This window comes from Herpailurus yagouaroundi, unplaced genomic scaffold (assembly GCF_014898765.1).
Source record: "Herpailurus yagouaroundi ecotype Mexico unplaced genomic scaffold, PumYag 140, whole genome shotgun sequence".
In the NCBI taxonomy this organism is placed as follows: domain Eukaryota; kingdom Metazoa; phylum Chordata; class Mammalia; order Carnivora; family Felidae; genus Herpailurus; species Herpailurus yagouaroundi.
This window is the reverse complement of record NW_024412395.1, coordinates 33,822,258-33,894,346: the sequence shown is the minus strand read 5'-3', so window position 1 is coordinate 33,894,346 and position 72,089 is coordinate 33,822,258. Positions and strand designations below refer to the sequence as shown.

Here is a 72,089-nt window from a genome sequence, read left to right as displayed (position 1 = left end):
ATTTTACACAAAAGAAAAAATATACTAATAAAAATTAAAGAAAAAAATTTTTAATAAAAATTGAAAATAAAAATGAATTTTTTCTTTCTGTATTCAAGAAAAAGAAAAGTGTAAAATAGAAAAAAAAGCCAAAAAAAAAAAATGAAAGAAAATTGAATAGATGAACCCTGTAACAGATTGAAGTAGGACTGAAATTGCTTCGTTTTCCCCTAGAAGTCAGTCTATGTAGCGCTTTATAGTCCATAAACTAAGCTGGCGGTGAGACTTGTGTTCTTAAAGAGCGAGGTTGGCCCTTTTGGGCAGGGCTCGGTGTAACAGCTACACTCTCCACTAGATGGCGCTGCTAGCCTACTGGGGTGGATTGTTGCAGTGCTCATAGGTGTGTGTGCACATGCGTGGGAGCAGTGAAAATGGCGCCACCCAGTCTGTTCTCCCAGACCAGCAATCACACACCTATCCTCCGTCTTCAGCTCTTGTCCACTCCCCGCTTTTTCACTCTCCGTGACCAGGCCCCAGGCAGTACCTCTCTCCCGTGTTTTGTCTCAGATGTGGCTGTTTTCCCCGGCTCCTTACTTCCGAAGGACTTCGGCTTTGACCCATTCTGCCCCTCTGTGGGAGGGTCTCACCGAGCAAAGGCCAAATGACGGCTGCACCCAGGAACGCCTGCTGGACCCTGCTGCTTCTGGTGCCCTGAGACTGTGGCCAGGTGCCAGCACGCCCCAGAAAAAGTTCGGGAGACAGTGTAGCAACAGTGTTTCAGGGATTATGGAAAATCACCACACACATCTGGCACCAGACTTCACCCTTAATGACCTTGTTCCAGCACCAGCGAATGTGGCCGTTTTCTGGGGTCTGCTGGGACCAGGAGGTTTCAACAGTCTCTACCAAATGTCCTTCCAGCAGTGGAACCGCTTTTTCCTATGTGGCCTGAGAACCTCCTGGACCCCACTCTGTTCCTGGGGATTCGCCCTTCCCACCAGAGCACTGCCAGGTATCGAGCTACAGAGTTGCAACCTTTGCACTCCCCTTGTTTACAGTTTTAATGGAATTTAAATCCTTTCCTTTCTCCTTTCTCCCTTTTTAGTTTAGTCCCTGTGGCTGTTCCCAATTTTCCAGTTTCTCTCCAGCTGCTTTTGGGGAGGGGTGCTTTTCCCGTGTTCTCCCTCCCTCCCCAGTCCCCATCCTCTCCGTCTGCAAAAGTGGTTCCCTACCCTCTGTGGCTTCTCACCCCCCAAATTCACCTCTCTGCACCGCGTACCTGCTGAATTCTGTGGTTCAGGTTGTGCATATTGTTGTGTTAATCCTCCAACCAGTTTTCTAGGTGTGTAGGATGGTTTAGTGTTGGTCTGGCTGTATTTCATGGCTGTGAGACACACAAAAAATGTCCATGCTGTTCCGCCATCTTGGCTCCAAGAATGTCAATTTTGAACCACTTTAGCTTGTAGACAAATAGGAAGGCAAATCAGGCTTAAGTGTTTTTCTTATAGAACAGTGCCACAATCCATGTGGCCTAGATGTTTTTCTTTTTTTTTTCTACTTCCTATAATTTATTTATTTTTTTATAATTTGCATCCAAGTTAGTTAGCACATGGTACAACAGTTATTTCAGGAGTAGATTCCTTAAGCCCCTTACACATTTAGCCCATCCCCCATTCCTGTAACCCCTCCAGCAACCCTCTGTTTGTTCTCCATATTTAAGAGTCTCTTATGTTTTGTCCCCCTCCCTGTTTTTTATATTAATTTTCCTTCACTTCCCTTATGTTCATCTGTTTTGTGTCTTAAAGTCCTCATATGAGTGAGTCATATGATATCTGTCTTTCTCTGAGTGACTAATTTCGCTTAGCATAATACCCTCCAGTTCCATCCACATAGTGGCAAATGGCAAGGTTTCATTCTTTTTGTTTGCTGAGTAATACTCCATTGTGTGTGTGTATATACATATATATATATATATACATAATACATACTGTATATATACACATATATACTACATCTTCTTTATCCATTCATCCATTGATGGACATTTGGGCTCTTTCCATACTTTGGGCTCTTGTTGATAGCGCTGCTATAAACAATGGGGTGCATGTGTCCCATTGAAACAGCATACCTATATCCCTTGGATAAATTCCTAGTAGTGCAATTGCTGGGTTGTAGGGTAGTTCTATTTTTAATTTTTGAGGAACTTCCATACTGTTTTCCAGAGTGACTGCACCAGTTTACATTCCCACCAACAATGCAAAAGAGATCCTCTTTCTCCACTTCCTTGCCAACATCTGTTGTTGCCTGAATTGTTAATGTTAGCCATTCTGACGGGTGTGGTTTTGATTTGTATTTCCCTGATGATGAGTGATGTTGAGCATTTTTTCTTTTTTTTAATTTTTTTTTTAACGTTTTATTTATTTTTGAGACAGAGACAGAGCATGAACGGGGGAGGGGCAGAGAGAGAGGGAGACACAGAATCGGAAGCAGGCTCCAGGCTCTGAGCCACCAGCCCAGAGCCCGACGCGGGGCTCGAACTCACGGACTGCGAGATCGTGACCTGGCTGAAGTCGGACGCTTAACCGACTGCGCCACCCAGGCGCCCCTTGAGCATTTTTTCATGTGTTGGTTGGCCATCTGGATGTCTTCTTTGGGGAAGTGTCTATTCATGTCTTTTGCTCATTTCTTCACTGGGTTATTTGTTTTCTGGGATTTTGAGTTTGGTAAGTTCTCTATAGATTTTGGATACTAACCCTTTATCTGATATGTCATTTGCAAATATCTTCTCCCATTCTTTTGGTTGCCTTTTAGTTTTGCTGATTATTTCCTTCAATGTTTTTATAACAGCTGCAACCAGTTACCACATCTGTTAAGACTAAACAGAATCAAATGGTAACAGCTACATTAGGAATCCATAGGACATTGTCATGTGTAATATAATTTCTTGGTGTATAGTTTAAGATGCACTGAATGAATTAAATTATTTAATTTTGAGTAAATCAGATAATGAGGACATTTGCCAAGAAAGATTACCTGTTTCCAAAAAAAAAAAAAATTTATGGTTCTTCTTTTTGGTATTAGTTGTTATGGCAGCTATTAAAAATAATTCCCAATTCCTCACTATAATGCTGACTTATCTATATAGAAGAGAACACTTATCTGTCTGTGAGCTCATAGTGATGGTGGAGGGGTTATATTTTATAACCATGAGGGAAATATCACATGGTGTATTTCCCATCTCTCTTTTCCTGTCATTCAAAAACAGCTTTATATTATACAGGGAATTTCATGCTATACCCTAACCAAAAACATACCGTCCCAATGTAGTGGGCTCTACACTGTTTCTTATCTCCAAATCAGCTTTAAACAAAGGCAGAAGCAGGGCGCCTGGAGGTGCTCAGTCGGTTAAGCAGGTGACTATTGATTTCAGCTCAGGTCATGATCTCATGGTTTGTGAAATAGAACCCTGCATTGGGCTCTGCACTGCTTCGGATTCTCTCTCCCTCTCTCTCTGCCCCTCTCTGGCTCTCTCTTCCTCTCTCTCTCTCTCTCAAAATAAATGAATAAACTTAAAAAATTTTCAGAAAAAAATGGCAGAAGCAAAAGTGCCTGCTGATTTTGCCCATGGTCATAAGGAGAATATGGCATCATTCCTTGGTAGTGGTTTTCCTGCTTATATTCTCTGTCCTCACTGCTTATCAATTAAGTATAGTAATTATTTCTGTTGCAAAAATAAAGATGCTTGCAGTATTGATTGATTGAGTGTATGAGCTGTGAACTACAACAGTGCTTGGAAACTCAGTGAATTTCTCCATGATAAATATGGTTAAAATGCTTAAGTGTTACCAGGTGTACTAAAAATCCAGATGTTGGACAAGGCAGTCTGGCACAGGACAGTCGGAGGCCCCTTGATCATATGGGGGAGTGCATATTTTCTGTCGGTTTCACTTAAAATTTTTTCACGGAGAGAGTGAGAGCTGGTACATAATGCATTTTAGTTGGAATTTGGCATATGATGCTTATTTAAATATGTGAGTATAAACCTCCTATCATACCACTTATAGAGACTTGCCTGGATTACTGCAAATAGGCTACTAGTTCGTCTCCCTGTTCCCTGTCCTGCTCTCTTGCAACCTAGTCTATGAACTAAAGCCAGAAGGATTGTTTGAAAATGCAAATTATGTTTATCTTTCAGTGGCTTACCTTTGTCCTTATGCTAATATCTGAACTCCCTCACATGTAACAGGCCTGTCACGACCTAGCTTAAATGTCAACCACACCTCTGAGTTTAGGGGCTACTCCACCTGTCCTCATGCTCCTCTCTTGATGCTTTGAAACTGTCCCCTGGTGTTTTCATGACTTATTTCTCTACCAGTAGCAATCACCACCACCCAGCCTATTCTTTTGGCTAAATGTTTGCATATTAGTGTTTATTGGAGTCCCTGATCCTGAAATCCAGATTTGGAGCCCTTCCAATGTCTCCTGCACCAGCCCAGGAACCCTCTGCCTGCTGTGAAACTATGGTCATTGCATTTTCTGTAGTCCCTTCTGCCCAGAAGTTCCTCGAGGATAGATACGAAGTCAATTTTGGTGGGTTATTTTCCCAATATCTACTTCAGTGCCTGGCATGTATCTGTGGACAATTCAGTGACTTACTGGATAGATAATTTGGCAGAAAGCTGTCAGAAATACAAAGAGAAACCTGATCCTTTTTCTGGCCACAGAAACATGATGTAAGACACATACGTGTGTCAGACAGCATAGTGTACAATGGGATCATGCCAATAGAGTGCTCTAGGAATTCGGAGAAGGGAGAAGGTACAACCTTCTTAGAAAGGGCTTCCAGGCAAAGGAGATTTTCAAATTGGGCTTTGGATGGCTTAACCTATTTTGAGTGAGGGGAGAATACATTTGAGGACATACGAAATGAACGTAAGAGGGCTAGGGAAAGCAGCAGTGTTTGGAGAGAAATAGCATATGGTTCAGTCTAACCAGAATTTAGAGTGGTAAAGGGATTGTTGAAGAATAGGCTGGAAGAGCAGGTCACACCATATTCTGCAGGCCAAGAAAGCCAGCTTACAAAAAACACAGACTGCAAGCAGAGTTGGTGGCTCTTATTTTAAAAGATTCAGAGAAAGATAACACAATTTGGTCCTTCTTCATCGTGTTGTGCCCTTCACCATCACTTTTAGAGACGTGTGTAGGTATAAGTGCCATTCATGTTATTTTAATAGGGAGATTTTAAAAATGCCTATTATGGAACTGATTGTAAATGTGAAGTTTTGTGTTTCTGCCGAGGCCATGCTTTGTGTATTGCTGACCCTTGGTGCATTTTAATTAGGCACATCCAAAATATTCTCTAGAATGAGGTGGGATAATGCTATCAACGAGCTGCAAAATAAAATGGAGACAACTACGGCTCGGATTGAAGAGGCAGAGGAGAGAATAGGTGAACTAGAAGATAAAATTATGGAAAAAGAAGACGCTGAGAAAAAGATAAAAAAATCCAGGAGTATGAGGGGAAAATTAAAGAACTAAGTGATGCACTAAAGAGAAATAATATACGCATAATTGGTATTCCAGAGGAAGAAGAGAGAGGGAAAGGTGGTGAAGGTGTACTTGAAGAAATAATAGCTGAGAACTTCCCGGATCTGGGGAAGGAAAAAGGCATTGAAATCCAAGAGGCATAGAGAACTCCCTTCAGACGTAATTTGAATCAGTCTTCTGCACAACATATCATAGTGAAACTGGCAAAATACAAGGATAAAGAGAAAATTCTGAAAGCAGCTAGAGATAAACATGCTCTAACATATAAAGGGAGACCTATAAGACTCGTGACCAATCTCTCTACTGAAACTTGTCAGGCCAGAAAGGAATGGCAGGAGATCTTCCATGTGATGAACAGAAAAAATATGCAGCCGAGAATCCTTTATCCAGCAAGTCTGTCATTTAGAATAGAAGGAGAGATAAAGGTCTTCCCAAACAAACAAAAACTGAAGGAATTTGTCACCACTAAACCAGCCCTACAAGAGATCCTAAGGGGGACCCTGTGAGACAAAGTACCAGAGACATCACTACAAGCATGAAACCTACAGACATCACAATGACTCTAAACCCATATCTTTCTATAATAACACTGAATGTAAATGGACTAAATGCGCCAACCAAAAGACATAGGATATCAGAATGGATAAAAAAACAAGACCCATCTATTTGCTGTCTACAAGAGACTCATTTTAGACCTGAGGACACCTTCAGATTGAGAGTGAGGGGATGGAGAACTATTTATCATGCCACTGGAAGTCAAAAGAAAGCTGGAGTAGCCATACTTATATCAGACAAACTAGACTTTCAATTAAAGGCTGTAACAAGAGATGAAGAAGGGCATTATATAATAATCACAGGGTCTATCCATCAGGAAGAGCTAATAATTATAAATGTCTATGAGCCGAATATGGGAGCCCCCAAATATATAAAATAATTAACCACAAACATAAGCAACCTTATTGATAAGAATGTGGTAATTGCAGGGGACTTTAACACTCCACTTACAGAAATGGATAAATCATCTAGACACACGGTCAATAAAGAAACAAGGGCCCTGAATGATACATTGGATCAGATGGACTTGACAGATATATTTAGAGGTCTGCATCCCAAAGCAATAGAATGAGGTGGGATATAAACAAATCCAATATTTTGAATTACACAATTACTGAATGATAAAGGTAAGCATAATTAGAAAGTTTTTGCAGCCACTTTCCATAGTTAATCCTAGTCATTGGAGTTCTGGCCATTGAGCTTCTCCATCTTTCTATACTAAGCCAGCTTCTTCCTAGAGACCTGCTATGAGTTTGAAACTATTCATCAGAAGACAGCTGCAGGGTGGAGAGTTTGGATAACATCCAGAGAAAAGCAATAAAAGTGATTAATAGCTTGGGAAGTAACACCTCCGAGGCATGTCTAAAGAGGTTGAGAGTCTTGATCAATAGCAAAAGCACAGCCTACATGTCTTGAAATCACATTGTAGGTGCTTTTTCTTCATCTTCACAGTGAATGCATGGAGAAGGCAGCCTAAGTTGCAGCAAGCAAATTCATATTGGAGCAAACAGGAAAAAATATGCACAAATGCTAACGTTGGTTTAACACGTTGAGGGAAGACTGAAGGCATGAAGTGTTAATTTATAATAGAGTTGTGGTTGCCAGGGGCTCGGGGAGGGGGATATGGGGAGATGCTAGTCAAAGCATACAAACTTCCGGTTATAACATGACTAAGTTCTGAAGATGTAATGTACAGCATTGTGATTATGGTCAACAATACTGCGTCATATACTTCAACGTTGCCAGGAGAGTAGATCCTAAATGTTCTCACCACAAAAGAGAAATGGTAATCATGTGATGTGATGGGATGTTAGCTAAGGTATGGTGCTAGCCACTTTGCCTTATGTAAGTGTGTGAAATCAACAGGTTGTACACCTTAACCTTATACACGTGGCATATCAATTATATCTCAGTATAGCTGGGGGACAAAAAAGAACAGAGTAGACACTTGCCTGGGATGTTTTAGACAAAGTTATAAAGAGCTTCTGCATTTCCATGGATTCTTCTAGCAGGATTGGTGGTGGTGGTGGTGGTGATCATTGTCTGGTAACACGGATCTCTTAAACGTTTTCTAGGTGTCCCAGTTTGGGTTCTCTGGAAGCAGATGCCAAGGCTGTTAGGGTGTAAAATATTTACCGGGAGTAAGCCTGTGAATGGGAATGAGAGGGAGTGGGAGAGGGTGGGGGGAGCTGTCGCTTTGCCCTGCCCACCTGGCCAAGCCTCTGCCTGCCCAAGGGGAGCTCAGGAGCATGGCTTGCCTGTCGGAGGAATGCTGCATTGGGTGTATTCCTGCTTTGTTCAGTCATTGACTGGAGGCTGCTGTGAGAGGAACATGTTCTTGGCCACCACTGTCTGGCACAGTCATTGGCCCAGGGCCACTCCGCAAATGTGTGACCTTGGTTGGAAAGCTGAAGCAGACCCTGGAGGACTAACAGCTGGAGGCCTTGAGCAAACCACACTCCTCACAGCCGAGCAGCAAGCCCTCTTTGGAAGGGGGACCTGAGTGGCACATCTCTAATAAATACAAAGTAGCCAGCTTTCTATGTGAAAATGCAATCTACGAATTACTACTGAAATTTCCACTTTTTGGGAGGACACAGAGTTACAGGAAGTAGCCAAGCACACCTACGTCAGATTTACTTAATGAAAGACTACCCTCTAAGAATCGCAGTAGGCATTCAAAATCAGAAATTTTACCCATATTATTTATAACCTCCTCAACAACCTTGCAAGATGGGGACTATGGTTCAGTTTTTCAGTTGGGAAAGCTGTAGGTCATATTGTTCAGGAGATTTTTTTGTTCTTGGCCATGCGACTAGGAAGTGCAGAGCTCAGATGTTTCTATCATTCTAAAGGTGTTTTGCATTATACTGATGCAAAAAATTGTATGACTGATGCAAAATTGGGTGACTGATGCAAAAAATTACGTAAAGGAATATGACTACTCAGCTTGCGTTTTGTCAGAATAGTTTAGTTCTTACGTACTCTGGTCCAGATTCTGGGGATGTTTGATATAGTCTTTATTGTATTAAAATAAAATAGTATGGCTTTTGGCCACACTCAACAGGGTGGAATTAACTTTTGGCTTTGTAATGTTTGGTTAGTTGTTTCCTATATGTGTATAGATGTTAACTCACCACATTTGCTGAGAAAGTTCTGACTCTATTCCATAGGACCTTCAGGTTTATAGATTCCCTTGTTATTTCTAGCTTTACATATTATTTTCCTAATCTGTTTTGAAAGTAAAATACCACAGTCAAAACATAAAGTTCAGTGGACTATGATATCAACTCTGAGGAATTTTTTATTTTAAAAAACTCCTACCTGTATCTTTTTCAGTGTTTGGTTCACAACAACATGTGGTAAGTATCTCAGTAATAGTTCCCTAATTTTTTAGCTGTTGAACTTGATTTCTCTCTTTTATTTAGAAGTCATTAGAATCAGCTGTGTGATCAGATATCAACTTCTAAGGCTAGAAAAGTGATACTACAACTTGTTTAGATATTTGTTGATGAGTAAATCCAGCCCAAGGGCACTTCATCAGCTTCCACTTACTAGTTCATTCTAGGTTCAGTATGTTAGGTCAGAGAGACCATCAGATTGAGGGCCAATAATCACTTAACGAAGTCATCTTCCATATGATTCCTTTAGCCCCACGTACTTCCCAAATTTTGCTACTAAAAATATAAGAAGTAGAAAATAAGGATGTCTTCTGCCTGGAAGGAAGTATTTTGAGAGCTCCCTTTTATAAAGTGAGTTCAACTGTTAATTTAACATTGCTTTCTGATATTCATCTGTCTGTCCATCCATTCATAGTGAACTAGCAAATCTCAGTAATGTTATCTGTGAAGTTCAGAGTGCAGTCACCATGACATAGAAATGAGCCAGCACAGGAGTTACTAAAAGTGAGAGTCCTCTTGTGTCTCATCTGCTGTGCTTTGGAGACTACCTTGAAATTGGGCAGCCCATGAATCTCCAGCTGCTGTCACAGAAATGGCAGTGAAACCAGAGATACCAAGCCCGAGATAATATCTTTTTTTTTTTTAATGTTTATTTATTTATTGAGAGAGAGAGAGAGAGAGACAGAGAATCCCGAGCAGGCTCCACACTGTCAGCGGGGGCCTGATGTGGGGCTTGAACCCATGAACCATGAGATCATGACCTGAGCTAAAATCAAGAGTCAGACACTTAACCCACTGAGCCACCCAGGCACCCCCAGGAGAATCTTTTCATAAAAAAGAATATTCTACATACTGTGGTGTGGCTGCTGTCATTTGTGCTGTGCTCTGACAAATAGTTTTGACTAATTTGAGAAGAAACAAGGGTTGATGTTGGATTTGTAGAAACCAAAAAACAAAAACAAGAATACCTGAAGGATAAAATATAAGTTTTACAGTGACTTCAGGTACTTTCAAGGGATGCTTGAGCAACTACAGGGTAAAAGGTCAGCAGACCCCAGGGCTTAGTGTAATCCTTTAATGTTTGGATGGGCGTGATTAGCATCTTTGCAATCTGGAACACTGACCCACAACCCCATGAGCTATAGCCATGACAAAAAAAAAATATGCCAAGAAATTTGTCATGATCTGAGGGGACTTGAAGGGGTGATTCCTAATGTGAATGTATGATTCTGTGGCCTTAGGACCACATAGCTGTGCCGAGGAGTGCTAATAGTGTCCATTTCCAATATCATACAGTGCATTGGACAAGGGATGCTTGCAAACTGTAGTGAAGAGTTGGCACAAGGATAACTTCTCCAGGTTCTCTTCCTGTTCCACCTTCCACTGACAGAAGAAATGTTCCTCTTGATGCCCTGGTCCCCACTCCAGGAACTGAATCCTCTGCCCTCTGTTCAGAAGACTTACAAGTGTCAGCACTCCTGAAGAGCAGTTTGCCCATAGGTGACTAGTGAATTGGCCATGGGAATAATGGTTCGCCCATCTCTTGGCCCGTATGGCTCAGGGAGAGACCCTTTCACTTTGTAATCAGAGAGGGATGGTTAACCTTCTCCTTTCCCTGTCCATGACTAGAAACTATCCTCCTTTCAACAAACTCACTATTTGGCTTTCTTTTGCCGTTTCCTCCAGTCACAGTCTTTTCTAGACTCTTTCTGGAAAAAAAGCCAACTCTATCTTTGCCTCCTACAGGTATTGCAATAACTTCCTAATTTCCTCTCCTCCTGCCTGTCCTATACTCTATTTTGTGTGCATATGGATTTTTGACCTTGGCGAGGCAAGGCTCTGGTGAAGTCCTTTTTGTGGAGAGTAAGCCCTTGGCATGGAGAATACTCTGGGTGTATTTCAAAATAGTTACCTTTCTACTCCTCTTGCCAGAGCTATGAGGGCATCTCTTTCCTGTGGGAATCTGGGGGACCCTGGAGGGAAAAGCCAAGAAAATCTGAGCGTCGGCCTAGGCCACCAGGAGCTATTCACTGTCACTCTAGTCTATATTCTACTTCTGTCAGTTTGTCAGAATTACCATTCAGGTGTTCCTGCCAGGTTATGGCTCTAGCAGCTTTTGCTCCTGGTAGGTAGATCTTGGCTGTGATCTCATATTCTCCTGTGTCTCCAAATTTCAGGGTAGCCCTTTGCTCTGCAACCTCAGTTCTCTAACAGGTCCAAGAAGATTACCGATTTTCAGTTTGTTTCAGTTTCTTCTTGTCATAAGAATAGGGGTGATAACTTCTCTTTACATGTCCATGCTGAAACCAGCCTGTGAAATTCCTATAATATGTGAGACAGGCCAAGTTGCTCCTCTGCTTCTAGCCTGTCTTGGAGTAAAAGTCAAAGCCCTTACATTGGCCCTCAAGACCTCCGTGATCTGCACACTCTCCTGTCTACTCATTGACCACTTTTCATTCTCTTCTTTTCCTATCTTGGCTCCAGCCACCTTGGTCTTTAGCTGGCCCTTGAACATATGAGCAGTCTCCCACCCCAGGGCCTTTGCACTTATCTGGAATTATTCTTTCCCCCAGATGTCCACTGTCCCTGCACAAAAGTCACAGATACCTTGTGATGCCTTCCCTGACCACCTTATTCAGTACAACAATCCCATAGTCCTCTCTTCCATCCCATTTCCTCATCCCTTCCCAGCCTTATTTCTGTAGCACTTTGTACCACATGATATACTTCATAGAGTATTTTTCTAACTTTTTATGTTTATTGTTTCTCTATCCTACTATCCTACTAGATAGTAAGTTCCATGAGAGCAGGGATTTTTGCTCGTGTTATTCCTTGCTTTATAGGCCAGTGATATAATGAAATTGTTAATTCAGGATTATCAGTTGATGTTAAAACCATTAAGGGAATGGATGATGGTGAACGAAACACTTGTATAGTGCCAAAGCAACACCATTCAAATTGTTTCAGGTTGCAAAGGGAAAAATGTTAACTATTAAATAGAGAAATCAAACTGTCACCACTCTAATTCAGTGGTTAAGCTTAGTATCATTAATGGGGCTCGGCCAGATGTTACATGTTTTCTCAGGTGTTGCAAAATGAGGTTGGTAACATCATTTATGAATTATCTAGCCAAATATGCTCAACTTGAATCCCTAGAGCCTTTAGACGTAGCTCTCAGTTTATGAAGTAAGGAACAAGCTAAAATTCATCATGAAGAAACTGGACAGATTTAGAAAGTGGTATATCCTGTAAGATAATAGTTCAGCATTATTAAAATAAAGGATCTGTTCTAAATGAAAAGAGACATAAGAAATAAAATAGGTGAAATGTATGGGCTGTGATTTGTGCAAATCAGTCTTAAAAGGGGGTATTTAGGGCCATGAGGAGAATCTAAATCTAATATTAGGTGAGATGAACATTTTCTGAAATGATGAATGTGAACTGGAAAACTTAGCTTTCAAGGGGATATGTAGATTATGATCTCATTTTGGTAAACAAAAATATAATGTTTTACTGCTCAGTAAAATAGTGAAAAACAGTATGGACATTATATGAAAGAGATGTATACACATGAAGATTAAGAAAATCAGGCACTTTGCTCATAGATTTGTTTGAATTTTTGTTTCTGGATGAGAGGAAGGAAAATTGCCCTAGGGCACAAGTAAGAGAGGAGAGGGGACACACAGAGACCAAGCTGCTTCATATTTCAAGATACAAATGTGCCACATACGTAAAGGTAAACTGTTTGCTGTGGTCAGTTTGAATAGCTGTAGGCACAGAATGTTTTACAACTGCATGCCTTTAAATACTCAGAATTTCTGAATTTGTTTAATTCAAATGGACCTTCTGCTAATTAATATAAATTAATGAATTAAAATTTTTTTAATGTTTATTTATTTCTGAGACAGAGACAGAGACAGAGCATGAGTGGGGGAGGGGCAGAGAGAGAGAGGGAGACACAGAATCCGAAGCAGGCTCCCGGCTGCGAGCTGTCAGCACAGAGCCCCACGCGGGGCTCAAACTCACAAACCATGAGATCATGACCTGAGCCGAAGTCAGTCGCTCAACTGACTGAGCCACCCAGGTGCCCCAAAATTAATGAATTTTATTAAGTCCTATCAAACCTAGCTCCATTTGTTCATTGTGTGTTTCAGAAAATCTGGAAATTCCTCCTTTAATCTGGTTTTTAATTAATTAATTTATTTATATTTTTTTAATTTTTTTTCAACGTTTATTTATTTTTGGGACAGAGAGAGACAGAGCATGAACGGGGGAGGGGCAGAGAGAGAGGGAGACACAGAATCGGAAACAGGCTCCAGGCTCTGAGCCATCAGCCCAGAGCCCGACGCGGGGCTCGAACTCACGGAGCGCGAGATCGTGACCTGGCTGAAGTCGGACGCTTAACCGACTGCGCCACCCAGGCGCCCCATTCTGGTTTTTAATTTAAATGACTGTACCTTGAAAGACAGAATCTGCCTTCCTCTCTCCCTTTCCTTTATACCTTCTCTCCCTTCTGCCTGCCTCATCTTTTCTCTTTTTCTTTCAATCACCCAACACCATATTCATTTCAGATTTTTTTTTTTTTTAATTTAAGAGCCTTTCCTAACAAAACTCTCTGATTTAATTCTTATCTGCCCCTTTCTGGAGAAAGCCACTATTTTATTTTGTTATTTTTCTTATGTGCATGCTTTTATACTTTTATATCAATACAAACTGCATGTTTCACTATTCAGTAAAGCATAAATTACCATAAATTGTCTCTATAAACAATGTCATATATTTGGATTTTATATATATCATGCTGTTCTAAGGCTTTGCAACTTTTTTTGACCACGTTGTGTTTTTGAGATTTATTCATGTTGCTACAAGAAGGTAGAATTTAGTCTGTTCCTTTTAGCTGCTGCATGGTTTCACATTTTATGAATATATCAAAATATATCCATTTAAAATTTAAATATAGTTGAGTTCCTGTTGTTTTGTTTTTAGAAATAATGCTGAAATTAACATTTTGTATGTCTCCCTTGGATGTATGTGTGTTAGACAGCTTCTCTAAGATACTTACACAGAGGTGGAAATGCTTGGTGTTAGGTAATGTGCATCTTCAGCTTTACTAGACAGTACCAAATTGTGCTCCAAAGTAGTTGTTTCAATTTCATCAACAATAAATGGGATTCCTGTTGCATCACATCTAATCAACAATAGGTATTTTCAGACTTTAAAAATTAGTCAATTTGATAAATGTGAAATGAGATCTCATTGCTTTAATCTTGTTTTTCTTATCACTAGTAAGATTAAAAAATCTTTTTATATATTAAATAAACATTGAGGTTCCTGTTTTGCGAATTGCCCGTTTTTTCTTTTGCGCTATTGATTTTTATTTCTTTAAATGTTCTGGATACTAATTCTTTTGTTAGTTATATGTGTTGCAAATATTTTCTCCAGTCTGTGGCTTGTGTTTTCACTATTTGCATTGTGTTTATTGTAAAAAAAAAAAAAAAGCCTTAGTTTTTTTTTTTTTTTTTTTTTTTATTTTTTATTATTATTTTTTTAAATGTGGAAGCACAGAGAGAAGTGCTATCCAATTATGAAATTTATTGTCAAATTGGTTTCCATACAACACCCAGTGCTCATCCCAACAGGTGCCCTCCTCAATACCCATCACCCACCCTCCCCTCCCTCCCACCCCCCATCAACCCTCAGTTTGTTCTCAGTTTTTAAGAGTCTCTTATGCTTTGGCTCTCTCCCACTCTAACCTCCTTTTTTTTTTTTTTTTCCTTCTCCTCCCCCATGGGTTTCTGTTAAGTTTCTCAGGATCCACGTAAGAGTGAAAACATATGGTATCTGTCTTTCTCTGTATGGCTTATTTCACTTAGCGTCACACTCTCCAGTTCCATCCACGTTGCTACAAAGGGCCATATTTCATTCTTTCTCATTGCCATGTAGTACTCCATTGTGTATATAAACCACAATTTCTTTATCCATTCATCAGTTGATGGACATTTAGGCTAAAAGAGCCTTAGTTTTAATATAGTGAATTTGTTAATCTTTCATTGTGCCATTTGTGCTTTTCTGTGTTTTATTTAAGAACTCCTTCCATACTTCAACATCATTTAGTTTCTTCTAAAATGTTTAAGGTTTGGGGTGCCTCTGTGGCTCAGTTGGTTGAGTGTCTGACTCTTGATTTTGGCTCAGGTCATGATCCCAGAGTCGTGGGATTAAGCCCTGCATTGGGGCTCTGTCAGTGCTGAGCATGGAACCTGCTTAAGATTCTATCTCGGGGCACCTAGATGGCTCAGTCAGTTGAGCATTTGTCTCTTAGGTTGTGATCTCACAGTTCATGGGATTGAGCCCTGCGTCGGGCTCTAGCTTGCATGGGATTCTCTCTCCCTCGCTCCCTGCCCCTCCTCCACTTGTTCTCTCTCTCTCTCTCTCGCTCTCGCTCTCATTCTCGCTTTGTCTCTCCCCCTCAAAATAAATAGACATTAAAAAAAAGGATTCTCTCTCTCTCTCCCTCTACCCCCTTCCCTGATCACGTGCACTTTCTTTCTCTAAAAAAATAAAATAAAATGTTTAAGGCTTTACTTTTTCACATTAGGTTTTTAATCTTCCTGGAATATTGAATGTTTATATAGTGTAAAGTAAGGAATCAGATGGCTATCTTATTTTCCAGTCACCACTACTTCATTAGCAGATCCTTACCCCATTGTAATTGCACCTCTGTCAAATATTAAGTGTCCACACATGTGGTTGTGCTCCACTTTTACTGAGCTATTTGTCTATTGCACTCTCATTTCTCTGATTTAGGAATGGGATCATTTTTCTGTATTAGATTGTCTAATTAGTTATTCCTGGTCCATAGACAATTATCAGTTGTTGTATAATGAGCTTGTATTTACCAATCTTGCTGAGTCTTTCATTAATGGTTCATTACTGACTTGAATCAAAGAGGCCTAGTTCCTACTCTCAACTTTATTAATTAACAAATTCCGTGACCCTAAAAAAGTTATTAGTGTCACTAAATTTCAATGTTCTCTTTGGAAATAAGCAGGTCATAATATCTAACTCATGAGGTTGGTTTGATGTGAAGGTTAAGAAAAGAAAATGGATGTCAGTAGCCTAACACAAAGTAGAGACCCCAAAATGCCAGGTCCTTGTAAAAATCTTAGTGTCTGACAAATAGTCTGGTAATTAGTCGATGTGTATTAAGGCTAATTAAATCAGATCTCTCTCACACACACACATGCGCGCGCACACACACACATGCGCGCGCACACACACACAGAAGACCCTGCTGGCCATCCAAAGCTCTAGGTTACATAGGTTACTAATGCATTTCTATAGTCACAATGTCACAGGCTTCATTTGTGTTTTCTTCTTGAATAAGAACATACTACCCAAAGAAATCCAAAACATTAGGCTGGGGGAAACTATTCTGGGGGAGGTAACCACTGGGAGGACACAAAGTTATCTCTTGGTTTCAGGTAAGATCCATGTGCTTTACATGATTCATTATAGATCTTAAAGTTGTCAGAGGAAAAATGGCCATTACAATTATGTGACTTTAAAGTATTTTCCAAAAGAGCCATATCTGTCATCAGTTATGAAAGCTGACCAAATGCACATGATGACAGACAGACAGCTGGTTCTCATTCATATGAAGTTCCTCTCAAGCAAAAGGAATGTTAAGGAAATCTGGCCTCATATTATGTTGATTCCAAAGTAATTACATTTGTTATTTCCCGGTGATGCAGTAAATCAAGCTGTGGCAAGTAGGTGGATATTTCACAGAAGTAATTTTGGAGACCATTAAATACGGTCACATGGTGTGTTGAACCCTCTTCTGCCTCAAGACAAATAATGTCCCGTCCAGGTGTGGGAAAAGGGAGAGAGTGGGAAAGCAACTACTTCCTTTAAAAGACGGGAAATGCATGGTTTTCCACATGCAGATGCAAAATTTGGAAGAAACAGAGGAGTTCACTTAAGGCATGCGGGGGTCAAAGGGATGGACAAACTGCCCCTGTGCGAGAGATTTCCTACCTCTCTGTTCTCAATCCAAAAACTGCCAAGTCCAGCTGCTTCCCAGGCAGTCATGTACCTCCCCCAAACACACCTGCTATCCCAGCACTTTACTCTGGGGTAAGCTGGCCGTTAATTAATGTCTACAGCACAAGGGTTTATGACCCTTCTGATTTCATTATAGTTAGAAGCTCTGTAGAGCTTACTCCCATTCACATAAAGGCCAAATGCTTTTAGAATCCTTTAATAAACCGATTGCCTAAAGGCTAAATTCAGGAAGGAATCTAATATAGGCACTAAATGATCATTTTGTTGTCTAAAAGTCTCTGTTCAAAATGGACATAATTCTTCTTTTAGCCTGTGATTTGACCTCTCTTTAATGCCAGCTTCCTAAAGTATTATCACAATGTAAGAATAAAGAAAGCAAAACTAAATTTGACTTTAAAGGGCATCCTCGCCTTACACACAGATTTGCCTAGGAGTAAAATTAAGACCCACTGACTCTAACATTTCTTCCTGTAGACATCAGAGGTTTAGCTATCAATTGCTCAATGCATTTTAAAGAATTAAGGAATGAAAAATCTGGAATGCTTTAGAGGAAAACTGCCTGGAGGCCTTAGGAAAAGATGACCTCTGGAAGACCTACCCAGCTCCAAACCATTCCTTGGTAGAACACACAAAATGGATCCGTGTGTACAGCAGCAAAGGAAGGTGTGGCTCTTGACCCATTACGAGTAGGTTAGTTTCAGCTGCCATGAAAAATTCAACCCAGAGGTGAAGATTTTTCACTTCAAAACTCTTCAGAGCAATTGGGCCCTTCTCATTGTTCCCACCTTTGTTTAACTCGGCCAGTGTTTGTCAGTCAGTTAGCTTATAGCCCACTGAATTTCATTCAGGGAATCTGAAATCAGAAGTGACATAAACATATGGGGGGCATGGAGAGGAGGGAGAAAAGGAGAGGGGGAATGAGAATTACCAGTCAAATGGGAAAAAAATACTTTTTTTTGCTTAATTTTGTTTCTTCCACCCCAGATTCATTTACTTCATCTACATGTTATATTTCAAAAATGGGACACAGACAGCTTATTAAGGGAAGTGGGTTTGGTTCCTTATTTTGGGGAACATTTGCAATTCCAGAATATTCATTAAGTTAAATTAGGGTTTTATTAAAAGTATGGTTTATTATGTAAATGGTAGAAAAATATATAAATATCTATGTACAATACCTATAATGTATTGCATATATACATGTAAGACAATGTTTGTATTGCCTTTAGCATATCCAGAATACAGATACTATGGAAAGTTCTGAGAAGAGCAGAACAGAGGGGCCCACACAAAATGGTGTGGAATGGTGGGTGATAGTCACTAAATGTTTCCTTGTTTATTCTTTTCTTTCTTCTGCTTCATATGGAGATGTCACAAACATCTCAATCTACAGTGAGGGTGCTAACATCCTGCTCTGTGGAGTCCATAATACCAGCCATGCCTAGGCTGGATTCTATGTGCTCATCTCCCCAATCTGGGGAGCACCACACTGACTGTGACACGAGCCTCAGCTGCTTGGGGATCCAGATTCTTATGCCAGTTTTCACACTAACCACCTCACTTGGAGACCTCACTTCATCTCTTAGCCCTCAGTTTCTGTACTTCCTTGGTACAAAGTGGATTTGCCATACAGTTTCATTAATTAATTAATTAATTAATTAATGTGGGTTTTTATTTTCATTTTTTTAATATATGAAATTTATTGTTCAAATTGGTTGCCATACAACACCCAGTGCTCATCCCAACAGGTGCCCTCCTCAATACCCATCACCCACCTTCCCCTCTCTCCCACCCCCTCATCAACCCTCAGTTTGTTCTCAGTTTTTAAGAGTCTCTTATGCTTTGGCTCTCTCCCACTCTAACCTCTTTTTTTTTTCCTTCCCCTCCCCCATGGGTTTCTGTTAAGTTTCTCAGGATCCACATAAGAATGAAAACATATGGTATCTGTCTTTCTCTGTATGGCTTATTTCACTTAGCATCACACTCTCCAGTTCCATCCACGTTGCTACAAAGGGCCATATTTCATTCTTTCTCATTGCCATGTAGTACTCCATTGTGTATATAAACCACAACTTCTTTATCCATTCATCAGTTGATGGACATTTAGGCTTTTTCTACGATTTGGGTATTGTTGAGAGTGCTACTCTAAACATTGGGATACAAGTGCCCCTATGCATCAGTACTCTTGTACCCCTTAGGTAAATTCCTAGCAGTGCTACTGCTGGGTCATAGGGTAGGTCTATTTTTAATTTTTTGAGGAACCTCCACACTGTTTTCCAGAGTGGCTGCACCAGTTTGCATTCCCACCAACAGTGCAAGAGGGTTCCCATTTCTCCACATCCTCTCCAGCACCTATAGTCTCCTGATTTGTTCATTTTGGCCAGTCTGACTGGCGTGAGGTGATATCTGAGTGTGGTTTTGATTTGTATTTCCCTGATGAGGAGTGATGTTGAGCATCTCTTGAATCTGGGTTTGATTAGGAACTTGGATACTTAACAGCTTACCCTGCTCCATTTGACGATTGTGGTCACCATTTTTCATTCAGAAAAATCAAAGGATTTTTACTGCCTTGGCTAACAAGATGTCATATCAACTGGCCAACAGTTTTTTCTAGACATGTCAAGAAAGATGCATTTGAATATTGGTATGAAATCCGTGAAATTATTTGTTTCAACATTAGGTTTTCAAACTTACATAGTAATAGCAAGAACTATTGGTTATTACACATATGATGATTTTGCACACTTTTCAAAATGATTTAAATAATTGCACCCCTTCATCTAGGATGACGTAGATGAAGCTCATGGCTTGGAGAGTGCAGCACAAGTTAGATTTCAGACCCATTCACCCTCTGCAGCAGCCAGGAAACACCATTGTGTAGCACACTTGTAAAACAACATGTGGGGGCCCAGGAGGTATCATGTACGTGACAATTCCAAGGCATACATAAACCTTACATTATTTGTAAGTCCCCTTCCAATCACTAATAAGTGCAGTTTGATTTAAAATCAGAGGTCTCCAGAGTAAGGAACTATAAAGGGAGTATAAGGCGACCTATAATTATGCCAAAAGAATATAATAAAAATTTAATTTTAATTAACCTTAAAAAATTAAGCTTCACTAATTTTCTGGTGATTTTTTTTGTGTGGTAAAATATATAACACATAACATTTACCATTTTAACCATTTTTAAATACAATTCAGTGGCAATAAATATGTTCGCAATGTAATGTAACCATCAGCACTATCTACTTTAAAAACTTCTTTAACATCCCACACAGAAACTCTGGACCCATTAAATAATAATTTCCCATTCCCTTCTCTCCTCAGCTGATGGTAACCTCTATTCTACTTTCTGTCTCTTTTAATTTGCCTATTTTAGGTACCTCATACGAATGGAATCATATGATATTTATTCTTTGTGTCTAGCTTATTTCACTTAGCTTAGTGTTTTTATAGTTCATCCATGTATCAGAATTTCATTCCATTGTATGGGTATACCACGATGATTTATTTATTCATCCACTGAAAGACATTTGAGTTGTTTCCACCTTTTGGCTGTCGTGAATAATGCTGCTGTGAACATTGGCATTCAAGTATTGTTTTTGTCCGTTTTCAATTCATTGGGGTATACACCTAGTAGTAGAATTGCCAGATCATATGGTAATTTTATGTGTAACTTTTCAAGGAACCTCCCAACTGTCTCTACAGTGACTGCAGCATTTTACATAACCACCAACAGAGCACGAATTTCCAATCTCTCCCCAGGTTCTCCACATTGCCAACACTTGTTATTTGTTTATTTTTTTATGATGGCCAGCCTAATGGGTGTGAAGTATTATCTCAGTGAACTTTTGATTTGCATTTTCCTAATGGTTAGTGATGTTGAGAATGCTTTTATGTGCTCATTGGCCATTTGTATATCTTCTTTGGAGAAAGGACTTAAGACCTTTGCCCATTTTTTAATTGGGCTGCTCGTTTTTGTTGTTGTTGTTGTAGAATGATGAGGATTTTATGTATTCTCGACATTAATTCCTTATCACATGTGTGATTTAAAAATATTACTCACATTCTGTGAATTGTCCTTTTACTCTGTGGATACTGCCCTTTGATGTACAGAGGTTTTAAAACTTCGATAAAGTCTAACTTACCGTTTTTTTGTTATTATATACAACTAATTTTACTGTATGCAGTACCAGTGATGCCACCACCTGCCCATTTGTCAGCTAGTGTGGAAGCTGTCTTGTAGGTAGGATAGGAGTTCCACATCACGAAGAGCTGTCCCTGGTAGCTTCTTGTGATTGATGACTACCAGTGCTTCGTAATACCTTGTAATTCAAGGGTTTCCATAAGTGCATTTGGGGGTCATATTTTTATGTCATTTATATATTTTTATTTTTATATTTTCATGTGTATATTTATAAGGTTAACATTCACAATTATGGAGCTAAATGACATGAAATATCTTGCACAGAAAATTCAAATGCAAAGTAAAAATAATGCAAGCTGAAGGCAATAACAAGACCATAGCAGAGTTGACACTTCTGCTCTTGGTAGGAGCTCTTTATCAGCCACATTAAGAGGATCTGACAAGAAGTCAGTAAAAATTCACAAATATCAGTACATCTATTTTAAAATGTGGATTTAAGTCAACCCCAGTTAACAATGCATCAAACTCGGTCTATACCATGTGTTAGGATATTAGTCAGTGGTAGTATGGAGGTATAATAATTTGCAAGACATTTTTAATGTTTATTTTATGCTTATTACATCATTTTAAATGCTTTTAAAAAAATTTTTTTTTTCAACGTTTTTATTTATTTTTGGGACAGAGAGAGACAGAGCATGAACAGGGGAGGGGCAGAGAGAGAGGGAGACACAGAATCGGAAACAGGCTCCAGGCTCTGAGCCATCAGCCCAGAGCCTGACGCGGGGCTCGAACTCACGGAGCGCGAGATCGTGACCTGGCTGAAGTCGGACGCTTAACCGACTGCGCCACCTAGGCGCCCCTAAATGCTTTTAAATATTATTGCATCTAGAACATATTTTTTAGAGTAGCTTAATATCACATACATATGTAAATTAATAATTTTATAATGAATACTTACCAGGCATGCATTCTCCAATATTTTTTATTGATGGGGGTATTTTAAAAAGTTTAGAGACCATTGGAGTCCATAAAAAGAAGAAACTTACAGATATATTTATCTATCAACTTTGTCAGATGGATAACTGGCACACTTCTATGCTTAGAATTTCTTCTCCTTTTAAAAATGTAACATTGACTCGATTCCAGTCTATTTGGCAAAAGTTCCCTAGTGGATCACTGCAAAGGCAGCAAAGCATTAGCACGTTTGGCTTTATTATTTATGTGACAACAGTGTGCTTTTTTTGTTTGGGTCTATACAGAGTCTGTGTATGCATAGTTGAGTAATCCTTGGGACCAAACAGTTATAACTCCAGGAGGCTGATTTGATGCCTGAGGAAAATACCATAGCTGAGTTGTGTGAAAACCATTCTGGACCTCAGTTGTGTTAATAGAGAAGATAATTTTCTCAACAGCAAACTGTGGATAATCAATCACCTTGAATCTGGACTTCTCACTGTACCATTCTATTATCCAAGCTTATAGATTTGCTAGGATCCTTACTTACCCAGACATTCTCCCACTGGTGACCCTTCTGCCCACTTCACTCCTTATTAACACATCCATTGAAGACTGAACCAGGCAGGGATGGGAATTTTATTTGGTGGCTTTATTCCCTTGTTGTTTACATTGGCATGAAATTTTGGGGTTATACGTGAATTTTCTTTATCCATGTGGATCTTGACTTCACAGCCACGGATAATCAACTGCCAATCAAACCTACTTTCAAAACAACCATCTTCAAACTAAGACATGGTTTTCTGGTTATGCTCTAGATGGTCATAGCTGTAAAGCCACTTATGAGAAAACTTGGAATTTTGATATGATTTTACAATAAACTTATGCACTTCTTTGAAACCAGAAGAGCAGCAAAGCCAGGCTACACACTGAAATTTTTTCTACATGAAACAGCCTGAAGTTAATTGAGAAAATAGCATTCAGCTTGTAGTTACCCACCTCACCTAAAATCTGCAGATTAAGCTGGGTTTACAGAATCACGGAGTTAGAAGGGAACTTAAGGAATACCGTATCTCTCCTCCTCACTTGTGGTTATGTGAGATCTATAGTAAAAGCTTCCTTTTCTAAAGGAAGTGTTAAACTCTCTCAACACAGGATTGCCCTATACAGCATCCTTGAGAGATTTCCTTTTTGTCCATTCCAGATGACCGTGTCTTTTGGAGTGTTTCAGGTGATGGGGAGCTTTCTACATCCTAGAGGGGATGCAGTGCAGCTCTTTGCCTCCATGCCCCTAGATACCCCCAGCACATCTCTGAGACTTTTTGCCAATTTGTGACACTGTTCTAAGGTGCATCCTTTCTCTAATCTCTCCAAGAACCCTCAACAGATCCTATTCACTGAAGTCGGTGATGGTTCTTGGGAGAGGATTCAGTGCCTACCCAAACTGGGTAGTAGGAAAGGAGCAATGGAGGTGTGAATGGACCAATAAAGACAGTAGCACATTTAAAGAGAATATATAACTGAATCATCCTGAGGCTTTTTACAGAATAGCTTACTAAAAGTAGGTCACCCAACAGAGAAACTATATTTCCTATCTATCTAAATTCCAAAAAAGATGACCCAACTCTGATCAAGAGTGAAAATGTGTGAACAATGGTGATAGAAAGTGCAAGGAGATCCAAGATAAATAGCCACCCATGACATGGGTCCCACATCTTGCACCAAATCATTTTTGTTTAATCTAAAAGAGAAAGAGAGACAAAAGAATGCTTGAGCAGGATGCTGGAGCTAGGAAGTAAATCTTCCACAGTCATAACCAAACAGGGTTTCTCAGTTTCCTGCTTAGAAAGTAGGTGCTGAGTCAGGAATCTGGGCTTCCCAAGGCAGAAGCATCCTTAATGAATGTTTAGTGTATCTTTGACTTAGACCAGACTCCAGAGCTGGTTTTGCTTTCCCAGTGGAGGGCTAAGCCTGTGAAGTTGTTGACAAGAATGTCTTTCAAATGGCTAACAAACAGAGGTTACTCAGACTCTGGACCAAGCAAACAGTCTGCTCCCTCTGACCCTATACCAGGGTATCTGCACCCTGCATGATAGTGCCTGAACAAGATACAGTCTCTACCTCAGCCAGAACCATAGCATTGTTGGATGCTGTTTTACTGACTATTCTTCTAATCTGTTCAGGCTTCCCATAGCAGCTGTTCTAATCCTTCAATATTATGCAATTTTATTACTGTGCTACATTCACTTTACTCTTAAAAGGTAATCGTGCTTCCCACTTCACAGGAAACAGAGGGCTTCACTGCTTAGATAATAACAAGTTGTATGTATTGCATCTTATGTACAGTAGTCCCTCCCCTTTATCTACAGGAGATAGGTTCCAAAACTCCCAGAAGACGTCTGAAGCTGTGGATAGTACTGAACCTTATATATACTATGTTTTTTACTATATGTACATACCTGTGATAAAGATTATAAATTTGGCACAGTAAAAGACTAACAACCTTATAATAGATAATAAAATAGAAAAATTACAATAATATACCCTAATAAAAATGATGCTAATGTGGTCTCTCTCTCAAAATATCTTTTTGGACTGTACTCATCCTTCTGGAGATGATGTGAGAAGATAAAATGCCTACATAGGGAGAAGAAGTGAGGTGAATGGTGTAGGTACCGTGATGCGGTGTTAGCCTCCTACTGACCTAATAATGATATGTCATAAGGAGGATTATTCATTTTCACATACAATTAATCACTGTAACTGAAACGTTGGACAGTGAAACCACAGATGGGAGGAATGCCGTACAAGGAAGTGCTTTTATTGTTTTTTACAAATGGTCTCAGTAATATTAACATCACCTTTATGTAGACTTACTATTCCCTCCTGTCAAGACAGTATGAAGTCTTTTTTTTTTTTTTTTTAAGTTTATTATTTTTGGGACAGAAAGAGACAGAGCATGAACGGGGGAGGGGCAGAGAGAGAGGGAGACACAGAATCGGAAACAGGCTCCAGGCTCCGAGCCATCAGCCCAGAGCCTGACGCGGGGCTCGAACTCACGGAGCGCGAGATCGTGACCTGGCTGAAGTCGGACGCTTAACCGACTGCGCCACCCAGGCGCCCCAAGACAGTATGAAGTCTTAGAAAGAGTTCAGACATAGGTCTGAGGAGTCACTAAGACTCTGCTCATTTTATGACTCCACGCTTCTTCTAGAAAATTGAACATATCAAAACAAAAACTAATCCAAACCCACCTTTTTTTTCTGATCTACTCTACATATCTTAATAAGGAGAAAGAATTTTGAAGTTTAGAAATCTTTTGATAAGATAGGAGCTGAATAGAAATTGCATTCAAATGTGAACAGCTGATAGGACTGTATCTCTGTGCACAGGTTGTAATGAGGGTAGGAATGTGAGGGTGAGGGACAGGTTGAGGAGACACAGGGCTGAGGATGAGCTTGCTGGAATGACTCAACCCGTGAAAAGAGGAAACTTGCGAACACCAAATGCGAGCACTACGTGGTTCTCAATTATACCTAGTGTTGGCCATGTCTGTCTGTAATTGAATGTGCAAGACTACTTAGGGAAGAAGAAAGAAAGAACCAAGGCATTGTCTCTAAAAAAGGAGCGATGAGTGAAAAGTTAAGAGAATGACTTACGTTAAAAGTAATATATTAGAGATTGTCTTAGCTTCTCCAAATGTCATCTCAATCAGTATTTACCCAGTTATTAGCCAAGAATTTATTATGGTAAAAAAGGACAACCAAAATATTCATTCGTGGAGTATGGTGATAACCAAGGCAGTGACGGGGGTGGGGGTGTCCTCATTTCATGGATGGCAGCTTGGCCAAATTCAAGGGCAACATTGGTTTCCAAAGGAAACATTCCACTCACTACCCCTCACCTTTTTTTTTTTTTTTTTCACTTGATGAATTGTGGAATCATTCACTCTCTGGAGGTTCCAGTAAGAAAAGCAAATTATATTTAAATAAACACTTGGCATTTGGTTCAGCAAGCTAATGTGATCTGGATTCATTTTAAAGATGTTCCATTTTTTTTTAGTAGAGGGAGTCATCTTTCTGTGGGCCAGATTCAGGTCCAATTTCTTATTCAGCTCTTGACTTAAATTGAATAAGTCCTTATTGCAAGTAGACTGCTTGGCTGTGTGTCTCCTGGAATTGATCTCCTCCAGGACTTAAATGTTCTCAGTTAATGAGATGCATTCTTGTTATTGCTTATAAAGTCACTAATAATTTTCTGAGAATCCATATATAAAATTTATTATAAGTGTGTATTCACCCATACAATAACTTGAGTAGCTATTTTCCCATTAAGACAAACTCTTGGCTAATGTTTTTTCAGTAGAAGTTTTATTCCAAAGGGTTACTTTTGGTCACTGGAAGTATTTTTTCATATTTAATTTTATATAAGGCAATTGGTTATTTATAGACTTGTTTATAGATGACTTATTCCACTGTTTATAGCTATAATTAGGAAATGTATAAAATCAATTGTTAAGGAAGTGTGAGTCAGTAGCACAGCTCTTTGAAGAGTATGAATATGAAATCTGAAGATTTTATAGAGAGATGACTCTCCTGCAATTCCTTCACTAAGCATCTGTTCTACTTTGTGTGACTGTTTATCCTGGCCTTTCTGAAGCATAGAACCAAAGTCAAGGGGAATAGAAGGGCTCAGAGTTAACCCTATGTCAGGGAACAAGCTGAAGCTAATTGTTCCACCAGGGGTTTGAATCCATGACCTTGACCTCATTATATCAAACTCTAACCAACTGAGCTAACTAATAAGGAAGAAACCTATGAGAGAAACCTGATGTCAACTCTAAAGCATTACATGTTATCATGTCACCCCAGCATCACTGCTTCAGTTGTCACCATTAACTAAATTTGGAAACCATCCTTTTAGGAGAAATTTTTGATATGTCTTACAAAGTTAGAAAATTCTTCAGGCTTCAACAGTGTAGATTTGGTGCCATCACAAACTCATAGGGAATGATAATAGTCTCTGGACTTGATAGATAGCGACTGATATTTTCTTTTTTTCTTTAAACAAATTTTTTTTAGTGTTTATTTTTGAGAGAGAGAGAGAGACAGAGCATGAGCAGGGGAGGGTCAGAGAGAGAGGGAGACACAGAATCCAAAGCAGGCTCCAGGCTCTGAGCTGTCAGCATAGAGCCTGACTCAGGGCTTCACCCCACAGACTGTGAGATCATGACCTGGGCCGAAGTCAGACACTTAACTGACTAAGCCACCCAGGCACCCCTTGACTGGTATTTTCAAAAAAGAAGGAAAGACTTCTTTTCTATTATATGTGTTGCAATGAGACAATGCCACAAGGTACTAGAAGTATTGCCATCATCATTCATTTCCAGAGGGAAATTCAGAATTGATTTGAATTCCTATTGACTCATAATCCTGGGCATGTTAGAAATGTGTCATTCATTCATGCTTTTAATCAAAAATATTTACTGAGCTTTTTCTTGGTGGCAAGAATTGTCTTAGGTGGTGGAAATGCAGAGATGACCAAGATGGATAAAGCTGGGTTCCCATGGAGCCTACAGTATGGCAGGAACATAGTCAATAAACAAGCAAATACATGAAGAAGAATTGATCATTCACTGCTGATGGTACCTGATCAACTTTTCATATTGAGGTTTTCTCAGACTTCAAAAATATGTTTTCCTAGAGGCATAAATTGTTGCAAATTATAGATAAGCTGCTGTGTATGTGGACTGTTGAATGCAATGAGATGAAAGTGCTCTACAATACCGCAGTCGAAATACGAAGCCTTTTTACAGTTTTCGTTAAAGACTTTGGCTCTCAAATCACACACACTTATGTTCAAATCCTACGTCCTTCACTTGTTAGTGTTATGAACTCAGGAAAGTTTTTTTAATCTTTTTGAATGTCTGCTTGCTGGTCTGTAAAGGTGGTGCACATTTGCTGTATTAACTAGTACGATATAAGTGAAACACATGTCACTTAGCAGGTACTCAAGAAATAATTCTCCTTTCCAGTGAAAAAGAAAGATACAGTGTTCTTACAATAACCAGGTGAAACTGACTTTGACCATGAGGTCTAAAAAATTTAGAACTACAGTAAAGAATTTGAGCTATGTTACTGTGCAGAGTGATTTTATTAAAATACATACAATTCCCTCAAGAGCATTGTTGGCCTTAACTGTAAAGGCAGTTCCATTAAAACCCTGCTTTCCAAGATAAAATGAACATTTGATAAATCATATTTAACTTTTCAATAGTGATTTATAATAGTCTTTATCTGAAGATATTTTTCTTCCAACTTTCCAGAGTTGAGGAACATAGCAGACAATAGGTTAAGGGGAGAACTCCATGTTTAACTTAAAACTTTTCATCTCTGTGCTCCAATCTAAGCATTCCTTCTTCAGGTAGAGGTTTGGTGTTTGAAAAGTGAAAGAATCAAGTTTCTTAGTGCTCTGTGGCCTGAAACATTTATCAAAATAAACCCCAGGAGCTGGGCCCTACACTGGCCTTTGGAGGTTAGAAGAATGTTGTGCATGTGGCCAGGGGTGTGAGAGAGGGGAGATGATTGCCCCTGAGGGACTTGCTTTCTGGAGGCTTCTGTGCTCCAGTCAGGCTGTCTCTCTATTAGTAACAAAAGACTTGCCTTCCTCAGCCCTAGGCATCTGGCTTCATTCCCAGATGCTGCTCTGAGGCCAGAGTAAAAGACACAGAAAATATCTGGGCGTTTTAGAGTCGATAATACTTGGTGTAGTAATGATGATAGTAATAAAAATTAGATAGTTATTATATTTATAAATATGAAATATTTAATATTGATATATTTATACCTATAAATAGTATTATAAGTGATAATTGTATGAAATAAAATAACTATTTATACAATAAAAACATTATTGTTATAGAAATAATAATATTTTGGCATACTAAGAACTTCACACACATCAACTCTTTGAAATTCCAACCCAAATATTTTGATTCAGGTGCTGGTATTTCCCTATTTTACAGAAGGGGAAACTAAGATGTAGTTGAGTGAAGTAATTTCTCCTAAGTCACCTAGCAGGGAAATGAAGATAGGAACCAAGGCTGTAAACCTCTGAAGTTTAAGTTCTGTCTCACACACACTGACAAATCTACATTCAGCTTCATTTTCTATTACTGATCCGGTGACTTGAAGTATCAGCAACATATGAGATGTAAAACATCAGCAACGTAATCAATTGTGATCAATGATGCTAAAAGAGCAGTGTGTTCCTTCCCCAGAAGAAATACTGAGAATGCCCATCCCCTCTCCATCCTAGCTAATGTTGTGTGCTTGGGATGGTGCTCTAATTTAATTAGCAAATACAGTAAATCAATTGAGTAAAGAGGAGGAAGCGTTTGTGATTTGGACAGAAAACTCAGATCTGCTCAGCTCAGGGCTGAGCAGGTAGATGGCAATGGAGTGGTCCACGATGTAATCCTGGTCCTTGTCCTTGGGGCCTGCACTGTAGTACACGCAGTAGCTGTGCCTCACTTGGGCTACCTGCTCAGCAGAACCAGTCAGGCCCAGCAACCATGGGTGGAAGTCCTGTAGGTAGTGGGCCATGGCTGAGACAGTGTCCCACTCGGGGTCCACAGTAACGAAGATAGGCTGCACCAGGGGCAGGCGGGCTCAGCCTCCAGCTGCCGTACCACCTGCACCAACTTCTCCAGCTCATCTGGGCAGATGTTGGGGCAGTGAGTGAACCCAAAGTACATCAACACTCACTGACCCAGAAGTCGGCTTTGCAGCGAGCCTGTCCCCCCCCCCACCCCCCGCCTTCAGCAGGCTGAAGTCACCCTGGCCCATGGCCGCCTGGCTCAAGGCCTCCGTTCACTGTTGCTGCTGCGCTGCTCCTTCTCAGCCCTGGTGGCCAGCCAGACCCCACCCAGCCCAGCCCAGCCCCAAACAAGGTGGTGATCAACAGCCTAGTTTGAAGCCCAGGGCCCTAGGGCCAGCTCTGCCTGCCTGTGTCTCCAGGGCCCTGCCTTGTCAGGAGCCGGCATATGTTGGGCCTTGCCTCTTGGGGTCCAAAGGAGGGCTGGGGGCTTCAGATGACAGAGCCTGTGCCAAGCCTTGGGTAGCCAAACCAGATCTATGGGACGCAGCAAAGGCGGTCATCAGAGGAAAGTATATAGCAATGCAGGCCTTCCTAAAGAAGGAAGAAAGATCTCAGATACACAACCTAACCTTACACCTAAAAGAATTGGAAAAAGAACAGCAAATAAAACCCAAAACCACTATAAGACAGGAAATAATAAAGATTAGAGCAGAAATTAATGCTATTGAAACCAAAAAAAAAAACCAAAAAAAACAAAAAAACAAAAAACCAGTAAAACAGATCAATGAAACCAGAAACTGGTTCTTTGAAAGAATTAACAAAATTGATAAACCACTAGCCAGTCTAATCAAAACAAAAAAGGAAAGGACCCAAATAAAACCAAGAATGAAAGAGGAGAGATCACAACCAACACAGCAGAAATACAAATAATAATAAGAGAATATGATGAGCAATTATATGCCAATATAATGGGCAATCTGGAAGAAATGGACCAATTCCTAGAAACATATACACTACCAAAACTGAAACAGGAAGAAATAGAAAATTTGAACAGACCCATAACCAGTAACGAAATTGAATTAGTAATAAAAAATCTGCCAAAAAACAAGAGTCCAGGGCCAGATGGCTTTCCAGGGGAATTCTACCAAACATTTAAGGAAGAGTTAACACCTGTTCTCTTGAAGCTGTTCCAAAAAATAGAAATAGAAGGAAAACTTCCAAACTCTTTCTATGAGGCCAGCATTACCTTGATTCCAAAACCAAACAGAGACCCCACTAAAAAGGAGAACTGTAGACCAATTTCCCTGATGAACATGGATGCAAAAATCCTCAATAAGATATTCGCCAACTGGATCCAACAATACATTAAAAAATTATTCACCACGACCAAGCGGGATTTATACCTGGGATGCAGGGCTAGTTCAACATCCGCAAAACAATTAACATGATTCATCAAATCAATAAAAGAAAGGATAAGAACCATATGATCCTCTCAATAAATGCAGAGAAAGCATTTGACAAAATACAGCATCCTTTCTTGATAAAAAACCTCAAGAAAGTAGGGATAGAAGGAGCATACCTCAAGATCATAAAAGCCATATATGAACGACCCAACGCTAATATCATCCTCAATGGGGAAAAACTGAGAGCTTTCCCCCTAAGGTCAGGAACGAGACAGGGATGTCCACTCTTGCCACTGTTATTCAACATAGTATTGCAAGTCTTAGCCTCTGCAGTCAGACAACACAAAGAAATAAAAGGCATCTAAATCGGCCAGGAGGAGGTCAAACTTTCACTCTTCGCACATGACATGCTACTCTACATGGAAAACCCAAAGGATTCCACCAAAAAACTGCTAGAACTGATCCATGAATTCAGCAAAGTTGCAGGATATAAAATCAATGCACAGAAATTGGTTGCATTCCTATTCACCAACAATGAAGCAACAGAAAGAGAAATCAAGAAATCGATCCCATTTACCATTGCACCAAAAACCGTAATACCTAGGAATAAATCTAACCAAAGAGGTGAAAAATCTATACACTCAAAACTATAGAAAGCTTATGAAATAAACTGAAGAAGACACACAAAAAATGGAAAAAGATTCCATGCTCCTGGATAGGAAGAACAAATATGGTTAAAATGTCGATACTACCCAAAGCAATCTACATATTCAATGCAATCCCTATCAAAATAACACCAGCATTCTTCACAGAGCTAAAACAAACAGTCCCAAAATTTGTATAGAACCAGAAAAGACCCCGAATAGCCAAAACAATCTTGAAAAAGAAAACCAAAGCTGGAGGCATCACAATCCTGGACTTTAAGATCCACTACAAGCTGCAATCATCAAGACAGTAGAGTACTGGCACAAAAACAGACACTCAGATCAATGGAACAGAATAGAAAACCCAGAAATGGACCCACAAACATTAGGCCAACTAATCTTTGACAAAGCAGGAAAGACTATCCAATGGAATAAAGACAGTCTCTTCAGCAAATGGTGCTGGGAAAACCGGACAGCGACATTCAGGAGAATGTACCTGGATCACTTACACCATACACAAAAATAAGCTCAAAATGGATGAAAGACCTAGATGTAAGACAGGAAGCCATCAAAATCCTCGAGGAGAAAGAAGGAAAAACCTTTTTGATCTTGGCCGCAGCAACTTCTTACTCAATGCGTCTCCGGAGGCAAGGGAAGCAAAAACAAAAATGAAATACTGGGACCTCATCAAAATAAAAAGCTTCTGCATAGTGAAGGAAACAGTCAGCAAAACTAAAAGACAACCGACAGAATGGGAGAAGATATTTTCAAACGACATATCAGATAAAGGGTTAGTATCCAAAATCTATAAAGAACTGATCAAAGTCAACACCCAAAAAACAAATAATCCAGTGAAGAAATGGGCAAAAAACATGAAGAGACACTTCTCCAAAGAAGACATGCAGATAGCCAACCGACACATGAAAAAATGCTCAACATCACTCATCATCAGGGAAATACAAATCAAAACCACAATGAGATACCACCTCACACCCGTCAGAATGGCTAACGTTAACAACTCAGGCAACAACAGATGTTGGCGAGGAAGCAGAGAATGAAGATCTCTTTTGCATTGTTGGTGGGAATGTAAACTGGTGCAGCCACTCTGGAAAACAGTATGGAGGTTCCTCGAAAAATTAAAAATAGAACTACCCTACGACCCAAGAATTGCACTACTAGGCATTTATCCAAGGGATACAGGTGTGCTGTTTCGAAGGGACACATGCACCCCAATGTTTATAGCAGCGCCATCAACAGTAGCGAAAGTATGGAAAGAGCCCAAATGTCCATCGATGGATGAATGGATAAAGAAGATGTGGTATATATATACAATGGAGTGATAGTTGGCAACAGAAAAGAATGGAATCTTGCCATTTGCAACTATGTGGATAGAACTGGAGGGTATTATGCTAAGCGAAAGTAGTCAGTCAGCGAAAGGCAAAAATCATATGACTTCACTCATATGAGGACTCTAAGAGACAAAACAGATGAATATAAGTGAAGGGAAGGAGAATTAATATAAAAACAGGGAGGGGGACAAAACATAAGAGACTCATAAATATGGAGAACAAACTGAGGGATTGTGGGATGGGGGATTGGCTAAATGTGTAAGGGGCACTAAGGAATCTATTCCTGAAATCATTGTTGCACTATATGCTAACTAACTTGGATGTAAATTTTAAAAAATAAAATTAAAAAAAATTAATGAGAAAAAATTGTTAAAGCGATTTAGGAAAATTATTAGGCACATTCTATTAAGCTGAGCATATGTGCATCTCACAACCCAACAAATGCACTTTAGGTGCATATATATGAGGAATTCTGACCCTTGAGTTCTGGGACCAGTGTACCACAATGGTCATATAGCAGCAACAATAAAGCCTCAGACTAAAACCAACCAAAATGTCCCTCAGCAGAATGGATAAATACATTTTGACACAGCCAAACAGTGGAATATTATAAAATAGTGAAAATGACCTACAGCTACATCTATTAACATAAATGAATCTCAAAACAAAAATATAGGAGCAAAGCAAGAACAAAAAATGAAGTCACAAAAGAAATAGAAGAGTATGATTCCATTATTTAATTTCAAAATCTGGTAGAACTAAAGAATATAATCTTTAGCAATGCATACAAAGATAGTAAAATTGTGAAGAAAAGCAAAGTAATGGTAAACCAAAATCAGGATAGGTGGGGGTTGGGGCAGAGAGGAGGAGATTATCAGAGAGAGGCATACATAGATGATTTGAGTGGGTTTCTAAGGCACTGATAGTGTTCTTTCTCTGAAACTGAGTGGTGAGAACATGTGTAAGCTTTTCATTATTATTCTTTAGGCTATACATATATGTGAAATAAAGTCTTACAAATTTGTATATTGAACAACAGCAAGAGTTATTAAAGACGTATCTTTGAAGGCATGGGGCTCAGATAGTTTTGTAAGTGAGTTCAAACAAACATTACAGGTCAGATATATCTCATCCTAATCCAACTGTTACAAAGCAAAGAAACAAATACGGAAAATGTCTACACTTACTTATAATCATAATCTTGATATTAAAATCTGAAAAAGAAAGAGTGCCCTGTAAAACCAACTACAGATCAAAGATAAATGTAAAAATCAAAATTACTTATATCCAGCAGCATGTTGAAAACCATTGTGATAATGGCTCAATGGTCTCCAAATGCCCATATAAAATGGAAGTTATATAGATACTAGATATGCTAAGAGAGGGCCACTAAGAAGATAAGTGATACTTATCTTCTTGGCATGCCTATTTTTTAACATTCTGCATTTTAAATTGTGAATTGTATAGGTCTTTATCTAAACCTAAGCAAGTTCGTATTGACTGATCCTTAATAAACAAAATGCCCACTGAACTAAAAATAATGGTTAGAGATATGAAATGCTGTCTTCAGCTGGGTTAAAACAGTTTCATTGCAAATATGCACTCTGCAAAGTAGTGAACTTCTTGTCACCAGTGGTAATCAAATAGAGGACTGTCATTCAAGAGATTTCTCCTTGGAAAAGCTACTGGAACTGATACTTGTGAAGCTTCCAGCCTGGAAGTGGTGCACTTTTGTGAGTTAAGTGTTTCCTTTGAGTAGTTCCTGGTCTCTTGAGAAGACCGTGAGGTGAAGCCCACGCATATTTACCGGCAGCATTTAAGCAAGAACTAAGGGTGATAAAACAGGTGTGAAGTCCTCTGACTTTTACACTTAGAATGCCCTACTTTACTTCAGTTGTGGAGTCCGGTGGTTGCTTACTGTAATTGAAATTCCCCTAGAGAAAACAAACAAGAACTTTCCCAGTACAATACAGAGAAGGTAGTATGTTTTATTTTGAAATATTAGTATTTTAAAATGTGCTATTTTAAAATATTAGTATTAAAAATATTAGTATTTTAGAATGCGCTATTTCAAAGCTTTCTCTAGCATTGTTTCTTTTCTCTAGCATCCTTTCTTATTTTACAAGTAGAGCCTGAAATGTCATTGTCTTTCCCAGTCACAAAATCTCACCTCCTCTGAAATTAAAGTTAAAAAACAAAAAAAGAAACCTCACATGTGTTTGTTAACATAGATTTATTAATATGTGCATGTATGAAATCCATGTACATATCTAAATATGCTTGCAACAGATAGAGAAGTAGTCTTTGATGTTACTTCAAGTAATCACTGTGAGTTCTTTATATGAAAATGCTTTCCCTACTGACAAAGAACCTTGGCTTTTAATCAGAGTTTCAGTCCCACAAAGCAACTAAGGTATATCTGATATATATTCTTGAAAACCAAAGTTCTGGGAATCATAGACCTTTCCTGCATTTGTTATTTTTGTTATTATTTTTTTAGTAGTAGAGGGATTTCTGGTTATCTTTTCTAATAACTCTTCTCTGTCTTCCTGACTTCTGTTAAAAATTTTTTTCAACGTTTATTTGTTTTTGAGACACAGAGCGTGAGCGGGGATTGGGGCAGAGAGAGAGAGAGAGGGAGACACAGAATCTGAAGCAGGTTCCAGGCTCTGAGCTGTCAGCACAGAGCCTGATGTGGGGCTTGAAACTCACGAACCATGAGATAGTGACCTTAGCCAAAGTTGGATGCTTAAATGACTCAGCCACCCAGGCACCCCTGAGCTGGTCTTGTATGCCAAGTATTATCTTAGTCACGGTAATGTACAGTTGGGAGAAACCTAGATATTCTTCAGTAGCAGAGAGGATTGTGAAAGCCAACAACCTCAAACAATCCATAAGGAAGGAAGCTGTTTACCTAGGCCCTAACAGTTCTAAATTAGTCATGGTAACAGAAGAAAGAATTTTCCCAAGAGAGAATTGCATCAAAAAGTGTAAAAGGGACTCTTCCTTAGGCACTATTAAGAACTTCCTATTTGGTTGCCTGGTGGCTGAGTCGACTGCTGCTCAGGTCATGATCTCATGGTTTGTGAGTTCAAGCCCCACATCAGGCTCTGTTGCTGACAGCTCAGAGCCTGGAGTCTGCTTTGGATTCTGTGTCTACTTCTCTTTCTGTCCCTCCACCACTCATGCTCTCTCTCTGTCAAAAATAAATAAACAGTAAAAAAAAAAAAAAAAAAGAAAAAAAAAGAACTTGTTTAATGAACAACTATTACCTCCTTTTACATATTTGAACTTTATTTACTTTCTACATATGGTTCTGCTTAGGGGAGTTAGCCTTTGCTGCAGTTGCAGGAACACTGGTCCTCATTAGACAAGTCAGACTGGGAACATTGAGGGGGGTTGATTTTCAACCCCAAAGGAAAAATGCAAATGTTCAAACAGAATGTTTGGCAGCATTAACTAAACCCACGTTAACTTTAAGAACATTTAGTGAATCATTCACAACTAATTTCTGAATCATTTTGGAAGAAATAGATAGCATGAATAGCAGTTTCATCCTTCCTGATGTCAATAGTACTCCCACAGAAATAACATTACATCCCACTACACCCTGGGGATCAGAACAGCGTCCCCTTTGTCGTATTTGTGCACGCACTTAGAAATAATAAGTTTGTGGGGCGCCTGGGTGGCTTAGACGGTTGAGTGTCCATCTTCGGCTCAGGTCATGATCTCTTGATTCATGAGTTCGAGCCCCTCGTTGGGCTCTGTGCTGACAGCTCGGAGCCTGGAGCCTGCTTCGGATTCTGCATCTCCTTCTCTCTCTACCCATTCCCCACTTGTGACTCTGTCTCTCTCTGTCTCTCAAAAATAAATGAATAAATATAAAAAAAAATAGTAAGTTTGCTTCAAAAGGAAATTTGCACAGAGTTCCCTGGCTTCATCAAAAACCTTTTCAGTCAACAAATATTGATGGACTATTGTTCTAGGCTTTATAAGGAAGGCAGAGTTTCTGTCCTCAAGAAACTTACCTTGTATTTGAGCAGAGAAATTCAAATTAAAAATAGTGTTATATCACCAATGAGAGCAGTCAGACTTGGGAGGAATTCTCCAGCTCTTATGGATGCATGTAAACGTGTTATCAGTGTTGTTCCACAGATGCCATTTTAATTATTTCTTAATTAGTCCATGAATTCCTTAAGGAACAGGAACAATGTTCTGTAAGTCTTTGTGTCCTCTGCAGCTTTTAGTACACATTTGTTAAGATCTTGGAGAAATTACTTTCTCGTCTTTGTGAATTGTTTTCTCCTGTTGTCCAATGTCTCAGAAATTTTCTAGGAAAACATCTGGGTTTTCCCATGCTGTGATGTTGTCCTTCAATAGGTGAGATAGCATTTTTTTTTTTTTTTTTTTTTTACCGTAAGTGGATGAAATGGCATTTTCTAATCAGAGACTCTTAGGAAGGAAATTAGCATTTTATAGCTATTAATTCATCCCTTGTCCCTAAGCAGAAATGTGACATGTTCCCACCTGTCACCTACTCTAAAGGCTGGTGATATTTTAGTCACGTCTTCAATAAAGAGCTGCATATGAGGGTGGTCCCAGACTGTATTGTTCACTGTTGGTAGAACTGAAGCAAGAACTCTATTTGTCAGAGCTATGCCAAAAATAGCCAAACCATTTAAGACTGTATCGTCATGAATGAAATACCCTGGCAAAGCAGTTTAAGTCCATAGGCTTCAGTGTTTCAGATGTTAACAAACAGTAAGTCCTTGCAGCCTAACAACAAGTTGGAGTGAGGTGCTGAAGAGATAAGTAGGCTTTGAAATAAGATGGAAATGGCTTAGAACTAGGGCCAAATGTCTTACTTGCAAAATGATTACATTACCCCAAAGTCCACCCACCCCTCATTTTTATCCTTTTCATGGCTTTTCAGAAATGAATGCCAGTAAGCTTTTCAGTGCCATTACCACCAAGTTAATGTTTTTCTATTGTGGAATTCAGGAAATCAGAGGCTCAGAATTAATTTTTGAAATTAAGAAAGACTTTTATTATAGATTAGGCAAACTTGTCTTTGTGTAGCTCTTGGTTACAGTGACAGAAGAGTATTTCAGTCTATAGGTATTTGTTCCTTTTAAAATTTAACGTATGCAAGGTGCCTGGGTGGCTCGGTGGCTCAGTCAGTTGAGCGTCTGACTTTGGCTCAGGTCACGATCTCTCAGTTCATGAGTTCAAGTCCTACGTTGGGCTCTGTGCTGACAGCTCAGAGCCTAGAGCCTGTTCCGGATTCTATGTCTCCCCCTCTCTCTCTCTCTGCCCCTCCCCCACTCACGCTCTCTCTCTCTCAAAAATAAACATTAAAAAAATTAAAACTTAACATATGCTATGGCTTAATAAGATTCTTCCAAGAGAAATCAGAAAATAAATTGTCCAGAGGAGTCCTCTTGGCTCTATTATGAATTTCTGACTATAGTCAATATTAACAGGACATGGGTTGGGGCCCATGTGGAAGAAATCTGTGCTATCAACATATCTTGAAATACTGTGACTGTTAAAGTTACCGGTAATGAATCAATCATAAGTATATAAGCTGTTAGTCAGGTGGTAGATTCATATTTTGGATTTATGGGTTAATATTATCCCCCTTCTATATAGGAGGAAATAGTAGCCGTTTAAACAGAAAAACAAAAACAAACTTTATAGTCATATGATATCTCCTGTTTTAGTATCAGTTGGGCACAATTTAGAAATATAATTTGGGTAAAATTATGCCTCAGAATAACTCTGTAAATATTACTAAAAAATTCTGCTGTCTGGAGGCAATACCAATGAACCATGAAGATGACTCCCAGTTAGTGAACAATGACAGGGCTCAGCAGAATGAGACAGTCTTTCATCCTGCCCCTGACTGGGGCCCAAATTCTTGGACTCAGTAAAGGAGCAGTTTGTTCCCAGATGTGCAATGATGGAGTGAGAGGTGATGCTGAAGGTCACCTATTTTAGAACTCTGTTTAGGGGCTTCTGATTCTAGCTGTGATGGAGTACCTCTTACCAACCTACTCTTTCTGTTATCAACTATAAAAGATGGGTAAAATTCTAGGTAAACAAACAAAAACAAAAATCTTCATGGACTCATTGAAGAATAACTAGACAGCCAGGACTTGAGGGGCTAAGACCTCATTGAGAAAAAAAAAAAAAAATGTGGAAGTGAGTTTTATATTCATTGCTGCTTTTACCCCCTCAGGACATGCCACACAGGCTGAAAAGAAACCAATGTCTTTTGAGTTCTGGCAGCCTCACTGGGTGTACAATAAAAATTTGGAATTTAAAGCTACTAAGACAACTAGGACCTGAAAGATCTTTGTACTGAAAAGAGAAATCTGCAGAGTATCGCATGCAGCACTCTTTGTGCAGTTTTCCTTTGAGTCATTTGCTTACTTCTAAGCTGTATGTGCACAGGATGAGACACATAGAAACTCAGCAGAATACAGTTGTAAAGAGGCGACAAAGCTAAGCTGTACGTATTTTGACAAATTGATGGTACTGAGAAAAAACTGGAATTCAAGTTTGCCAAGAAGGGTCCATCATAAATACATCTGACTTTCATGTGAGATTCCTAAAGGGCCATCCCCTAGGAAAAAAGACAAGAATGGAAGGTCAGCAAATTTATGAGGTCAGCATAACTTGTAAATTAAGACCTAGTAAGGAAATTACAAAAAGGAAAATTTTAAAACCAATTTCTTATATAAGTATAGATTAAAAATCTTAAATAGAATATTAGCAAATCAAACCCTTCATGACCAAGATGAGTTTATTCTAGAAATACATGGTTGATTTAATATTAAAAATTCAATCATAATTAATATGCCACAGGAAGAATTTGAGAAAACCACATGGTCATCTCAGTAGATTCAGAAAAAGCATTTGATAAAATTCAATACCGTTCATGCTAAAATCTCCTAGGATCTAGAAATAGAAAGAACTGTTCTTAACTATTAATGGATATCTCTAAAAAACATACATAATAGGGAGATAGTAAATGCCTTCTTTCTCTAAGTCAGGAATAACACAAGGATGTTCAATATCACCATTTTAATTCAATATTGTACAGGAAGGTGTAGCCAGTGCAACAGACAAAAAAAAATGAGTCTTAAGAATTTGAAAAATTTTAGATTTCATTATTTGGAGATGATGTGATTATGTTTATAGAAAATCCAAAATAATCTATAAACAAAATACATTAGGCTTGATAAATGAATTAGCAAGGTAACTAAATACAAGGTAACTATAAAAAAACCTATTTTTTATATAGCAGCAATAAATATACAGATAATTCATTTAAAAAATGATACTCTTTACAATGACATAAAAACATTAAACACCTAGAAATAAATAAATCAAACAAAAAACTACAAGATATTATTGAGGTAAATGAAAGAAGAACTAAGTAAAAGAAGGGATATGCTATTTCTAAAGATTAGAAAATGCAATGCAAAAATATCTGTTCTCCCTAAACTGATTTATAGATTTAATGCAATGTCAATCAATATTCCACTAGCACTTCTGGGTGTCTAGGTAGCTTAGTTGGTTAAGTGTCCAACTCTTGATTTAAGCCCAGTTCATGATCTCATGGTTTATGAATTTGAGCCCTGCATTGGGCTCTGCGCTGAGTGCAGGGCCTTCTCGGGATTCTCTCTCTCTCTCTCTCTCTCTCTCTCTCTCTCTCTCTCTCTCTCCCCTCCCTCTCTTAAAAATAAATAAATAAGCTTAAAGAAATTCCACTAGCACTTCTATAAATGAAAATTGATAAAGTAATTCTAAAATTTTTATGGAAAAGCAAAAGATCTAGAATAGTCAAGACAATGTGAAGATCAAAATTTGAGGACGTAAGCCACCAAATGTCAATACTTTCATAAAAGTCTAAAATTAAAGCATTATTTTTTTGGCACAAAGATAGATAAATAGACCATTGAGCAGAATAGTGGGTCCAGAAATAGATCTACACATATACAGTCACTTGACTTTCAACAAAGATGTAATTTTAATGCAATGTAATTTTAAATTACAAAGATGTAATTTTAATGTAATTTAATTTTGAGGAAAAGATTTTAAAAAGTAAATTGAACTAGATTAATTGAACTGGATTATGCACATGGAAAAAAATATCTTGACTCCTACCTTATACCATACAAAAAATTAATTCTGGATTGATTTAATGTATGTAGTTAGTTAAATATAGAATGCTTAAATGTAATATGCTTAAATGTGAAAAGTAAGACAGTAAGTTTTTTAAAGATGATCATACAACAAGATTTCCATGACCATTGGTTGAGGAAAGATTTCAAAAAAGGACACAGAAACACTATATAAAGGATAAACTTGACATATTGTGTGTGATTAAAAATTACAAAATTCCGTTAATCAAAAGATACTATGAAGAGAGTTAAAACTTAAGCCATAGAGGGGGAAAAGCAGTTTAAATTGCATATATCTAGCAAAGATTACTATGAAGAAATAGTAATAAAGAAATAGGAAGACAATCCAAATAAAATAGGCAAAAGACTTGAATTGGCAGTTAGGAATATATGCAAATTGTTCATATGAAAGGACATTCAACATCATTAATTAATAGAGTTATGCACGTTATATCTACAATGACATAGCACCACCCATTCAACAGTGACTACAATGAGAAGAAAAAAAAAAGAACAGATAACGCCAATTGGTAGTAAGAATGTAGAATAATGAATTCTTCCACACTGCTGGGGGAATGTAAATTGGTACCCCTGCTGTGGAAAACAACTTGCAGTATCTACTGAAATTAAATACACATAAACCTCATGTCACAGAAATTCCAATCTTAGGTATACACCTAACAGAAATGCATACATATGTTCACCAAAAACATATACAAAATGTTTATATTACCATTATTTGCAAGAGTTCCAGAATGTAAATAACCCAAATGTTCTTCAGTAAGTTGTGGTATATTTTACAATAGACACTGAAGAAAGATCCAACTACAGCTACAAGTAAAAATTTGGATCAATCTCACAGATAAAATGTTGAGCAAAAATGCCAGACTCAAAAGAGTACATACTATAAGATAATGTGTGATTCCATTTATATAAAGTTCAACAAAAAACCCACTAATCTATGGTGATGAAGTCAGAATTGGTTACCTTTCGAGGAATAATGATTGAGACTGATTGAGAAAGGACAGGGGGAGGTTTCTCAGGTGCTGATAATAGCTTTGGTCTTAATTTACATGGTAACCTGAGTGTGTTGAATTCATAAAAATTTGTTGAGCTGTGCTCTTTATTATATAAACAGTGATCTTTAATGTATATATATTCTATCTCAATACATAAGTTTACCATGAAGAATCCCCCCTCACCATGTATTTTTAGTGATAAATTCATACCATTTCAAAATATCAGGCTTTTGATCCTACTTTGAAAGAACATTGCCTAGTAATAGGTTTTTATAGTTAGGCAGTTGTAAGATTATACCTACTGTATACCAGTTGTAAGATTATAAAGTTGTACTATTATAGCTATTACTTGGAAAGCAGACCACAGTTCTTTGTGTCATCTTTATTACAACCCATCTATTTAAAAAGATCCAACTAGTTATTTTATTTCTATTTATAATGGTGAATCATTCTACAGTGATATATTCTACAGTCAACTCTAAACAACACCAGATTTATCAATAGTTTGGGTCTCAGCAAACTTGTGGTGATTCTCAACTGGTCTTGGTAGCTTAAGGAAAGCTCCATTTTAGTAAGGAAGTGGTTCTGGCTTAGCTTCAAGTAGCTGAGTGAATTTATCTTGGCCTTGAAACATCAAAGGCAGTTGGGTTGAATTTGGCTGTGTGCATGTATGTTTTGTCTGCTACTATTCATTTTGGGTAACTGGGAAACAAAATTCTACTTAATTTTAGGGTCTTTAAACATATGGCTATTTTAATGAGTATAACACTGGATTATATCCTTAAAATAGCATGATTAAGGGTTTATAGAAAAATATTAAAATCTTCCAACCATGACCTTCATTACTAGCTAGTGTGTCAATGTACAATTCACAGAACTAACCACACCAGGTCCTTAAAAGTTCAATGTAGTTTGATTGAATAAATAGTAAATGAAAGACTTATGATGCCTTATTCTTTTTTTTTATTTTTATTTTTTTGACGTTTATTTATTTTTGAGACAGAGAGAGACAGAGCATGAACGGGGGAGGGTCAGAGAGAGGGAGACACAGAATCTGAAACAGGCTCCAGGCTCCGAGCTGTCAGCACAGAGCCTGACACGGGCTCGAACTCACGCACCGTGAAATCATGACCTGAGCCGAAGTCGGCCACTTAAACGACTGAGCCACCCAGGCGCCCCTGTGATGCCTTCTGATATTAATTATTGATATATCTTCTTTAGCTGACCCTTCTATTCATAGGTAATAAAATAGACATTATGATTCCTTGATATTCAGGTATTAAGTTGGTCATCTTAAAAATAAAGTCAAGATGCGGTAATAGCACAAATGTCTTAAGGAATTATCATTGTTATAGCTGAAAAAGTGCATTAATTACCAAATTATAAGCCCATGATGTCAAGGATCTGAAGAATAGACAAAAAACATTTCCAGAACAGTGCTGTGCTGCTTGTCATTTGCTCACCGCCTCTTAGGCTAGTCTTATTAACAAAAAAAATTGGAGATTTAAAAAAAGAATTTTCAGAAATTTCAGAGAAAATGAAAACTCTAATTTCTATTTTGGTGTGATAACTAATAGAAGGTTTGTACATACTCTATGAACATGGGTCTTTTAAAAATGATGAAATTAAGAAAGTAGATAAAAAAAGTAATAGTGGCTAGCTAGCCTGGATTTCTCTCAAAGCGGAGCTTGAATGAAGGCTTGGATGAAAGTTTATTTGGAATGTAATTTCAGGGTCCTGGGGTGAAGAGTAAGAGAAATTAATCAGGGAATTGGTTAGTGTTATCATGGTGTATCTTTTCTCATCTTTATACATTTAACCTATTCTTGTTTTTAATATTTAAAGTGAATTTCTAATAGGCAGCTTACAGTTAGGTCTTACATTCTTATCCAATATGACAAACTCTACTTTTAAATGGGGCTGTTTGGGTACTTTAGGTTTTAGATTTTAGGTAATTAGATTTCATGTGATGATTCTTTTGTTGGATTTAACTCAACTATATTGTTGTTTGCTTTTTTAAATTCTATCTGTTCTTTTGTTTGTTTTTCTCTTTTCCTGCCGTTTTTTGGAATTAAAGAAATGATTTAATTTTATCTCTTCTGTTGGCTTAATAGAGACACTTTTTTGGTGTTATTTTAGAAGTACTTTAAGCCTTGTAGCATACCTCTTTAACTTACGACAGCCTACTTTTAAGTGACATTGTATTGCTTCATGAATAATATGATAAACTAACAAAGTTGTACTTCTATTTCTTCCCTCCAGGCCTTTATGCACTGTTGTCATATGTTTTTATTTCTATATATGTTAAAAATCTCATACTTCTTGATTATTATTTTTGCTTTAAACAGTTGATTATATTTTAGAGATTTATATAAATAAAATAAGAGAAATATTTATAAACATAGTCTATATTTACCTGTGTAGTTACATTTGTGGTGCTCTTCATTTCTTTGTGTAGATCTATGTGTTTTCCTGGTATTATTTTTCATCTGCTTAAAGGTCTTCTTTCCATATATTCTATAACATAAGTTCAATGTTACTGAATATTTTTAGTTTTTGGAAGCCTGAAAAATCTGTATTTTGTCTTCTTTGCTGAAAATTATTTTTTTCTAAATAAAGAATTCTACATTGCCAATTATTTCTTTAGTGGTCCATCACTGTCTTCCACCTTGCATCATTTCCAAAAGGAAATCTGTTGTCATCTTGATCTTTGTTCTATTGTAGGTAATGCATTGTTTTCCTTTGGCTGCTTTTAAAGTTTACTCTTTGTCCTTGATTTTCAATGATTTGATTATGATGAGTCTTATAATAGTTTTATTCATCTTTCTGATGCATGGAGTTTGTTGAGCTTCTTGGATCTGTGAATTTATAGTTTTCATCAAATTTAGAAATTTTGCTGCAAATATTTCTTCAATATTTGTTTCCTTCACAATACTTTAGAGATTAAAGTATATATATTAAGGTATGTTAGTGGTTTTATTCTTCGTGTTTCATTTTGGAGAGTTTATATTGCTGTGTACTTACGATCATCTTCGTATCTAGAATGTCAGTCTTTAAAGATATCCTTTTCTTCAAACAGAAATACAGACTCAGACAAACCCAATCAAAATCTGAATTTTTATCTTATTTTATTTTTTTTGATAGAATAGAAATGCAAAGGGTCAAGAATAACTAAGACAACTTAAAGAATACAAATAATAGGAAACATTCTGTTAAATATCAAAACTTACAAATCTATTAAGTGAGTATAGTAGTGGTAGAAGTATCCCAAATAGGATAGTAAAACAAATTACTGGACCTAAAAATAGGCCCAAGGATATATGAGCTTTTATCTTTAAAAAGAAAAAAGAAAGGATGGCACTGAAAAGCTGAGTAGAAGGGATAGCTTTTTCTTTTTCTTTTTTTTCTTTTTAATTTTTTTTTCAACGTTTATTTATTTTTGGGACAGAGAGAGACAGAGCATGAACGGGGGAGGGGCAGAGAGAGAGGGAGACACAGAATCGGAAACAGGCTCCAGGCTCTGAGCCATCAGCCCAGAGCCTGACGCGGGGCTCGAACTCCCGGACCGCGAGATCGTGACCTGGCTGAAGTCGGACGCTTAACCGACTGCGCCACCCAGGCGCCCCGGGGATAGCTTTTTCAACAAAAGGTGCTGGGGCAGTTGGATATCCATTTTGGAAAATGAAACTAGACACCTACAAATCACCATACATAAAAATCAATTATAAAATTTTATTTTAATATGTGAAAGGCAAAACAGTTAATATTCTGGAAAATAAAATAGGAGAATATCTTCAGAATTTCAAAGTAGGAAACAAAAGAAAGGGCACAAAAGAAAGAAAAGGGGAAAAAAGGCATAAGAAGGAGAGAAGCCAATCATAGAGTATTGGAATGATACTGAATAAATAATTTAGTTTACTAAGGACACCACAAATAAAGTGAAATTCAATCCATGTAGTGAGATAATCTGTAAAAAATACAACTAAGAATACAAAAAGGACTTCTACAAAAGAAGTAACAAGAATAAAATAGAACCTCCCCCTCCCCCCCAAAAAAGGCAAAAGATTTAAACTGTCAATCCACAAAGAGAAAGTTCAAAAGGCCAGTAAACATATACAAAGTGCTTAACCTTATCGGATCAAAAAAATGCAAATTACACGACAGTGAGACACCACAACATAATCATTGGAACACCAAAAATTGTGTATATGATACATAATTATATAATAAATATATATATAATTTTCGCTATTCCAGTGATAACATATATATGTCTCTATATAAATTTAGAGATTAATATAAATATAAACATGTATAATATTAAATATAAATATATAAAAACCATACGTATATGGCAATTTCAAATATTGGGAAGGATATGAAGGAACAAAGACATATTGCTGATGGCAAAGTAAGTGGCTACAAATATTTTGGAAAATTGTTTAGTATTATCAAGTAAATTATACATAAACAACCAAACAATAGTAAACTTCTGTTTGTAAGATGCATAATCACTTGGGAAAGTAAAACATGAAAATAATATACAATAAAATTAATGTGTAGGTTTTCTCTGAGAGAGGGAGGAAATGTGCTTGGAAAAGAGATCTACAGGTAATATTTTTCTTGGCCAGGGTAGTGGTGTATATAGATGTGCTTTATATATTGATATCTCATGTCATTCGCTCTAGATATGAATATTTTACAGTAAAAATTTAAATAAAATAAATGTAGCCAATATGAAACAGAGGCAGTTATTAGCTCTGTTAAAACAAATGTTTGTGCAAGAAAGAATGTGTAATCAAAATATACTATGTGGTTCAGCTCAAAACACTTTTTGTCTTAGTATTATAATATTACTTTATAGAAACTCAGAATTTTTTTTATGTTGGTTTGCATTCTGAAACTTTACTGAATGTGTTTATTAGTTCTAAAAGATTTTTGTGGAAAGCATAAGAGACTGTTGAGAACTGAGAACAAACTAAGGGTTGATGGGGGGTGGGAGGGAGGAGAGGGTGGGTGATGGGTATTGAGGAGGGCACCTTTTGGGATGAGCACTGGGTGTTGTATGGAAACCAATTTGACAATAAATTTCATATATAAATAAAAAAAAAATAAAAGATTTTTGTGGAATCTTTTCGAATTTTTATGTATAAGATCATGTCATTTGCAAATAGAGGCCACTGTACTTCTTCCTTTTCAACTTGGGTACCTTTTATTCCTTTTTCTTGACCTAATTGCTTTGGCTAAGACTTCTACTACTATGATGAATGGAAATAGTGAGAGTGGACATCCTTGTCATGTTCCTGATCTTGGAGGAAAAGCTTTCAACCTTTCACCATTGAGTAAGATGTTAGTTGTGAGCTTGTATATATGGCTTTTACTATGTTGAGGTAAATTCCTTCTACATTCCCTCCTTCCCTCTGAGGAAATGTGTACATTAATTTTATTGTATATTACTTTCATGTTTTATTTTCTTGAATAATTATGCATCTTATAAACTAAAATTTAGTCTTGTTTTGTTGTGTTTATATATAGTTTACTTGATAATACTAAAATTTTTTTATTTTCTATACCTACTTTTTGAAAATTTTTATCATAAGATACTGAATTTTGTCATATGCTTTTTCTGCATCTATTGAGGTTATAATATGATTTTTATCTTTGATCCTATTTGTGTGGTTTATTACGTTTATCAGTTTGCATATGTTGAGCCATTCTTGCATCCCAAGAATGTATCCCACTTGATCATGACATGTATTCTTTTAATGTACTGTTATGTTTAGTTTGCTAGTATTTAGTTGAAGAGTTTTACATCTATATTCACCAGGAATATTGGTCTGAAGGTGGAGAAAGGATAATTTCTTCATAAATGGTGCTGGAAAAACTGGATATCCACATGCAAAAGAATGATTGGATCGCTATCAAAAATTAACTTGAAGTGGGTTAAAGACTTAACATAAGACATGAAACCATAGAACTCTTAGAAGAAAAGATAGGGAAAAAGCTCCCTAACGTTGGTCTTGCCAATGACTTTTTGGATATGTTACCAAAAGCACAAGTAACAAAAGCAAAAATTCACAAGTGGGACAATATCAAACTATAAAGCTTCTGCACAGCAAAAGAAATAACAAAGTAAAAAAGAAACCTATGGAATGGGAGAAAATATTTTCAGATCACCTATCTGATAAGAGGTTAATATCCAAAGGAATACATATGACCCAATAGCAAAAAAAAAAAAAAAAAAAAAAAAAAAAAAAAAAAAAAAAAAAAAAAATACTATTAAAAAATGGGCAATTGACCTGATTAGACATTTTTCCAAATAAGATATTCAAGTCATTAGTAGGCACACAAAAAGGTGCTCAACATCACTAATTGTCAGAGAAATGCAAATCATAATGACAATGAGATATCACGTCATACCTTTCGGAGTTACTATTCAAAAAGACAAGAAATAACAAGTGTTGGCAAGGAAATAGAGGAAAGAGAACGATTGTATTAGTATTGGTGGAATGTAAGCTGGTGGAGCCACTATAGAAAACAGTATGGAGGTCCCTCAAAATAGCCAAGACATGCAAAAAGAAAATCTGGTGTCTATATGTAAACAGTAGAATATTAGCCATAAAAAAGAAGGAAATCCTGACATTTGCAACGATGTGGATGAAGCTTGAGGGCATTATGCAAAGTGAAATAAGTCAGATAGAGAAAGACAAATACTGCTTGACCTCACTTATATGTGGAATCTGAAAAAGCTGAACTCAGAAACAGAGAGCGGATTGCTGGTTGCCAAGGGTTTGGGGGTGGGGAAAATGAGTAGATCTTGGCCAAAGGATATAAACTTCCAGTTATAAGATGAATAGGTTCTCGAGAAACTAACATACAGCATGGTGACCATAGTTAACAATACTGAATTATATACTGGACGGTTGCTAAGACAGTAGATCTTCAATGTTCTCGCAATCATCACCACAACAGAAAAGATGGTAGTTACGTGAGGTGATGGATATGTTCACTAATATTATTGTGGTAATCATTATAATACATACACTTAACAAATCATCACATAGTATGCCTTAAACTTACACAATGTTATATGTCAGTTATATCTCAATTAAATTGGAAAATATAATCACAGTATTTTCATTTAATAAAAAATTGTGGTTATCTGTTTTGAGAAGGACATGGGGGAATTATGAGTTGGGGTAGTTATCTAAGAGAATTAAATCCTCTTTTTCTATGAAAGAAATCAATAGATGATGTTTAATGTTGAAAAAAATATATAGAAATAGAAGCCAAATGTGTGAATGTGAAGGTAAATTGAAGAGAAAACAGTTAAGGGAATTAAAATTTGTTGCTCCCGGGAAAGATTTGGAAAAGGAGTGGGCTTAGGGAAGATACTGCTTTCTGTTTCTTGGGGAGAAGTATGGGGAAAGTGGCTAGCCTTATAGTTTAAATAAGCCTATTAAACTATGTATGTTTTATTTGATGCAAATAAGAATAAAAATAATAAGGAAAGCCATTGGTAGCACAAACAGATTGTGAGCAAATACTTTTCCGAGGACAGCACGATATAACCCCTTTGCTCCTTGAGAGTATTCAGTCAGTAAAAATAGATGGCCAGTCATGAGTAAAAACAAATAATGATTTCTTTTCAGTAGTGCAAATATATTTATGCACAAAACACAAAAACTAATAATTCATGCTAAATTAAGTAGGCATGTATACACACACATATGCAAGACACATGCATAGTATATTTCTTATTTTATCTTAATTCTTATTTTTTAATTTGAATACTAGAAGTTGCCTTCCTGTAAGGGACTAGTTCAACTTGGACCAAACTCCAATGCCAGAGTTTGTGGCAGTTCAAAGCTGCCCCATGAATCAGCCCTTTACTTCTTTTACAATGCTTTATTTGTATGTAAAGTTTATTCGCTTTCAGTGTTTTCCTCCAAAAAGCCAATCATACTCCAAATTCCTGAGCTTTGAAACCTCATTGAGGAAAAGAGAAGTCATAATAAATGATATCATCTCCCCCCCCCACTCCTTACTTGGTCTTCTGCCCTCTCGCTGGCTCTCCTTCTGCTTCAGTGCTTGCCAAAGGCCAGCTGCCTTCTGCCTGACCTTCCTCTTGGTCTGGAAGTCCCTGTAAAAGTGTCGTGCAATCGTTCTAGACAACTCCTACTCTTGGGGTGGGGGGGGGTGGTGCGCTGTGAGTGGGGTGTGTGGTTCTTGCCAGTTTGGCCTGCCTTCTTTTTTTTTTTTTTTTTTTAATTTTTTTTTAACGTTTATTTATTTTTTTGGGACAGAGAGAGACAGGGCATGAACGGGGGAGGGGCAGAGAGAGAGGGAGACACAGAATCAGAAACAGGGTCCAGGCTCTGAGCCATCAGCCCAGAACCCGACGCGGGGCTCGAACTCACGGACCGCGAGATCGTGACCTGGCTGAAGTCGGACGCTTAACCGACTGCGCCACCCAGGCGCCCCTGGCCTGCCTTCTTAACCTCCTGGGAATTCTGGTACATAAATTTGCTCCATCTTAACAAATATGTAAATATATTATTTATTTATTTATACCTCCGAGGTATAAGACTCAAAATTTCCTTGTTCTTACTGACACTCCATATATCTGATTAATTTTTTTTACCAATCTGAAGGGTAAAATATTTGTGTCTTTTTGGCTTAATGTACATTTTTTGATACTTAGTAAGGCTGAGTATCTTTTTAAATATATTTACTGTATTTCTTTTTCTGTGAATGGCTTGCTTATAACTGTGCTCATATTTCCATTGTGTTGTTTTCTTTTTCTTACATAATATAGAAATAGGAACTCCTTATAGATTTTGATTAAAACTTTGCCTATTGTATGCATTGCAAATATATATATATTTTTCTTTTCTGTCATTTAACTTTTGTTGTAGAGTCTTTTCTTGAATAAAAGTTTTAAATTTTTAAGTAGTACTGGTGGTCTTTCCTTCTATGTTTCTGGGCTTGCTTTTGATACTCTTGCTAACCTCGGGGTGATGGTAAAAGTTATACTATATTTAGTGCTACTAATGTTATGGTTTTAGGGTTTACATCATTAATTCACCTGGAATATATTTATTTGTTCACATTTCTTTGCTGTAAAATAAGAACAACTTTTCCCCAGATGTTTGGCCAGCTGACTCAGCGGTTTTTTACTGAATAGTCAATCCTTGCCCCTGATTTGAAAAGTTCTCTATGTCATGTATTAAATTTATATATGTGTGTATGGGTGAGTTTACACATGTACATCTGTTTCTGTCCTTTCTATTTTACCTGTTAACCTCGCAGGATTTTAGTGGAACTAGAAGAGAAATGGAAATTACCCAGAGATCCTGAGAAGATGGAAAAAGGCAGGAGAGAGGGAGAGGCAAGATGTTTCAGGGTAGACATTTAATTAAAAAAAAAACTATATATATATATATATGTATGTACATATATATACATATATATGTATGTATATATATGTTGAACTATGTGAATGTGTTACAAATTCAAAAGTTAAAGTAAAAATATAAACTGCACAGTCAGTTAAAGTTCTGGTATTGCTTTGGTTTTTTTGTTTCCCCATTGTTTACTTTTATTTTAAATTTCTTCTTGATTACTTTAGAATTATTCTTTTATTTATTTTCTTGTAATAAAATTGCCTTTAATCACTTGAAAAATTATTTAGCATATTTTTAAACTGACAATTCATCAATTTTTTAGTGGATAATGATTTGCATTCATAAATGAACTAGTTTCTGTGAGCGCAGAAAATGGTATGTATAATGTGCTTCCTGCTCAGAAGAAACTTGTGATCAGATTAGGCATGTAACTTATATTCATACAACTAGAATTATTCCTTTAAATGGTGTGTGTGTGTGTGTGGTGGGGGTGTGGATGTGGTGTGGGTATGTCTGTGTCTGTGTTACTATGTTGCATTTGAGAGTAGAAAGTTAAATATATATTTTCAAAAATAATTGTTTATATTTCTGATGTTCTACCCATTAATAACTCACTAATTTTAATGGAATGGAAGATTTTTATGGTAGTTTACTTGGCATAGTTGAGAAAAAAAAATGTTGCTGGAATTATTCACTATGGCTTTGACTTGCATATATACTTGGTTCATTTGCATATTGCCTCAAGGGAATTAATATTTGACTACATGAAGTTTGACCCAGCCCACATGGGCCATCTGGGAGAGGAGTTTCACTAGTCAGTCACTCAGTGACTGAAATGTGAGAAAAGATTGAAAGCCAAGGATAGCTTTCTTTTGAGTCTCTTAAATGGATATGATCCAGACTGAAGAATCTTTACACATATGCAGTGAATTCTGCTATTACAAATAATAATGGCTTTCATGGTTTTAGAATTGCCTTTGGGTTCTGCATGTAGTTCATGATATTCCATTTTATACTATTTTGTATTTAATGAAAGTTTTATTTGAGGGGAGCCTGGGTGCCTCAGTCGGTTAAGCATCCAACTCCTGGATCATGAGGTCATGATCTTATGGTTCATGAGTTAAAGCTCCCCATCAGCCTCTGCGCTGACAGCACAGAGCCTGCTTGGGATTCTCTTTCCCCCCCTCTGTCTGCCCCTCCCCTGCTTGTTTTAAATCTTCCTGACTTCAGTGATGCATATCCTCTCTATACCTACTAGCATGTGGGCATGACTTCTGACATTCTTTTTTGTCTTATTTGTCCAACTAAGAGTGCAAGTTTTAGGCTGTGATCTCTTTATGGCTGGTATATATTTACATAAAATGTTTCCCTTTCTACTTGATTTAGCTGATATCTAGTTTTTCTGTTGATAATGGGCATTGCAGACAATTAAAATTCTGTGATATAGGGCAAGAGCAGGTCTCAGATTACTCTATTTTTTTTTTTTTTTTTAGCTACCTCAACATTTATGTAGTATCGATTTAGTGGCAAAACTACTAAATGTTTGACATATTTTTTTAATATTGTTACTAACCCTTTTCTACATTACTTTTTGTTTGATTGCTTGTTTCCCTATACTAAACACTGTTTACTAGAGCAATGGGTGACATCTTGCTCTTCTCCTTATGCTAGGTGGGCCCGTCCTCCTGGGGAAAGAGGAAGAGCGGCCTACCTCTTAGAGGGTACTCAGAGTACACTTCTGCCTTTTCCCAGCCCCAGGCAGTGACGTTGAGGTGTGGACTAGGTGGAGAGAATGTGCAGCTATGTCATTTATTCCTCAACTGACTGTCAATTGTTATGGGAGAACTTCTGTATCAGTAGGACCCAGACAACTTCTCAGGTGTGCAGGCTCATAGCAAACCTTTGATATATCACTAGAATTATTTCTGTCAGTACGTCTTGATGTGCCTAAGAGAACCCTCCCAAACTCTTCCTGTCTTTTCTCCAAGGTGTGGATAACTAGACCACTTGATATTCTACCTCTGATTACCATTTGCTTTATTTGTATGTGGATTATTTACTTTTATTAGCATCAGTGGGAATCCCGCTGCCAGGAACTCTGGGAGTAGAGCATAAGCAATTCTGTCTCTGTTTTGACTTCCTTCTATTTGGGCAAACTCCAACCACAGTTGGTTCACCTCACTTTTGGAAATGTATCTTGGTGCAAATTCCTCAGTCTTAATTTATCTGTCTCCACATAATTCCGGGTGAACTCTCTGTCCACATTCCTCTGAAGCCAGTGGCTTCTCCCACTCCATTAATGCTGGACCCTGACGACATCACTTCCTCTGGGTGTGTATCCAGTCCCTGAGCAACACTGCCTGCCAGCACCACTGCGGTAGCCCAGATCTCAGCTCCTCCTTCCAGAATTGTTGTCACTGCCTTCAGAATGTTCTCCTCTTCCCTCTTTGCTTTCTTCTTTGTCGCATCTTCCTAACACATTATTTTTCCCAAAATATTTCTTCCATTATGTCACTTTCCAATGACCATAATTGTTCTTGGTTACTCATCAAATATAAAACAAGTTCTTGGGGCACCAGGTGGCTCAGTTGGTTCAACTTCTGACTCTGGATTTTCAGCTCACGGTTGGTGGGATTGAGCCCTCTGCTGAGCATGGAGCCTGCTTGGGATTCTCTCTCTCTCTCTCTCTCTCTCTCTCTTTCTCTCTCTGTCTCTGTCTCTCTCTCTCTCTCTCTCTCTCTCTCCCCCTCTCTCAAAATAAATAAATAAACATTAAAACAAACAAACAAATAAGCTCTTGTGCATCAAGTCTTGCCGTGACGTCTGTGCTCCAGTCAGTCTAAACTCTGTAGTGCTCCCCAGCCTTTCTGCAGCCACCTGTTATCTTTAAGCCGTCTTACATTTTATTAAGATAAATCCCATTCTGCTCAAGTTTTAGCCTACTCACATCTCCTCTGTGAAATCTTCTTTAATAATTAAATCTTCATCCCACAACCTTTTCTATCTCAATTCTAACAGCAAATTGAGAGTCTGTAACACATAATTTAACCCTTTTAGCTTCCTATGGTTATTTCATTCTGTATAGGTTAGGAGGTACACTTGGCTACTTATAAGAGACCTGACTATGGTGGCCTGAATATGACAGATACTCATTCTCATGTAATGAGGTGTCAGGAGGTAGGGAGTTCACAGTTGCTACAGTGGCCCCTTGTAGCTTTCCGTTCTTCAGTTCCTCAGGTCTGGTCCACAACTTGAAAAGATACAAAATGCTGCAGTAGCTCAGTCAAGAGGAAAGAAGTGGAGTAGGTGGTCAGCCTATTTTGAAAAGCTTTTCTGGAAGTGGTACCCATTGAAAGGTCACCGTCTTCTGCAAGGGAAATGTAATCTTTGAGACATTCACATCACTGCTCCCCCAAATCTAGGGATACTGTTAATAGGGAATGAAGGAAGATGGCTACTGTGGGCCCCTCTCAGTCCATGTGATGCATGCATAAATGTGAGGCTCCCCATTCACTGTAGCTGCAGGGACACAGCAAGTGTCTGCTTTGCTTTCCTGATCAGTGGTGACATAAGTAAACTGTAAATGTTTGACAAATCGGGATGTTCCCTGCGGTCAGGAAGACGATTTCTTCTTTACTTTATCTCATACTCATCACTCTCATACAAGAAATATGTACAAAGAGATAGAAAATTTTAAACAACTACAGAAGATAAAAATAAATGTGAAACTTGTTCATTTGTGAACACCGTTTTGTTCTGTTGAAGAAAACAATTATATAGGTGTAGCTGGATTGTGATGCTTACACTACTGGGTTAGAACATTCAACAAATGTCTAGTAATTACTCTTCACCATGGCACACACTTCTGGGTCTACGTGACATGCAGATTTTTTTGACATCATCATAAATTTGCAGACTTTGGGGGCAATTAATCCAGTGGTTTGTCTAACCCAAGTAAACTGGCTTTGTATTCTTCCCAGAATTTAAACAAAGAATATGCATGATAAATATTTGCTATTTGTGATGCTGTTGTGGGTGGTCATTAGGAGCTTCAACTGAAGGGTGTTTTCCTACCTTTGTCAGACACAAAGCAAGCCTCCTTTTGTCTCCTGATCACAGCTCTAATTTTCCCAGCTGGGTGAATGCAGCAAGTTGAGAATCTGAGAGGCCTTAACATTAGCAAAATCTACAAAGCGCCAGAGGGGCACAAAACCTGCGTAGGACACAGTTTTCGCTCTCCAGGCTTGGCGGTGCGGTTGCCACAGCTACCAAAGCTGCTGATTTCTCTGCTTTGTGTTCACGTGGGAAGAGAAGCTTTCAAGGTGACAGTGGCTTCATTATATAACCGACACTGCAATTCATTTTCTTTAATATTCGCATTTTAATCTACGGTGCCTTGTCCTAAATAGGACTTTTCCCTGGGAATACTGTTCAGTGGGGGATGGGTGGACAAAGTTTTATACAATCAGGATGGACAGATCATAAGGTGAATGAATCTGTAATTATAATTTTTCCCTGGACTTTGCGACCATTCATCCTGTGGCTTGAACCGAAATTAGGGAGTTATTAGCTGCATTGCTGCATCCTCCACAAAGAGAATACAAGAACCACTGATTCACATACATACACATTATATGCACCAGTTTTCAAATAGCAATTAAGATGAAATCACATCAGCCTGTCCTTGGTGAAGTTTAAGTAGATATCCATGTATAATTAACTTAAGAGTCATTCTTAAGCCTTGAAGTTCTTTCACACTTTATTTAATGATCTTTAAGCACTATGTGTAAAATAATAATTGCAGATGAGTAGGCTTCGCTTAAAACCAAGTCATATACATAATATAATTGACATATGACCTTCTCTAGGGGAAATTGCATACTGACGGATATATAAGAATGTGCTTAACAGTGTGTTTACCATTTATATATTTCCATTTCTTTTCATAAATATATATTATCAATGATAAAGAGGTCTCTAAATTCCTTCCACTGTCTTGTCTCCAATCTCAGTTTGAAAAAGAATGTGAGTTTTGCCCTTTTTTTTTTAATGGAATGGTATTATCAACAGCAAAACACTGAGTGTTTTTTTTGTTTGTTTGTTTGTTTTGTTTAGGTTAAGAAAGGGCAGCTGAAGCACTGTTTATGAAATTTAGTTAATTTTTCCTTGCTAAAAGAAGGCTCCCTTGGGGTGCTTGGGTGGCTCAGCCGGTTGAGTGTCTGACTCTTGACTTCAGCCCAGGTCATGATCCCAGGGTTGTGGGGTTGAGCCCTCTGTCAGGCTCCATGATGAGTGTGAAGCCTGCTTGAGATTCTCTCTCTCTCCCTCTCTCTCTCCCTCTCTCTCTCTCTCTCTTTCCCTCCCTCTCTCTCTCCCTCTCTCTCTCTCTCTTTCCCTCTATCTCTCCCTCTCCCTCTCTCTCTCTCTCTCTCTCTCTCTCTCTATCTCTATCTCTATCTCTATTTCTCTCTCTCCCTCTGTCCCTCTCCCTGCTCGTGCACTCTCTAAAATAAATTTAAAAAATAATAATAAAAAAGAAGACTCCCTTGACCACCATTTGCAGTTCATTAGCACCTTCTATCAGGCCTTGAGTGGGAAGACAACAATTTTTTGGAGCACTCATTGTGTTTTTCTCTCACTTTGTATATGTTGTCTCTTTTAATATAGCACTATTAAGTATTATTATTATGTTGTTTATTGTGCTCACTTTTAAGTATTACTAACTTGTTTTATAGATGAGGCTAAGGAGAGGATTTTTTCATATCCACCATCACAAAGCCAATAAGTAACAGAGATATAGTGGTCTTTCTCATAGAGACACAGGTCTGTCTAATCCCCAAACCCATATTCTTTTTATCAATTTGGGGAGACAAACCCTGACAGAATGACTTCAGATTTGGAGAGATGGTATGATATAATTCTCCTTTGTTTTAGTTTCTAGTAATCATTGAATTACCTTTAAGAAATTTGATATAAACATTGTTAAATATGATCTATATACTGGGTGCCAGGTTTCATCCCCTGCAACCATGTCCCCTGTCTTGCCACAGAGACCTCCACGTTTTTGGAGAGGATCTATTTGTGTCCAGGGAAGCAAAATTTAACCCCAGTTTCAATGGTGTGTCATGTGATGTAGGTGGAGCCAATCATCTTTCTGTTCCTCTGGTACAATGATTAGTTCAACAATTGAGCATGCAACCTTAGTTTGTCTAATCAGTATGAGTCCCAAGACTTAGTTTGGAATGCCGGGGGAAAGGCACTTCTGTTCATTTAGTTAACATAGGATTCTATTTCCCAGCCCCCCACTGACTTCAGATTAGGGCATACAACTTAACTGCGGTCAATGATATATAAGAAGTAGTGTGTGGCATGTCTAAGTTGGAGCTTTAAGTGCCCGCATAGTGTTTGCACCATGCCTGCCCCCTCATATAGTACTGGCAACGTCCCACATCAGGGTTGCTCTATCAGCCTGGGTCCTGGAATATGGGCTGTGTGAAACAGAGTCATAGTTGACCTATAATGGAAATGAATAGTAAATGAAAAATACTTTTTTTTGTTGATGTGAGACATTGAAATGTGGGAGTTGTTTTTTTCTGCAACCTAACTTAGCATAAATGGTAGGGTATGGAGGTGAGGCTTGGAAGAGCTGCAGCCATTTTTGCCTCATGAGGCAGCCTATTGGCAAAGCTGACATAAGAAGGAAGCAGAGTCCAGGAAATCACAGAGAAAGGCAGATGGAATTCTGATGATGTCACATACCCTTGGCTCATGGCTGATTCACTTAAATAAAAAAGTCAGCTGTAGATCCCTACAGCTGACTTTTTTATTTAAGTGAATCAATATATTTGCTTAAGTTAATTTTAGTTCAGTTTTCTGCTACTTGCAGCCAAAGCAAACAAATTGCTTTATGTATCATACCATAAATTCCACTTCGTTTTCCTACAACAGACATCTGAAGTAACCTTGAAGCCAGCCCAAGTAATTTAGGCTATAAGGTCCTAAAAGTCACTAGCCAGATCAATGATGACAAAGGAAGAAAACCACTCAAGAGGCAAGACATAAAAATAGGTGGATGCCAAATAAGAACTATGTAAGACTACTATACAACTAATAAGATTCAAATGATTTTTTCAAGGATAAGTGAAGAATTTACACTTTTCAAAACAATACCTGTTTGAAAATATATAAACAAAGATTTCTGAAGAGAAGGGTTGGGGGGAGGCACAAGGAGTCATGAAGTGATAAACGGTCTAAAATACTGGATTTTTTTTCCTGATTAATCATGCAGTTTTTTCACTAGAAAATAATTGAAATTAAGAAAACTATGACAAACAGGTTGTAGATAACAACAAATAGAACTTATAACGCTTGCAAAATTGTGAGGTTTCCCTTTAAGAGTAAGTACCTTGTTCTCAATTGTTGCTACTTCTCGCTGAATTCCCTGAATTGGCAGAATGGACTCAGAACAGGGTCTCACCATGGCCAATATTTCAATTCCAGCAGAGGCAGTTACTTACTAAGATCGGAACACTTTCTTTCTTTGAAACATCATCAGCTTATGGAATAAACTTTCTGTGTCTACCCCCAAAATGTGAGTAGACATTTGAAAGCAGTAGAGTTGGGTAGTAGTTCTCTACCCAACTAGAGAACCAAAACCAAGAAGTAAACGGTGATATTCTTAGTGAAGGATAATGTGCCAGGAAAACAATAACCATGAAATTATAAAATATAATACCTTTGAATAGTCTCTGTGTACTGAAGTTTGTATTTAATTTTTCATTTTGTTTTCTTTAACAAAATTGAATAAGGAGTATTTTTACATGATTAAATATATAATACAAAGTGCAGTAAAAAGGTTATCTATTAGGGCTATCCTAGGACCTCTGCAGAAATACTGCTTCCCAGAAATATGATAGGAGTAAGGGTCATTTCCATAAGAGTTACTAAATAACACATTTACTAGGAAAATCTTGGCTTTCTTTTCTTAGCCTCCATATTTAACTCTGAGGATTTGTCCTCTAAATTGACTCACGTGTATCTCTTCCCTTATATTTCTTTTCTCATCAGCTACATTCTCCAAAATGGTTGCTCTTTGTACCAATGCTCTTTTTATTCCAACCTGTGTACATTGTTGCTGATGTATCACTTGAAAATAGCCCACTTATTATATAATACCTATATCAATTCTTCTTTTTTGTTGTTTCTGTTGTTTTCTCAAGGAATTCTTTGGGTAATTACTTTAACAGAATTTGGTTTTTGATGATCGATTCTCCTCCCAACCCCCACTCCCAAGCACCCAATAGTAAATTTAAAATACGGGTAAGATTTTGTGGGGTTCTTGTTTGTTTGTTTCCTTTGATTTCTTCCTTCTTAATCACAAACTGTTGGAATATTAATGTCGGAATATTCATTAAGTCAACATTTAAAACTAATATATTTTTACAAGTTAATATCTATACAGGAAGCCAATATTTCCAACTCTACCCACCGTCTGATCTCTGCACATCTCTCTTACAGAACAATGGCTTACTTGAGTCACGTTTCCTGGTTTCAGTTGTTGGGATCATCACCAGCTTTTCTCAGTGACTCCACTATTCAGACCATGCCCTCTACTGGATTTTGTTTGTTTATTTGTTTGTTTTTGGAATCTGTGGTTCATGCCTTCAGGAATGCTTTGAAAAGTATGAATGGAGAATGGGAGGTACATACTTTCTTTTCACAGCCATGCTATTATTTATTTCATTGCTTGATTCATTACCATCTTTTTTTTCTTTCTTACTGCTTATATTTTTTCTCCTTAATGTATAAATTCCTGTCCTTCATGGGTCTCTGTGCAAGTAGTTTTCCGTCCACTGCCTTTATCTGCCTTCCCATATTCTGAAAGCAAATTTCTCCAAAATGTAAAAGACCTACCAGTACACTGGGAATAGTTTATTGGTTTAGTTTGTTTAATTATAGTCAGAGGTAAGTCAGTATCACTACCATTTAATTCATAAAAAATTGATATTTAGGTTGGTTTAGGATGGTTCTAAATAATTCTTAGTCATTTGTGGGGTGCATGGGTGGTTCAGTTGGTTAAACGTCCAACTGTTGATTTTGGCTCAGGTCATGATCTCAAGGTTCATGGGTTCCAGCCCCACATTGGGCTCTGTGCTGATGGTGCAGAGTCTGCTTGGGATCCTCTCTCTCCCTCTCTCTCTGTGCTTCCCCTGCTTGTGCTCTCTCTCTCTAAAAATAAATAAACTAAAAAAAATAATTCTTAGTCATTTGCTAGCTGTTCCTTTTTAATAAGTTAAGAGAACTGATTTTGTATTTGTGGAGTTTTGTGTACATGTTTATTTAACAGTCACAAAGGTACAGTCTCACCCAGATATGTAGATTTCATGTTTTTACAGGGCTCCAAAAGGTAACACTATTGGCTTATGAATTCAAACTTATTTTCTGATATAAGTGAGAAAAAAACAAGGACATGATTTTTCCAGTGGTTATGGTTACTTCATGATGATTAATCCTCCAAAATATTATTATTTGGACAACGGGATTTTGAAGAGAACAAAAGGCAGAAAAATAAAAAAATATTCAGCAACAAAGAGAGAGGAAATTATGTTTCACCAGATTGCAGGACTCAAATTGTGGTTAAACTGATGGCCTGCCTGATATTCTAAGGCTGATTACTCCCTCCCCAGGGGGATATTACAAACAAGGATTTACTATCAAAATATTTTTTATTTGTCTGAAAACTAATTTGCCAAGCCTGGAGATCAGAGGAAGAGGCAGATGGGAAAAGCAACCTGCTCCTCTGCCTTTAAGAAATCAGCCGTGGGGAGAACTCGACCAGGGGGATGGAAATGTCACTCGAGCCCTGAAGCTCCATAAATACCAGGGAAGAAGACAATACCAGTCTCCGAGCCCATAGCTCACAAAGCCCCTCTCTCTTCCAGCAGGTATGAAACATTAATGACCATTCCTATAATGAGGGGCAAGAACGGCTCTTGGCAGTAGAGCTGCCCAGTCATGTGGGTAGTGTTGGATTTTCAACAGCAGCACGTTCGCTACTTTTTTTCCCTGTTCCTTTTATCCCTCTGAGAATCTTCAGCCTGAAGGTAATGAAGTGCTTCCTTTATCACTCTGTATCATTGAAATATTTATCTGATTATTTGAATAAAAGATTACTGCAACAATAGTAACTCTCTCCCTGGGTGTACTCCGACTTCAAAAGGGAAAAGGAAGCTTGATGAATAAAATAATACCAAGACCTTTGGCAGTAAGCTTTACAAACAACAAAAAATGCTATGATTAAGTTGCGGCTTGCTTACAGCTTGTAAACTCACGCATGATGCTAAGCATGGGTATGAAACTTAAGCAACACTTGGCCTTTGGAGTAATAATTTAGACAGCAGTTAAGTTTGAAGGTTTTTTTTTTTTTTTTCTCCCCACACCTTTGAGCATTTCTAAATACATTCCTGCCATCTTGCCGAGTCCCTGAAGGTAATGTGGATTCGTTAAGGCAGTTTTCTCAGGATCCATTTTCCTCCATCCTTGTCATGGGTTTTATTAACTGGTAAGCACAAAGTACATAAAAGCCTAAACGTAAGTGGCTTCTGATTTCCACTTGCCTGGCTGTGTGTTTAGGCTTTTGCAGAGAAACCCTCCCCGAGCACTTCTTGGAGTAAACACAAGAGAAAACCTGAGTCCACAAACGAGCCCTTGCCTTCCTTAACTGTCATGGAAGGTCACCCTGAGACTTTGCCATCCTTGCCCGAGGCTCAAAGAGCCTTTGGCATATTTCAGCAGCCATGACCGTTATCTCAGTACCATTGGAACTGGTCATCGGCGCCTAGCCGCAGAGATCCTGTGAGGTGAGAAGGGCAATACTGTGTCCCTGCTCATTGGGGAGTAAGGACAGGGAAATGCCATTGCAAGGTTGATTTTGCTCTTAATCATTTGCAGGCTTAGTGAGACCGTTCTCTCAGTTGGACATACCGTCGCTGCCTTCCACAGTGCATACCCCTGGGTGGAAATGGAACAGGCTCCCATCCAACCAGAAGCATCTGTTATCGTCCACTGTTTAAGTTATTGCAGTTTTAGTTCACTCTGCAATTTCATCTTTCTTTCTGGTGAGCTCTCTTTCAGTCTCCCCATTGCTCCCTCTCCAATTCCTCTTTTACAATAATCTCCCTAGGCTGTTATTTGGGTCTCAACACCACCTATGCACAGTTTGTTTATCCCAGAAGCCTTCCTAGCACTCGTGATACTCATGCTGTCAGTAGACACATGGAGAGGGGAGAGTTGTCTTAGTCTCCTGGCCAGAGTTCCCTAAGACCAATTCTATAATAATTGCTTCTCATATTACTCCAGGGCACAGAAAGAAAATACTTTTTGCCTTCCAGAGCTTCTGTGTATCAAAAAACAAAAACCCAAAAAGCCAACAAACCAACAAAAAACCAAAAACTTTTTTTTTTAATGTTTGTTTTTGAGAGAGAGAGACAGAGACAGAGCCAGACAGAGCACGAACAGGGGAGGGGCAGAGAAAGAGGGAGATACAGAATCCAAAGCAGTCTCCAGGCTGTGAGCTGTCAGCACCACTATGCTGACAGCTCAGCGCCCAATGCGAGGCTCCGACTCACTAGCTGTGAGATCACAACCTGAGCTGATGTTAGATGCTCAACTGACTGAGCCACCCAGACACCCCAAGGATGTACATTTTTGGAGTTTTATTTTTTATTATTTTTAATAGACTTTCTATTTGACACCAGTTTTAGGTTCACAGCAAAATTGAGTGGATGGACTAGAGGTTTTCCATATACCCCATTATCAACATCTCTCTCAACAGTAATGCATGTGTCATAATTGATGAGCCTACATGGACACATCATTATTACCCAAAGTCTATAGTTTATGTTAGGTTTCGCTCTTGGTGAACCCACATTCTGTGGGTTTGGGCAAATGTATAATGACATGTGTCCACCATTATCATACAGAGTATTTTTATTGACCTAAAAGTCCCTGTGCTATCTTTTTATTGTCTGATCTTTTTATTGTCTCCATAGTTTTGCATTTTGCAGAATGTCATACAGTTGAAATTATATATTTTGTAGCCTTTTTAGATGGACTTTTTTAAATTCTTTTTTAAAATTTACATGTAAATTAATTAGCATATAGTGCAACAATGATTTCAGGAGTAGATTCCTTAGTGCCCCTTACCCATTTAGCCCATCCCCCTTCCCACAACCCCTCCAGTACCCCTCTGTTTGTTCTCCATATTTACGAGTCTCTTCTGTTTTGTGCCCCTCCCTGTTTTTGTATTATTTTTGTTTCCCTTCCCTTATGTTCATCTGTTTTGTCTCTTAAAGTCCTCATATGAGTGAAGTCATATGATTTTTGTCTTTCTCTCACTGACTACTTTCGCTTAGCATAATACCCTCTAGTTCCATCCACGTAGTTGCAAATGGCAAGATTCCATTCTTTTTGATTGCTGAGTAATAGTCCATTGTATATATATGCCACTTCTTCTTTATCCGTTCATCCATCGATGGACATTTGGGCTCTTTCCATACGTTGGCTATTGTTGATAGTGCTGCTATAAACATTGGGGTGCATGTGTCCCTTCGAAACAGCACACCTGTATCCCTTGGATAAATGCCTAGTAGTGCAATTGCTGGGTCATAGGGTAGTTCTATTTTTAGTTTTTTGAGAAACCTCCATACTATTTTCCAGAGTGGCTGCACCAGCTTGCATTCCCACCAACAATGCAAAAGAGATCCTCTTTCTCCGTATCCTTGCCAACATCTGTTGTTGCCTGAGTTGTTAATGTTAGCCATTCTGACAGGTGTAAGGTGGTATCTCATTGTGGTTTTGATTTGTATTTCCCTGATGTTGAGTGATGTTGAGCATTTTTTCATGTGTCGGTTGGCTATCTGCATGTCTTCTTTGGAGAAGTGTCTCTTCATGTTTTTTGCCCATTTCTTCACTGGATTATTTGTTTTTTGGGTGTTGACTTTGATCAGTTCTTTGTAGATTTTGGATACTAACCCTTTATCTGATATGTCATTTGCAAATATATTCTCCCATTCTGTTGGTTGCCTTTTAGTTTTGCTGATTGTTTCCTTCACTGTGCAGAAGGTTCTTATTTTGATGAGGCCCCAGTAGTTCATTTTTGCTTTTGTTTCTCTTGCCTCTGGAGACATGTTGAGTAAGAAGTTGCTGCGGCCAAGATCAAAGAGGTTTTTGTCTGCTTTCTCCTTGAGGATTTTGATGGCTTCCTGTCTTACATTGAGGTCTTTCATCCATTTTGAGTTTATTTTTGTGTATGGTGTAAGAAAGTGGTCCAGGTTCATTCTTCTGCATGTTGCTGTCCAGTTTTCCCAGCACCTCTTGCTGAAAAGATTGTCTATTCCATTGGATATTCTTTCCTGCTTTGTCAATGATTAGTTGGCCATACATTTGTGGGTCCATTTCTGGGTTCTCTATTCTGTTCCATTGATCTGAGTGTCTGTTCTTGTGCCAGTACCATACTGTCTTGATGATTACAGCTTTGTAGTGTAGCTTGAAGTCTGGGATTGTGATGCCTCCAGCTTTGGTTTTCTTTTTCAGGATTGCTTTGGCTATTCGGGGTCTTTTCTGGTTCCATACAAATTTTATGATTGTTTGTTCCAGCTCTGAGAAGAATATTGGTGTTATTTTGATAGGGATTGCATTGAATATGTAGATTGCTTTGGGTACTATCAACATTTTAGCAATATTTGTTCTTCCTATCCAGGAAGGAAATTATTCACCACAACCAAGTGGGATTTATACCTCAGATGCAGGGTTGGGTCAATATCTGCAAAACAAGTAACATGATTCATCATATCAATAAAATAAAGAACAAGAACCATATGATCATCTCAATAGATGCAGAGAAAGCATTTGACAAAATACAGCATCCTTTCTTGATAAAAATCCTCAAGAAAGTAGGGATAGAAGGAGCATACCTCGAGATCATAAAAGCTATATATGAATGACACAATGCTAATATAATCCTCAATGGGGAAAAACTGAGAGCTTTCCCTCTAAGGTCAGGAACGAGACAGGGATGTCCACTCTTGCCACTGTTATTCAACATAGTATTGCAAGTCTTAGCCTCTGCAATCAGACAACACAAAGAAACAAAGCACTTCCAAATTGGCCAGGAGGAGGTCAAACTTTCACTCTTCGCAGATGACATGATACCCTATATGGAAAACCCAAAAGATTCCACCAAAAAACTGCTAGAATTGATTCATGAATTCAGCAACGTTGCAGGATATAAAAATCAACGCACAGAAATCGGTTGCATTCCTATACACCAACAATGAAGCAACGAATAGAAATCAAGGAATCGATTCCATTTACAGTTGCATCAAAACCCATAAAATACCTAGGAATAAATCTAACCAAAGGGGCTTTTTTTAGTTAGAAAGATGCACTTAAAGTTTCTCCATGTCCTTTCATGGTTTCGTAGCTCATTTCTTTTTAGTGCTGAATAATATTCCATTGTCTGGGTATGTCATAGATTATTTATCCATCATCTCTCATAAAGGATAGTTGTACTTTTAAATTAATAAGTTATTCTTAATTTGAAGTGCCGTCACAGAAGGTAACTAGGTTTTACAAGGCAGTGTTCTCTGGATCCATGTTTCTCTATCCTTACTGTATTTTCCCAAATAGTATCTCTACTTTTGTTCTTTTCCTTCATTGTTCATGGTTGCACAAGTTTGTTATGCAACCAGTGTTGTATGGGGTATGGAGAGAATTAGGTTCAACCCATTTTTAAGTTTTCTTAACTTTTCTTTTTTCCAGGGTTATTGTTAACCATGTTTCTCTGAGATAGAACTTAAAGCAAATAAAACAGTAGCATGTAGACATTTCAGTTCCTCTTCTTCTTCTATTTTAGACTCAAGGAAAGGAAGAGAGATGGGGAGGAGAGGGAGGAAGGATGGGGAAGTTGTCATTTGATTCCAGTTCAGTTGATACTGGCAAAGAAATGAGTGCCCTCTGAGTAGATGTGACATGTCAGAGTATTGAGGCTGGTGAGAGGGTGAGGACATAGCAGAGCCACTCCTAGAGGGTTCTGTTTTGGAGAGTGGTTTGGGTCTTTGTTACATTTTGGACAGCTGACATGAAGCGTTTCTCATTCAACTGATGATGGTATTTGTGATGAGACAGTGATGACAGAAGCTGGGATGATGAGTTCTAGCTGCCAGGCATTTACCAGGCTGAGGTTTCTGGACTCCATCTGCTCCATGGAGATATGTCATCTACCTTCTATGGTGTTTTGCATCCTAGTTTGAGGTATAAATATTAGTATTAAAGATGTTTTTCGTCTGGGTGCAGACTTTCTATTTAAGCTCTAACATTCTTAGCTAATTTTTTTTTTGCCTATTCTAAATTAATTTGGGGGGATTTATATTTTTATAATATATTATTTTGATTAATAAACATGCCTTTTAAAATTTTCTTTAGTGTTTATTTTTGAGAGAGAGAGAGAGAGAGAGAGAGAGAGAGAGAGGAAGACGGGCAGAGAGTGGGAGACACAGAAAGCAAAGCAGGCTCCAGGCTCTGAGCTGTCTGCACAGATCCTGAGGTGGGGCTTGAACTCACGAACTGTGAGATCATGACCTGAGCTGAAGTCAGATGCTTAACCAACTGAACCACCCAGGCGCCCCAATTAATAAACATATCTTTGATCTTTATAATCTTTAGACACAATAATGTACATTTATATTTATTATTTTGACAGCAGTACTGAACCAGATGTGAAGTCATTAAAAAGCATCTTAGGTCATTAAAGGGAGAGAGGTCTCTTGTGAATGAGCCTTATCCCCAAAACAATTCTACCCCACATTTCGTCCATTTATCCTGCCTCCTTGTCCCCAGCGCAAGTAGGATTTGAGATTTCAGATGTTCTCCTTGATGCTTTGCTGATTAACTATTATATCATGATTCTATGGTGATTATAATAACGCTTTCTCAAGTAAAAGCTCATGCATAAACCAGTGGGAGAATAGGGGGGTCCTGATTAGCCAATGGTCCCTTCTGATATGCCAAAATTCACCTTAGATGAACATTTTTACTATGCTCATATTTGTGATTAGTCTTAGTCTTCTTCCAAGGGTAAAACCAACACTGTCTTTGGCTTTTTTTTTCTGATTTTTTTTTTTTTTTAAAATTTAAAAACTGGCCAGTTTTAAAACCAATTTTTTTTTTTTTTTTTTTTTTTTGCCACATCAGTCCATTAGACCTCTCATTTAATTACCAATCAAATGACCTATGGTACATGAATCCTGGGGTTCTCAATATTATCTTTTTCATTATGGATATATCAATTACTTTTGAATAAACTATGAGCTTTGACCGCTAGGCCCCAAAAAAGAGATGCTCAGCTCTATTCTTCTAATTTAATAAAGAATTTCTAGAATTGCCTTGCAGAAATTTTATTAAGGATCTTAAACTCACCCCTGACTTGCCACATGGAATTTAACTTCCTCAGTGTAGCTGTCCCATCCACAAAGCTGACTCAAGATATATGAGTTGCTAGCACGGAGGATAAATTTATCATTGTACCCCTCTCTACTTCGACCATCTGATCTTGGCAACAGAATTAAGGGAAAACAAGCATTTGATGTAGAAAATATTTACATAATGACAGAATAAATAATTTCAGAATTGTCTTATTAGTAATGGGGGTTTAAATTCATTTATTCATTACACAGAGATTTATTATGGACTTACTATGTGCCAGGTTCTATTCTAGGTACTTGAAATAGAGTGGGATCTCATGGAGTTTACTGCCCAATAAGGGCAGATTATAATAAAATGTAAATAATATGATGTCAGAAGACATAGATAAAAGTAAAACAGGGTGGGGCGCCTGGGTGGCGCAGTCGGTTAAGCGTCCGACTTCAGCCAGGTCACGATCTCGCGGTCCGTGAGTTCGAGCCCCGCGTCAGGCTCTGGGCTGATGGCTCAGAGCCTGCAGCCTGTTTCCGATTCTGTGTCTCCCTCTCTCTCTGCCCCTCCCCCGTTCATGCTCTGTCTCTCTCTGTCCCAAAAATAAATAAACGTTGAAAAAAAAAATTAAAAAAAAAATAAATAAAACAGGGTATGGCTTAGATGGCAGGTAGCTGGGGGTGGCCAGGAATTATTGACTGGCCCTCCAGTCTGATTACAGGAGCATATAACTGCAGTTGTCTGGGAGGAAGTGACCCTGCGTCTGACCACAGCATCAAGGCTTTCCAAATGAAGAGTCCTCACATATCAGGGTCATGAATGGGGTGACTTCATCAGGAATTTGGCAGCTTGGTGAGAAGGGTAGACAATAGAGCATAGAGATAAAAGCCAACCCTTGGACAGACTTGGGTTTGACACCATTGACGAGTTGTGTGACTGAGGTCACCTTATTAAATTTCTCAGAGTCTCATTTCCTCAACAGTCAAGTGGGAATTACAAAGGAACCAACATTTATTTCATATTTAGAGTGTACCAAGCTCAGGACTAAGTGCTTTACTATGTAATTTTATTTGACAAGCACACTTCTAGCAAAGTACTGTTATTATGTCCACTTGAACCGTGAGCAGGCTGAGGTGTGACCTGAGGTTACCCAGCTGTGGTGACAGACAGTACTGTCGGAGAAGTTACCCTGGGAGCTCTTTGTGGTGTTCGATTTTGTTTTTGTTTTCCCAGCAAGCTGGCTGAGACTAGAAGCTTCTCTTTCCCTAAGTGAGGAGCATTCTTCATAGACTTAATTCCCCACCGGGACCACGAACTCCAGGTACTAGGGAAGTGGGCAGCTGGCATTTCCTGGCACTTCTCTAAACAGATGGCCTTAAGCTCAGATAATTTGGACTTGAACCAACATGTTTATTCCATGTGAGGTCACTCTCATGTTACCTCATAAATCCCTCTCCCAGTGCATGAGAGAGTTGCACTGGTTGCCCAATGCCTCTCTGTTTAATGTTGTTAGAATGGAGATTGTGTACCCACAGACTCTTTTGCCTGGAATTTCTGGGTGGCACCAAAGGACATTTCCTAGTAAACCTTTTGTAGGACAATGGCTTTATTTTTCTGGGGAACCAGAAATCAAACTCAGATCCGTGTGGCACCAACGTTCTTAACAGCTGTGTCATAATCTATAACCCCTAGAATCTCTTGTAAGTTAAGTGAGATATAAAGTGAAGCACTTAGTTTAGTACCTGACAGAAATTTTCCACAATTTAAAAAATAACTATTACAGTTGATACTTGAGCAACCCAGGTTTGAACTGCATGGGTCCATTTACATGTGGGATTTTTTTTCAATAAATACCGTATTGTAAATGTATTTTCTCTTCCTTATGGTTTTCTTAATAAAACTACCTCTTCTCTAGCTTCCTCTATTACAAGAATACAGTATATAATACATATAATGTACAAAATATGTGTTAATTGGCTGTTTATGTTATCAGTAAGGTTTTCAGTCAACAGTAGGCTATTTGTAGTTAAGTTTTGGGGGAGTTGAAGGTTATACATGCATATTCAACAATGCAGGGGGTGGCGCCCTTAACTCCTGCCATTGTTCAAAGATCAACCGTAGCTATTATTATTCTAGCCTCATATTATGACTACAAATTGATACTGCAAGAAGTTGTTTTGTTTTAATACAAATTAAACATGTTAATAGGATTCTGAGGAAACTGCCATCTTTTCTGTGCCCTGTTTTTGGTATTTCCAGGATGGCTAAAGGAAGAAAGAGAGCAGTTTTCCATCAGGTTAATTACCTGGTGAACTTGTGCAGGACGACTGGGAAAGGAATGCTGCATTGCTTATAAATTAAACTATTATATTCATTGTGATCCCGTTGATGGGACTGTTGCCTTAGCAGACTTCCTCTGCATAAAGGATGAGGACGGGATTGTGTGGCAGGCGATAGGAGAGAAAAAGTGGTACAGGTCAAGTGAAGTCTTGGGATACCTGGAGATGCTTCTGTTTGCTTAAGCTGGCATTGCCAGGGGGACTCCCATCTGGGAGCCAGACACAAGGGCACATGGCTCCTGTCCAGTACAGTTGCTTGGCCAGCTGTGCACATTGGAGGCAGAGGCAAGCAAGAAAGGAGAAAACAAGATAGGCATTGGACAGAGCAGTTTCCAATCAAAGAACGGTTTTCATGGGGGTCAGCGCTGCCGAGTGAGCGAGTGAATAGTGAAATATTTTAGCCACACGAAAGCAAGCTTTTTAGAGAAGGGTGGGCAGATGGATCTTTTCTCAGATTGTACCTTTAGTCACAGGAGGCATAAAATAAACTGACCTAATAAAAACTATGACATTGCATAGCAGTGTGAATGTAATTGAGTCGTACACTTAAAAATGGTTTAAATGGGTGAGCCTGGGTGTCTAGTGGGTTAAACATCTCACTCTTTGATTTGGGCTCAGGTCAGGATCTCACTGTTGTGGGATCAAGCCCTGCATCGGCTCTGCACTGGGCATGGAGCCTGCTTGAGATTCTCTTTCTCCCTCTCCCTCAGCCTCTCCCCACAATGCATGTGCGTGCGCTCTCTCTCTCTCTCTCTCTCTCTCTCTCTCTCTCAAAAAAAGGTTTAAGTGGCAAATTTTATGTTGCATATATTTTTTACATTAAATTAATTCATAAATTAAAAAAAATTAATAACATAATAAACCAAAAGCCATCGAGTTACAGACACTTAGGGGCAATAGCATACTGTGTGAATTAAATATCCGTAAAGCTCTTCAAAAAAGCTATGGAGAGCACTCTTCTCCTGCAGTTGTAAGTTCATTTTACTTTAGTTTTCCAAAGGGTTTGTCACACAGGCTACTCAGTAAACACCAAGACTTTGATATAACGGGAACCACATAAATCTCAAGGTGGTAGGTACCTATGCGAACACAGATGAGACACTTTATTTCTAGCATTTTGGGCAATGCAATCAGTTGAAGGAGAAAAATAATTGACTGAAATACAGGGCTTATGTATTTATTATGAGACTCTCCTTTTTTTATTCCTCAATAGCCGAGTACTGTGTGTTACTCTGTACTCGGCCTAACAAAGCTGTGCTTGTAAAAATCTCATCTGTACAGGATCTGACAGGATCAGACAATAGACTTTTGCTAATTAATATTTAATGGGCCTATGGATTTTTCCTCAGCAGCTGGAGTGCTAAATAATAGTCAATTAGCAAATGTGTTAATTAACTCTAATTACATAGCACATGAGCTTCTCCAAGGATTTTTGCTTTACAGATTTACACATGAATGTTCCACCACTCTTCTTCAACACACCAGGCAGCTAATTAATTGATAAGTAATAATTCTTTC

At 38.2% G+C, this 72,089-nt stretch overlaps 1 pseudogene; it reads right to left on the bottom strand.

The window, feature by feature from the left end:
• Positions 1–29,519: 29,519 nt before the first annotated feature.
• On the bottom strand, positions 29,520–62,593 carry LOC121030325 (protein SCO2 homolog, mitochondrial-like; annotated as a pseudogene).
• Positions 62,594–72,089: the final 9,496 nt, after the last annotated feature.